The following is a 72,089-nucleotide window of genomic DNA, read 5'->3' on the forward strand; positions in this document are numbered from 1 at the left end:
GCAAGGTATGTAAAAGATCTATGGTTCAAGGAATATGTTTTTCACTTTCTATGCTATTTTAATTGGTGAGTAGAACTGGCAAACTTCCAAAGTGTTAGCAATGCACTCATTGACGAACACAGCAGATGATCAGTTACTTTCTACTTTATGGTTATACTATATGCCATCAATTACCATGTAGAGGTCATATACTTGAGAGCAAGCAACACTGATGCATGGAGTACCTATCAAAATACCTGGGAGTAAAAAACAACAACAAAAAAAAACAGCCCAAAAATCTGGAGCGACACTGTATAATGCATAGAATTTAGTCTAGACCCTAGTGTATTTTATCTTCATTAAATTTGCTCCTGCTAAAGACCTGTCCTGGCCAGAAGAGCTTTGAAATAATATGTTGGTACAAAACTACTGGGAGAGGAGAGGTGGATCACATGAGTCAGACGAAAATCTGTGCCAATTTTCTTATGTACGAGAATGCTTGTAAAATCATGGTGAGGCAAGTATCACAAAGTGTGTGGGGCCTACATGTTGTCCTTGGATGAAAGGATGCACCAAAAATTTTCTTTCTAAAGAAACTGATGAATATATTGAAAAAAAAAAAAAGACCAGCCCTAGTTGATCAGTGAATTGCAGGGTTTCCTAATTAATTTCATTATGATCCAGGGGGTGTTATTCTTGGCCAAATCAAGCAGTATCAGTGAGAAAAGAAACAGGCAGAAACTGTTGGCCCCTTTTAGATTTCTGTCAATGTATTATAACCTTTTGTCTTCTGTGGATGATCCAGAAAGAAATTAAGCGTTTGGGAAAAAATAAAGCAAGTTTCTGCATCTGATTTAGAAAAATGTATATGGCTGGAATTCTGTCACAATACTAGATTATGTAAGAATTTTATTTTATTTTATTTTATTTGAGAGAGAGAGAAAGCAAGAGACAGAGCATGAGTGGAAGGGGAGGGGCAGAGGGAGAAGGAGAAGCAGACTCCCCACTGAGCAGGGAGCATATGCAGGGCTTGATCCCAGGACCCTGGGATCATGACCTGAGTGGGAGGTAGATGCTTAGCCCACTGAGCCACCCAGGTGCCCCAAGAATTTTATTTGGGGATCAAATATGCTAATGATCTTGAAAGTATCAGATTACTATGGAATGATTTCTGAAGTGTCTACAGAGAGTTTACAGATTATGAAATTATGATATTGACTACCTTGAGCAAGAAACTATTCTTCCTTGAACACAGTGTTTGACTGGGAGGTCAAATAGAAAAACATGATAATGCGACATCATGTAGCTACAGAACACTGACAAGATACTTCTAATAGTGCAAATTATAAAGAAAATAGGGTAGCATAAATAGTTTTCCCCACATGATACTGTTTGTTCTGTCATGTGAAATTTGGCCCTTACAGATCTAACAGTTTGGGGGATGTAGAACAAAATAAGAGAGATTGATTGTGTTTTTAGTACATCCAGGGAACACAGACGGAGATCTGGCCTGGCTATATTCTTCCTGGATTTTTTATGTATCATTTCTACCCTGATAGATGACTATGATATACTTTGCTTCTTGGATATATATGAATAAATTTATGTTCCTGGCTAGCAGTTTGTGGATGCATTCTTTAGAATTTATCAGCTCCAGCTACAAGTATAAGTACAGAAATACGAGCTAAGAGCCATAAAACCTCTTATATGTATCTAATGCTATTTTCTCTAAAAATTTTTCTTGATAGCCTTTTCTTTTGTCTATTCTCTAAGAACATTGCTATCTTTTCTATTTTCACTCAGTTTATGTGAAATCTGATTATGGTGCTTAATTATCTTCAGGTATGTGTTCTTTCCTTTCCTAATACTTGAAACTCTTTGGGGGTGGAGGGAAGGCAACATATCTTTCTCTGATGTATACTTTTAAGTGCTTAGTGGTGCTCTGTGGACACCTTATGTATCAGTTGAAAAATCTGAATGTGACAGTTGTACAACCTGGCATTATCTAAACAGTTACCTAAATGCTATATGGAATATATTATCTGATTACATGACCATAACTCCAAGTATCTAAATAAAGCATAAGCATTTTATAAATAATAGAGATACCGAGTTATACAGCTAGAAGGTATATTTTAGAAATGTCAAGCCATTTGCTATCTTACATTAGTTTTGAATGTCCTATCTCTACCTCTGATGAGACTGACATAAGAAAAGGGATATTGTGATATTATTAAACTCACTGGATATATAGGAAGCAGATATATTTCATATCAAAATACACTCTGTTATAAAAATAAAACAGAGCCAAATGTAGTTAGTAAATTATTTACTCATATTTTAAAAGTCAATTTCCTGTTCATGTAAGAATTCACTGTTAGTTATTTTATACTTTATTTCTTATTTCTTTCCAAAAGTAAAAACACTTACATAAATTGAAAAAGAGCTGAAAAGAACAAATTGATTAATTTTCTTGAGCCTATCAGAGACCTGAGTCCACATGGTATAACGTGTTGAGAATTTTAGAGACCTTCAAAGGGGATGAAAGCATTTTGAATGTGGAACAGATGTGACTCATTAGGAGCCAGAGGACACACTGTGGTAGTCATAATAATGGTCACCCCCCCAAAGATGTCCATGTCTTAATATCAGAACCAGTGAATATGTTATGTTACATGGAAAAGGAAAATTAAGGGTGCTAATCTTTTTGAACTTAAGATAGGGATATTATCCAGAATTATTTGGATGGGTCTAATGTAGCCACAAAGGACCACAGAAGTAGAAAAGTAAAGCTTAGAGTAATGTGGTATGAGAAGGACTCAGCTCACCTTTGCTAATTTTGAAGATAAAGAAGTAGCTGCATCCTCTAGAAGCTGGAAAATATGAGGAAATAAATCCTACTCAGAGCCTACAGAAAGGAGGTACCACTGACAACACCTTGATTTTAGCCCAGTAAGATCCGTGTCAGACTTCTAATTTGCAGAACTGTAAAAATAATAGACTGTGTTGTCTAAGCCACTAACTTGTGGAAATCTGTTACAGCAGCCATGATAAACTAATACACAACTCAAAGAACTGACCTGGCATATGGGGAGTGATAGAGAGGTACCTGCAAGGAGCAAGAGTTCAAGCATTAAGTCACCCAAGCATTGGTTCACCAGGGCAGGTGCCACTGGAGGCTATATAAGCTGGCAAGAAGATTCAGCTGTGTTTTTGTAAACACATTACTAAAGGCCGAGTGTGGGACAACAGCATGGAAATTTAAAGCCCCAGGTTGCTAGACAAACAGGGACTTGTACCTACCTGCAGACTTTTTTCTCCACAAACTTTACAGGCCGTCACAGTCACATGGAAGATCAAAAAGAACATGGAGAAATTTGTTCTTGTAATACTGGCTAACAGAGGGGAAAGTCTGCCAAGATCCAACTCCCTTATCTCTGCTATGGAAGGAAAATTTCAACCTTGCAGGAAGAAGAACAAAATCTGCCACCGTAGAACACAGGTGGAAACCCCTTGGAACTATATACTGTTTTTAAGAAACATATTTTTTTTTTAAAGATTGCACTTATTTGGCAGAGAAAGAAAGAATGTGAGAGAGCACAAGCAGGGGGAGCAGCAGAGGGAGAGGGATACAGCCCCGGTATCTCAAATACCCCACCCAGCAGGGCTTAATGCCAGGACTCTGAGACCATGACCTGAATCAAAGGCAGATGCTTAACCGACTGAGCCACGCAGGCACCCCAAGAAACCTATTTTAAATATAAAGACATATCTGAATTAAAATAATGAAAAGTTGTGCCATACAGAGAAAACAAAAGCAGAATAAGATATCTAAAATTAAGATGGAGATTTCAGAACAAAGGAATATAATCAGAGCTAAAGAGGGATATTATAAAAATAATAATAATGAAATTCATGTGTAAAGAGAAAGAGTATTATCAAAATAACAAACCAAAGCAATAAACACTTATCTTAGGCAATTATAAGTATAATCTCATCACAATGCTAAACTACCTACCTATTGCCACAGTAATAGTAAGCATGCCGAAAATTTTAATTCAGTATAAGAGAAAACTAATATTGTATTTTAAAAAATACATGTATCTTCTGCGTTATCAGACTATTTGGTGTAATAGAATTGACAAGGTCAGTTCATTTATATTCATGTAATCATCACCTCTTTAAACACTGGGAAAAGTAAGATTAGATCATTGACACAAAAAAAAATCTGTTGGCCTATTATCACAGCTAAACAAGTTTTAAACAGGTTAAAATATAATATAAGGAGAGTATAACTACAATCTGTGATGGCCATTTTGAATGCATATGGTACTCAAAAGATAATTTTAAAACTAAAGTACCTAGTCTTTATAAAATATTTTACTGAATATTTTTAAACTGAGGCACAATCATTAATATTGTAACAATGAAAAAATTGTAAATGCTTTATGTGAAAGTTTTTAAAGGACTAGAAATATAGTTTATAACTTAGACAAATAATACTTTAAAACATCATAGTATATAAATACATATATACTATATACATAGTATATAAATACAGTGGGAGAATGATTTTTATTAAATTTTCACTGGTAAAAATATACAAATGATGTATACAACCCAACTAATTTTTTACAGGAATTAAATACCTGTTTTTATTAATCATAACCTTTTAAAAGAAATCATGGACCTTTGGTATTTTTTCTTTCTATGGTAAGGATAACATATTAGTTTCTAGAATATTTTCAGATACCTTGGATTGACTTTTATTGTTCCCTAATATTTCATATTAAAGATAAAATATTTCTACAATGTTATATTTAAAATTAAAGTAAGTAGAAAGTAGAGCACTACAAATATGTACCCAATATTTACTTGGTGGCAAAAGATGCGTCAGTCTGTCTCAGAGAACTGAATCTTTCTGACTCATAGACCTGAATATTATTTACTTGAAACTGCTTCATGGACATTGTTATAGGTTGAATTGTATCTCCCCAAATTACATATGTTGAAATCCTAATCCACAATACCACAGAATGTGGATTTTTTGGAAATAGGATTGTGGCAAATGTAATTAGTTGAGATGAGGTCATAATGGAGCAGGGTGGGAATCTAACCCAATAAATAATGTCCTTAAAACAGGGGAGATTTGGACACAAACATGCATACAGAGAGAATGCCATACGAAGATGAAGGCAAATTTTAGGGATTTATAGGAAGGTCGAGGAATGCCAAAGACTGCCAGCAAACCACCAGAAGCCAAACCACCGGAGCAGATTCCTTCTTAAAACCCTCAGAAGGCAGCAACCCTGTTGACACTAAATCTCAGATGTCTAAACTCCAGAACTCTGAGAAAATACATTTCTGTTATTTAAGCCACCCAATTTGCGGCAGATTGTTACAACAATCCTAGCAAACTAATACAGATGTTTTCAGCCTTGCCCTGTTCCTGAGCCAAGGTTGACTAGGACATGGAGCAGATTTAAAGACATCATCATCAGAAAGTTTGTTTCTAAAGTCGAGCTATTGAACAGCCCCGGTATCTCAAATACCTTGAGGATCAATATTACTGCTAAATTATAATATATCCTTAGCCCTGCCACTAAACTGTAAAGTTTATGTGATAGAGCTTTTAAAAAAAACAAAAAAACAAAAAAAACCCACAAGATATTCTCAATTGTCATTCTAAATCCCCAAGGAAATGACATTCCCAATGGAACTCAATAAGCTTATTAGAATACCACATAGAACTCCTGAAAATATTCTTAACTCATTAAAAGGGGGTAATATTTCTCCTGAACACTCAATTATTAGCAAAAATCTTGTGAAAAAGTATAACCTTAAAACCTAAACCAAGTGATTCCATTGCTGTTTGTTTGCGGTGCCTAATTTGACTAGATTACCCTGATATGTACTACAACTGCACTCACCTTAGAAAGGAGTCCTGGCTTCCTTTTCTCCACTTAGCTAAAATCAGCAATACCCATCATGCCAGTAAACTGAGCTGAAAACTTAGAGGCTTCCAAAACAACTTAATTACTGGTAGCTAATGATGACCATCTGTATAAAATAGATAGGTTTTTTGATGTTAGAACATTTGTTGAATGAATGAATGGTGTCAAGAGACAAGGGAGAGACTCACATAGGATCCTCAGTGTAATTCTTTATATTATGCATTGAGCATTTGATGGATGTGTTACATAGATGCATTATATATCTTTAGGAGTTGTGTCTCTGCATTTAAGATATGTAACCTTATAGTTGTCTTATAAAACTTATTTCTGTGATGTATAAAGAACTCTATTGTACTTTTAAAACTAGAGTATTATCATTTGCTTTTCCTTGGCAGAATAAAACAAAAACCAGCTGGGACCATATATCGGGGTTGGCAATCTATGGGCCACCACATGCTTAATTTGGGCCACTGCCTATTTTGTAATTAAAGGCTTATTAGCACACAGCCCACCCATCTGTGTATTGTCTAAGTCTGTTTTTGTGATACAACCATATTGCTGAATAGTTACCATGAAGAATGTATGGCTTTAAAAGCCTAAAATATTTATATTTTACTATCTGGCTCTTAACAGGTAAAGTTTGCCAACCTCTGCTATATATTATTGCATCAGTATTTTCTCACTCCACAGGGCCAATTTTAACCTCTGCTTCAAAGTACTGTGGTTAATAGAGCAGCCCCTTAGTTACAGTAACTGATAAATTCTAACTAAGCAACATGTGTTGCCGTATTATCCTGGTCAAATTATTATTTATTTAAATTTGATTTATCATTTACAATTTAAGAAAACTTATTTATAGTATTTACTATCAATAAGATCTTGGTAAAAACTCAATTAAAATATACATACAAAAACATTACACAAATGCCTGAAACTCTGTAAATACTCATTAAATATTAGTTTTTATTAATAAATATTAACTCACATTCAGTCTCCTTCATGAAGCCTTCACTACTTATGTTCCACTTCCAGGGCAGTTTTATAATTCTGACTTTTAAGTCACCTATTCTTTAGTCACCTAGTTTTGTTCTAATTATTTCACTGCATTAAAAATATCTTACTATTACATTTTTAAGCTTCTTGAAGGCATGATCTATGTCCACAAATAATAAAAATAAAAATTCAAACTCTCCACCAAAAATAATTAAGGGAAAGGAAAAGCAGGCCAACTGGTGAAGTTTTATCCAGGAAAAATAATAGGAAGAGAATCTCTTATTTTGATTTATGTGGCAATTGGAAAATGTCTGGTTGGTGTTGGATAATTGAGGTGACATGTTTACCAACTTCTATGATAGAAATTTCAAGGATATGTAAAAGGGGCTGATAAAAAGTTGAGTTCAAAGGAAAAGAGGACTTTACTGTGTGAAATTCATGCTATTGGTATCAATTTCTTTGCAAAAATCTATTTAAAAACTTCAATATTGAAAACATGTTGGGATAAAATAATTTTCTGATTAAGTGGCTTTAAAAAATCAAATAAGAATAAAAATGTTAAGCTAGCTTAAAAGTTGGCTACTCCACAACTATTTTTTAGCCTTATATCATCAAGTGTTGATCATAATATTAATGATGTCTTCTATAATTTTAATCAAAAACTGAAATGTCTAGAATAAAGACTAATCCTTTAGTATGTAAACATTGATGTAATGCTGAATTTCCTGATCAAAATGTTGATATATCCTCAAGGTAAAAAATCTGTCTCCAGAATATTATTTTCCCCAGAATAAATAAAATATTATTTTCCCAGTTTTCCTATTCTAAAAGGGAAGAGTACTCCTACTTTATATTTTCAAGAGAATCTGACTTTATGATTGGAGCACATGTGTGTGGAAACTGACAGAATTAATATACACACATTCAGATATATTGTGATAGGAAGAAAAAAGGTGGAGGAATTTCAAATTTGGTGAACAAAGGAATATAATTTCCTTGAGGAAAATCTGGTATCATAAGTAATATTTTTAATAATCTATACTACTTCATATATTTATAAACTTAAAGCTATTTAAACTTGCATAAACATACACAAGTAAGTCTATAATGGGACTTAAAATGACAAACTGCCATTACAACCCACTTAATTATTTTTTTTAATTTTTTTATTCTTATGTTAATCACCATACATTACATCATTAGTTCTTGATGTAGCAACCGACTTAATTATTTAATACTTAAATATATTTCATCTCACTCATAACAACAAGAGAATCTTAGTTTCAGTCACATTATATCTATAACACTTGGTCCTGGCATTTTATTTCCTGCCTTTCTAGTTTGAAAAGACCTTTTAATAGTCACTTGGCCTCTTTCACCTACACTAAAATTACCATGTCATACATAGAACATACACTAAGTATGTGTAAGAGAAAGGAAAATTTAATTTTTTTCTCCCGTTACCACAACATTAAATCCACAGCATAACAAGATACATGGAATTCAACAATTCAATCCTGGAAAAAGAGAGGCTATTTTATATATATTAAATATTAACAAAATGAACAGTTAGTGTTGGGGTTAATGCAGAGCATGAAATCAGCCATAATACCTGGCTTGCTAAAATGTAACATGGAGACCGCTGGGGGTGAGGGAAGTCTTTCGGAGAAGAGTGTGGGCCTTTGGAATGCCAGGGCCCACATGACCACTCTGCCGTTGGAATGCCACAGGGAGTTACCTTCCCCGAAGCTCTCTTAGCCCAAACAGCTGCCCTGTGATCTAAGAGATGTATGCATTGTCCCTTAGGCTATGTTTAGTACACACAGATTAGCATATCTTGTCTTTCCTGTAAATCCTCCTAGTTCCAGTAAGACCCCTTGTCACACATCAAGTGATAAGGATATCCTGAAGGACCAATAAAAGTGGGAGCCAAGAAGAGTAAAGGGTCTTCATCTCTGAGTGTTGACCCCCTTGCCTTCTCTCTTTCACGGCAAAGTTTGGAGTCATCTTTCATCTGTCTGTACAGGGAGTGCTGGCCATTCCCGGCAAGTCAGCACAGACATGATTAGCTTTAGTGAATCCAAATTCCTCCTCCCAGCTGTAATAGTAGTTATTTAATCAAGCTAAAATAATAAAGGGAGTCTACAGTTTTATCCAGGACAAATTAATGGATACTGAACTTATCCTCCCACCATAAAAATATACAAGAAATAAGCTGAAAAACTAGAAAAATATACAAAAAAACTGTTCTCAGGCATTGGACAAAGATGGCACGAGGCTGTTTCCCAGGGTATAACAAATTACAGAAGCATTACATCAACACCAGCTTTCTGCCTTAGAAACCCTTTTCACAGAGTAGCATAGGGAAGTAAAATCCAAACAAAGAGCAGCAGCAGTGGAGGAAATAGCAGACTGGCTTGGGCACAGAATACAGCTGAACTATTAAGGAGCAAAAGTGTCTATCTGTGCCAGCAGTAACAAAATTCAGTACTCTTTAAAGGAAGATAACACAATCCAGACTCTCAACAATATAGCATCTACTATGTCAAGCGTAAAATCTAAGTTTATATTAAAAAAAAAAAAAGGCAAAAAAAAATGTGACAATAGCCAGGAAAAGAAAACAGTCATAAAAATAAAATGAGGGATAATACAGATATTAGAATTAGCAGATACATAATTAAAATTTAGCATTATAAATAGGTTTAAGAATTAAAGGAAAGGTAGATAATATAAATAAAAATAAAGGCAATATTAGTAAAGAAATGGAAACTATTAAAAGGCATCAAATAAAAATTCAAGATGGAAAAATACAGTAACTAAAATAAAAATAGCCCTAGATAGATGGATGAACTTAGTAGAAGATAGAAACTGCATGAGAAATGAACAGTTAATTTGAAAAGCGTTTTATACAAGGTATTCAAACTGAAGCACAAAGATTTAAAGGACTTTTAAAAAAAGAAGAAATAAAAAAAGAAGCCCCAGTGACCCATGGGATTATATCAAGATGTCTAATATCCTATAATTTGAGTCCTACAGGAAAGGAGAGAGGAGAGAGACTGATGCAGAAAATCACTGAAAGAAATAATGGCCCCAAATTACAGTGAATAACTTCAGTAGTATAAAAGACTAGAAAGAGCTACATAGAAACATACAGTTTTATGGTTCTTGTGTTGCTTATAAAATAAAATGTAATTTGAATATTTGTCTATGATAAGATCATGACATATACTGCAATCCCCAGAGCAATCAGACATACACACAAAAACTGTATAGCTAAAATATCGACAGAAAAGAGAACAGAAATATTAAAAATAATTAACAATAAGGCAGGAATGCAGGAACAGAGAAGAAACAAATATAAAGCAAATATCAAGATGGTAGACATAACTACAAACATATAAATAAAGATAGTAAATGTAAATTGACTAAACACTCAAAAGCCACTATATCTGTTTAAATAGAAACACTTTTTTTTTAAATTGTAGTAAGAACATTTAACAAGAGATCTACTCTCGTAACAGAATTTTAAGTGTACAATATCGTATAAAGTGTAGGTATGATGCTGTGCAGCTGGTCTCTAGAACCTACTCATCTTATAATAACACTTTATATTCATAGAGCAGCATCTCCTCATTTACCCCTCCCTCTAACCCATGACAATCATCATTCTACTCTCTGCCTCTATGAGTTTAACTATTTTAGATACGTCATATAAGTGAAATCATGCAGCATTTGCCCTTCTGTGACTGACTTATTTAACTTAGCATCCTCAAGGTTTATTATGTCACATATGACAAGATTCCCTTCTTTTTTTTAAGGCCGAATTATTATTGTATTGTATACTGTATGTATATAGCACATTTTCTTTATTCATATACATGCTGATGGACATTTAGGTAATTTCTAAATCCTAGCTATTGTGAATAATGCAGCAGCAAACATGGGAATGCAAATATATCTTCAAAATCTTGATTTCAATTTCTCTGGATATATACCCAGAAGTGAGATTGCTGGATCATATGGCAGTTCTTTTTAAAAATTTCGTGACGACCCTGTTTTCCATAGTGGTTGCACCATTCCCACCAGTGTACAAGGGTTCAAATTTCTCTACATCTTCAACAGTGTTTGTCATCTTTCATTTTTTTTTATTCCAATAAGTATGAGGTGATAATTCATTGTGGTTTTGATTTGTATTTCCCTGACAATGAGTGATATGGGGCATCTTTTCATATACCTGCTGGCCATTTGTAGGTCTTCTTTGAAAAAATGTCTATTCAAGTCCTTTGCTCACTTTTTATTCAAGTTATTTGGGGTGTTTTTTGGAATTGAATTGTAAGATTTCATTATACATTTTCAATATTAGCTCTTTTATCAGATATATGGTTTGCAAATATTTTCTTAAATCCAACAGGTCATCTTTCCATTCTTTTATTTCCTTTGCTGTGCTGAAGGTTTTTAGTTTGATATAATTCCACTTATTATGCAAAAGATTGAAACTGGACTGTTATTTTTATACCATGCATAAAAATTAACATAAAATGGATTAAAGACTTAAAGATAAGGCATACAACTGTAAAACTCCTAGAAGAAAACAAGGGAAAAACTTCACGACATTGATCTAAGCAGTGATTCTTAGAAATGACAACAAAAGCACAGGCAAATATAAGCAAATATAAGAGACACATTTTTTAAGTACTAAAGTCCCAATCAGATTGATATTAAAAGAGCAGAAAATTGAAACTGTAGAAACACTAAGCATAAGAAGGCTGTGTGACTCTATACCAAATAGACTTCAACCAAGAGTTTGACACCAGTGGTAAAAGGATACCCCCTGATAATAAAAAGCGTGAGTTATCAAGAAGACAATGCAAGTCTAGAAATGCATGCACATAGTAGAAATTCAGATATGTGAAACAAAACCTAGAAGAATTAAAGGGAGAAAGAGACACAGTCACAATTTCAGTTAACTATATTGGCATTTTTTTCCTATAATAATTGATAGAATATATAGACAAAAAGCCAGTAAGGATGAAGATTTGAAAATACTATCAATCATTTTTTAAATTTTTTTTAAGATTTTATTTTATTTATTTGACAGAGAGAGATAACAAGAGCAGGAACACAAGCAGGGGGGAGTGGGAGAGGGAGAAGCAGGCTTCCCGCCGAGCAGGGAGCCTGATGCGGGGCTCGATCCCAGGACCCTGGGATCATGACCTGAGCCGAAGGCAGACGCTTAATGACTGAGCCACCCAGGTGCTCCCTATCAATCATTTTAATTAATTGAAATATGTAGACATACTACCAACACTTTGCAACAAACATTTTTTAAAGAGCATGTTAAGCATTAACCAAGATAGAATATATGCTTGATCAGAAAATGAGTCAAACATTTCATAGGATTTCATTACACAGACTATGATCTTTTACTGACTGAACTAAAATTAAAACCAATAGCAATGTCTTTAGTTAAGCTCCAAAATATGTGAAAACTCAGAAACACATTAGTAGATAAAATTGAAAAATTCCTTGAATTAAAAAATTCAGAGTATATACAGTCACAAATAAAAGATCTAAATAATACCATATCTACTATAGAAATTTATTTTTCATTTCAAAAGCTTCTCACATGGGGCACCTGGGTGGATCAGTTGGTTAAGTGGCTGCCTTCGGCTCAGGTCATGATCCCGGGGTCCTGGGATTGAGCCCCGCATTGGGCTCCCTGCTCAGCAGAGAGCCTGCTTCTCCCTCTCCCTCTGCCTCCCTCTCTGCCTACTTGTGCTCTCTCTCTCTGTCAAATAAATAAATAAAATCTTAAAAAAAAAAAGCTTCTCACAAAGAAAATTTCAGGTCTGTTGGCTTTACTGGTGAGTATTAAATATGTAAGAAAAATGTAATACTAACATCATAAAATTCTTTCATATATACAGTAGAAGAAGCTCCTCAACTTGTTTTCTGTCAGCACAATTCTGATAAGAAGAATGACAATGACATTTCAAAAAGAGAAAATTACAGAGTAAAGTCTCTTATGAACATATAAAAAATATTCATCAAATATTGGCATTAATCCATTAACATAAAACAAATAGCACATCATGAACAAGACACATTTATCCTAAGGAAGCAAGGTTGCTTCTACATTTAAAAATCAATATATTCATAACATTAATGAAGTAAAGGAGAAAAGTCACATGATCAACAGAGTAGAAACAGCATTAAACAAAATTAAACAATCATTTATGATAAAAATAAAATCTCTCAGAGTTAACTAGCATGAGAAAAAAACTTCTTTGATCTGGAAAATGGCATTTATAAAAAGACCTACAGGTTTCATTAAGGTAGAAAGAACAATGCCTTGTATCCTAATCGTTGGACCCTGTGAATATGTTATCTTGTATGGCAAAAGGTAGCTCACAAATTAATTAATATTAACTAAAAACTTTGAGACTGGAAGATTATCCTTGATAAACTGAGTGGGGTAAATCTAAGAACATGAGTCCTTAAAAGTAGAGACTATTTCCTAGCTGTAGTCAGAGAGATGGCAGCATGTAAAGGACTCAACAAACTTTGAAGATGAAAGAGGCCAGTGTGAAGAAATGTGGACTGCCTCTAGAACCTGCAAAAGGCAAGGACACAGACTTTCCCCTAAAGCCTCAACAAAGGAATACAACCTATGGGCACCTGGGTGGCTCTGTCAGTTGGGCATCCGGCTCTTGATTTCAGCTCAGGTCATGATCTCACGATTGTGAGATCAAGCCTGGCTTTGGGGCTTCACGCTTAGAGGGGAGCCTGCTTGAGATTCTGTTTCTCCTCTCCCTCTGCCCCTCCCCCCACACTCTCTAAAAAAAAAAATAAATAAACAAACCTAAAAAAAAAAGGAAAGGAATACAGCCTATTGGCACTGATTTTAACCAGGGGAGACTTGTGTTGGGCTTCTAACCCACAGACCTGTAAGATAACAAATTTGTACCATCATAAGCCACTAAAATTTGTGATAACTCGTTATGGCAGCATCAGAAAACGACTATACTCATAATCCATAAATGTAAACTACGGCATGTGTTCTAAAAAAAGCAAAGATTTGTGCACTCACCACTTCTATTCAACATTTTACTAGATTTCATATCCATTGCCCAAAGGCAAGGGAAAGAAGTAAAATGTATAATATTCAGAAAGGAAGAAGAAACATTATCATTTTTATATGACACGATTGTGTACATAGCCATTTCTCTGGAATTCTCCCTGAAACTACCAGACATAGCAGGAGACAGTAAGTGGATTTAGAAGAGCTCAAAATACAAAAATCAATTTTATTTTTATATAAAAGCAGCAGCTGGGTAATTAAGTGAAAGTAACATTATAATTAACAATATCATACAACTTGACATAATTAGGGATATATTTAGTGAAATATACTTAAGACCTATACATTAAAATGACAAGATATTGCTGAGAGATACTGAAAATACCCAAGTATATGGAAAGATATACCATATTCTCTGATTAAAATCCTCAATACTGTTAAGATAATCTATTTTTCATGAAATAATCTGTAAATTCAACAAAATCCCAATCAAAACATGAACAAGTTTTAAAACAGATATTACTGGGCGCCTGGGTGGCTCAGATGGTTAAGCGTCTGCCTTCGGCTCAGGTCGTGATCCCAGGGTCCTGGGATCGAGTCCCACATCGGGCTCCCTGCTCCTTGGGAGCCTGCTTCTCCCTCTGCTTCTCTCTCTCTCTCCCTCTCTCTCTCTCTCTGTCTCTCATGAATAAATAAATAAAATCTTAAAAAAAATTAAAAAAAATAAAACAGATATTACTAAGGTGCTTTTAAAGTTTATATGGATATGCAATGAACCTAACACAACATCTGAGGTTTTACATTGGCTTATTTCAAAAATTATTGTAATGATAGAGTAATCAGATAGTGTGGTATTAATGTAAAAAACAAAGTAGATTAATGGAACTAATGGAGCTGAGTAGACAATCCAAGGATAGATCAGCATTTATACAGTCAGTAGAGAGAGCACAAAAAGCACTAACCACAATAAAGAACAAAAAATTTCAAATCATACTATATAAAATTTTAAAAGTCACCATTAAAAAAGGCCACACCTTGGGAAAAATGTTTATTGTACATCCTATCAGACTGTCGTAGCAAAGGATGTGATAGATACTCCCTAAAGGCAGATATATGAATAGTGAATAAGCACAGGAAATGGTGCTAAATAGTGTGTACATCATCAGGGAAGTGCAAATTAAAAATACAATGAGGGGGCACCTCAGTTAAGGGGCTGCCTTTGGCTCAGGTCATGGTCCTGGGGTCCTAGGATCGAGCCCCACGTCAGGGACCCTGTTCAGCAGGGAGTCTGCTTCTCCCTCTCCCTCTCCCTCTGACCGTCCTCCCTGCTCATGTTCTCGCTCACTCTGTCTCTCTCAAATGAATTTAAAAAAAAAAAAGGCAAATTCCTAAAATAAATAAACAAATAAACCCACAATGAGATATTGCTTTATACCCTGTAGAATGGCTAAAATTATTTTAAAATAACTGACAACACTAAATGTTGGTGAGGACACAGAACATCTAGAACTCTCATACACTGCAGATGGGAATGTTAAAATGTTTGCACATTTTTCCACTTGGGAAATAATTTGGCAGGTTTTTGCAAGTTAAAAATACATATACTCTATAACATAACCATTCCTTTCTAGGTATTTACCCAATAAAATTCAAACACATGGTTCTAACATGAACAAAAATTAAATAATACCATTTCTATTCATAAAAGTCACAATCTTGCACAACTCAACTATGTATCAGGGAACATGGATAAACAAATTGTAGATTTTTAAAATAAATGAAATATTATTTGTCAAAAAATGAATATACTATGGATACATAATACATCACAAATGAATCACAAAGACATACACAGAGAAAGAAGTCAGGTGCTCATATGTGCGCACAAGCACGCACACACACAACACACAGACATCTATTTTGAGAATAAGAAAAGTGTATCTTTTGGGTGAGAAGAAAGAGGGTTTCCTGCTGAGTATCACAAAGGACTTTCCTTTATTAAGTATTTGTTATTGGGGGTATGGGTTACACTGGTATTGCATTTGTCCAAACCCTTTTGAGCTATATATTTAAGATCTGTGCATTTAATTATTTTTAATAGTACTTCATTTTTTAAACATGGAAAAATATATAACTGGAAATGACATTAATTCCTGTGGCAGAGAGGGACTTCTAGGAAAGCAGGAGTAATTTCATTTCTCCTCTGGATTTGGAAACATTTGTCCTGGAGAATACTGGGGTAAGACTCACCCACTCTCTGCCTCCTTGTTTTTTTTTATTTTTTATGTTATGTTAATCACCATACATTACACCATTAGTTTTTGATGCAGTGTTCCATGATTCATTGTTTGTGCATAACACCCAGTGCTCCACGCAGAACGTGCCCTCCTCAATACCCATCACCAGGCTAACCCATCCCCCCCTGCCTCCTTGTTTTTTGGAGGTGACATTGGATGCTGCTTCTTGTTTGGAATTTTCCTCCTTTCAGCTCCCCCCTTGCTGATGGTAAGAAGAAGGAAGCCATTGATTTTTATACCTAAATTCATGCTTTTGTGCCATTCTCCCCAGTATTATGTCATTATTACTTTCCCTTCTGTATCATCACACTAAGATCTCTTCCAGTTGTCTTCCTGTCCTCTCCTTCCACAGCATCTATTTGACAAGAAAGACTTAATATTCAATTTCCATGAAAGCTCCTTACACTTTTCTGATCTGCTAATATTCCCTTTCCATCACCTCTCCTACCATGCCTTGCCACAAACAACTATCACACTCCTACATGAGTGTAATAGGGACATGAATAGATACATGAATAGAAATAGAAATAGAGACATGAATTGCTGAGCCATAACATATAAAACTTACATAATATCACCATGTTCTGTAATTTACAAAGACATGTTCATTCTTTTATCTTACTTGACATCTATAGCAACTTAAGTATTGCTTTAATGGATTAAGAAATAGTTTCTCACAAGCTTGCTTGTGCCAAATTCAGACAAGTATTAAGCAAAAGATGCTGGGTTTGAAAAAAATTGAGGGACAATGGGAGAAGGTAAAAGATAAACTTTTACTTCCAATGGAAATATTATTCTCAACAGTCAAATATAATAAATAACATGAAAATAGCACATACTGCCTAATACTTTTGTCATAAAAGCCACAACACTTTATATCAGCTCACATGATAGGTAGTTGTGGTTATCCCAGAAATGAATCAGTTAGAAAGGATGATTAAAGGCAGTAATGCAAGTTTGATCCTAATCCTATAGCAGATTTTGAGCTTGTTTTCCCCTTAGATCTCCTGAAATTATCTTATATATTCTTAGTTTGGCTCAACAACCTTTTATTCTCAAAATGACATCTTGTATACGCTCTTTGCCTAGTCATTTATTTCTCCCTTTGTTATTTTCACATAATATTCTTTGCCTTGGACGACACTATTATTCAAGTTAGCCCTGTGTGATAGTGACTTTGCAGGAAATAAATGAAGCCCTCTTTCTTTTTTTTTTTTTTAAGATTTTATTTATTCGAGAGACACAGAGCATGCAAGAGAACATGGGGCGGGGGGGGGGCGGGGAAGCACAAAGGGAGAGGGAGAAGCAGGCTCCCCACTGAGCAAAGAGCCCAATGTGGGACTCAATCCCAGGACCCTTGAGATCATGAACTGAGCCGAAGGCAGAGGCTTAAGTGACTGAGCCACCCAGGTACCCCTAAAGCTCTCTTTCTTTTCTGAAGATTGGAATGCTTGAACAGTGTATAAGATTGCAGATTTAAAACAGCAAGTTCCACCTATCAGTTAACAATTTCATTTTTTATATTCTGTAATATGAAATTACAGTTTGGTTGAGTATCACCTCCAATTAAGGAATGAAGGACCATATGGCTTTATGTAAGTTTTAATACATAAGGTTAGGGTGTGCCAAAAGATAAAATGTAGTACTGTGGTAAGAGAAGCCTAAATCTGAAAAATAGGATTTTATTTAGTTTTTAGAAACAATGGAAGAAGGTATATAGGCAGAATAAATTACTTGATCAATTACATTCTATGATGATTTTATTCTTAATTTCCTCACTTATAAAACTAGGAAGTTGAATTTTTAGACAACACATAAGGGCCCTTTCAATTCAAAAGGTGTATGATTTGATACCATGTAATACTTTCATTTTATTGATAAATATAAGAAAGCCACTATCTTGACTCATCTATTACTTTGAGTTGATTTTCCCTTTCCTGGTTAAGCTAACAACTCAACTGAGAAGATGAAAGCTTGGTGCAGTTATATAAATTCATGCATAAAAATGAGAGTAAAGGTAATAACTACTTTTTGAACAACCTGAGATGATAAAATAGATATAGGCAAAAGAGCATGAGGGTGCACCAAATGAGACTTTAAGACTTATTGATATCAAAAATTATTAATAAGTTCCACAGTGGTCTACAGAATAATGTCCTAGAATTTCATTTTCTTTCCTTAAAATTATCCTATGGCAAGTCAGTATTTTTGTTACTTTGTTGTTTTTGTTGTTTAAACATTATATTCTTGGACATTCAGTCAAGATTTGGCTACACAGTATGTTTGTGTAATTTTGTTACTATCAAGTGAAATACTGCTTGTCTTTGTTTATGGTTTTCTGACTTTGATTTAACTTCAGTTTTACTTTTATTACAAAATTTTGCCCTTGATCATGTGTTTTCTATTGCTAACCATTTAAAGGCCACATACATTAAATAAAAGACATTTTTTCCCTTCTTGAAATCAATTATTTTAGGTGTGTTTATACAGCAGTAATTATCTCTCATTTGATAATTTGACAATTGGTAAATTTAATAAATTGAACAGATAGTTCTGCCAAGGGTTCTAACATCATTGTATTTACAACTAACACAGTTACAAAGTTATTTATATTAATACTAAGAAATACTGTTATAAGGAATTTATGTAACTTTCTTCATGGTTTGCCCTGCTTTAAATTTTTCTCTAACAGTAATACATTATCAAGTTTTGTTAATCGGGACGACTTTCATCAAAAGTCTTTGGATGTAAATTACACTCAGCAGTAAATATGGATAACAATTTCTGAAGGGTTTCATGTTTTAACAATGGGTTAAATTCTAAGCAAGGCCTACCACACATCCCATGCAAATATACTAGGTTAGAGCACTGTGTTTGCCTTCCATATTAAAGGAATGAATAACCATTAGAGTGAATAAGTCATTTCAGAAATTCTGCAAAACACAGTAGAAAACATTTTTTTCTAGATATTATAGAGTTTAATCACTCTCATTCTTCACAGAGACAACTGCAAATAACTTTGACCACAAAATAATCCTTCTTCTTTAAAATTCCAGTTACCTTCTTGAATTTGATACTTTTATCCATTACTGAAACTAGATGCCAATGAAATATTATTTAAGTTAATTTAAATAAATTTCTACTAAAATCAAAGTGTGAATACTTTCTTTATTCACTGATTTATGTGAATCTACTATTTAGATACAATTATTGATACAGTGTCCATTATAAATAGGAAAAGTAAATCACACAGTTGAATAGCCAAATAGTTTTCAAAGTAACCGTTTGAAAGTACAATCTCAATTACCATGTTTGCTCTAGTTTTTTTCTCCTTAAAGTAAAATAATCTGAGTAAAATAATCTTCTTCATTGAAAGTTTTACACATCTAGACTCAGAAATTTTCTCCATTATTCTTTTAAATATGGAAAAAGACAAATCAGATTTCCCTTATTTCTTATCTGGCTTATCTGAGTGAAGTTAGGATAGAAGCCATTATATTCTCATGTATAATTACGTACACATGAAGTCCTGCCAATACTGTGTTAGATTTTATAGGACACATTAAACAATATGTGTGAAGTTACATTTGTTTATGACATAGAAACACTACATTTTCCTGTGTTCTCAGAATATTCCTGTGAACCATATACAAATCAATGCATTGCAAACAATGTACTCATAGAATATCCTAAATATTAATGACATTGCTTTGCATTTGTGAAAACATTATAGTTTACAAAATGCCCTTTTATGCAGAGCTTATGTTAAGTGAAATAAGTCAAGCAAAATCAATTATCTTATGGTTTCACTTATTTGTGGAACATGAGGAATAGTATGGAGGACGTTAGGAGAAGGAAGGGAACAATGAAGGGGGGGAGTCGGAGGGAGAGATGAACCATGAGAGACGATGGACTCTGAGAAATAAACTGAGGGTTCTAGAGGGGAGGGGGTGGGGGGATGGGCTAGCCTGGTGACGGGTATTAAGGAGGGCACGTAATGCATGAAGCACTGGGTGTTATAAGCAAACAATGAATCATGGAACACTACATCAAAAACTAATGATGTAATGTATGGTGACTAACATAACAATAAAATAAAATAAATAAAATTAAATAAAATTAAATAAATAAAATAAAATTAAATAAATAAAATAAAATAAAATGTAAATAAAAAATAAATTCAATGTACATGAGACCTTTCAAAATAATTTCACACAGACATATGAAAGATAAAATATAGATTTACATGCTTTTGTATGAGTTTGCTAGGGCTGCCATAACAATACCAGACTGGGTAGTTTAAATAACAAAAATTTATTTTCTCACAGTTCTGGAGACTGGAAGTACAGGATCAAAGTGTCAGCAGATTTGGTTTCTTCTGCAGTCTCTCTTTCCTTTGCTTGCAGATAGCCACCCACATATGTGACCTTTTGCTTTTTTTTTTTTTTAAAGATTTTATTTATTTATTTGACAGAGACACAGCAAGAGAAGGAACACAAGCTGGGGGAGTTGGAGAGGGAGAAGCAGGCCTCCTGCCAAGCAGGGAGCCCTATGTGTGGCTCAATCCCAGGACCCTGGGAACACGACCTGAGCCAAAGGCAGATGCTTAATGACTGAGCCACCCAGGCGCCCCTGTGACTTTTTTTCTGTGGGTGAACTTTCCTGGTATCTCTTCCTCTTACAAAGACACCAGTCATACTGGATGAGGACCCACCTATATGACCTCATTTACCCTTAATTATCTCTTTAAAGGCCTTACTTCCAGGGGTGCCTGGGTGGCTAAGTTGGTTAAGCATCTGCCTTCAGCTCAGGTCATGATCTCAGGGTCCTGGGATTGAGCCCCGCATGGAGCCCTGCGTTGTTGGGCAGTCTTCTTCTGCCCATCCCCCCACTTGTGTGCTCTCTCTCTCTCTCAAATGAATAAATAACATCTTAAAAACATAAATAAATAAAGGCCCTACCTCCAAACCCAGTAACTGGTTAGGTACTGGGGGTAGAACTTCAACATATGAATTTTAGGGGGATACAATTCAGTCCATAAACATGTTTGCAGTGACTATGACAGCTATAAGGTATGACTTCTTTTTCTTTATATGCAGTTGGTGTAGTAACACAAGTTTAGGTATTTCCATCTTGGTGGGGGGACACCCAGACCCCTCCAACACCTCGTGGTAGGTGGTTTATGACAGCCATGCTCTTGTCCTTAAGGCTATTTTTTTCTCTTTACTTGGTTAATTAGCCTCTTCTCACTATTAGTACTTTAAACACAGTACAACTTCTCACCACTGATTTGCCAAGTCATCTGAGTTACATATGATTTGTTTCTGAGAGATGTCACTCCTTTTATTGAGTTGAAATTCATATTATGTAAATCATTATTTTACCATGTTAATCATTTCTAAATGAACAATTCAGTGGCATTAAGTATAATCACAATGTTGTGCAACCACCATCTTTACCTAAACATTTTCTTCACTCCAAAAGAAAACACCATACATAGTAAGCACTTACTCCATATTCTTCCTTCTCTCTGTGACCTGGCAACCACCAATTTGCTTTTTGTCTCTATGAATTCACACTGTCTGGATATTTCACATAAACAGCATTATATAATATGTGATGTAATATTTATCAGGACTTCATTCTTTTTATCAGTATAATTCCATTTTATGTATATATCCCATTTGTTTATCTATTCATTTTTGAAAAACATTTGGGTTGTTTCCACCTCTAGACTATTGTGAGTAGTGCTTCTGTGATACACATGTACATATATTTGTTTGAGTACCTATTTTCAATTCCTTTGGGTATTCAAATAGAAGTGGAAGTTCTGCGTTATATGTTAATTCCGTATTTAACTTCTTGGTGAATCATCAAACTTTCTCCCCAGGGGATGAACTATTCTACAGTCACACCAGGAAATTATGACACTTACATATTCTCCACATCCTTGAAAACACTTACACTTTTCTGTTTTACTGCTGTTACTGGTGCTAGTGTTGTTATACAGCCATCCTAGTGGATGTGAAGGGTTATTTCTTTGGAGTTTAAATTTTCATTTCCATATGAATAATTATGTTAAACATAGTTTCATGTGCATTGACCGTTTCTTTATTTTCTTTGGAGAAATGTCTATTCAAGTCCTTTGTTCATTTTTTTAATTGGGATGTTTGTGTTGTTGAGTTTTAAGTATTCTTTATATATGTTGTAAATACACCCTTATCAAATATATTATTTGTAAATACTTTCTTCTGTTCTATAGTTTTTTTTTTTAAGATTATTTATTTGACAGAGAGAGACACAGCAAGAGAGGGAACACAAGCAGGGGGAGTGGGAGAGGGAGAAGCAGGCTTCTTGCAGAGCAAGGAGCCCGCTGCAGGGCTCGATCCCAGGACCCTGGGATCATGACCTGAGCCGAAGGCAGACACTTCCCGAATGAGCCACCCAGGCACCCCAGTTCTATAGGTTTTCTTTTCAGCTTCCTCAATATTCTTTGATGCACAAAAATGTATAATTATGATGAATTTCAATATATCTATTCTTTCTTTTGTTCCTTGTGCTTTTAGTGTTATATCTAAGAATCCATAGTTAAATCCATGGTCATGAAGATTTACTTCTATGTTTTCTTCTAAGAGCTTAATTGGTTTAGTGCTTATATTTAAGTCATTGACGCTTTTTAAAAAAATTTTGTATATGGTGTGAGTGGTCCATTTTCATCATCTTGCATGTGATACAAGTTGTCCTCAAGTGTGAAGACAGTATTCTTGAAGAGAGTATACTTTCCCCATTGAATGGCCATGGCACTCTTGTTGAAAATAATTGGCTGTAGACATATGGCTTTATTTTGGACTCTCAATTCTATTCCATTAGAGAATATGTGCATCCTTATTTTGGTAATGCACTGTTTCAATTATTGTGTCTTAGTAGTAATTTTAAAATCAGGAAGTGTGAATCCTACAACTTTGCTCTTCTTTTCCAATATTGTTTTGGCCCATGTGATTCCATATGAATTTGAGAGTCAGCTTTTCCAGGACTGCAAAAAAAGGGCATTGAAAGGTTGATAGATGTTATACTGCATCTGTAGATTGCTTTCGGGGAATATTGCCTTCCTAACAATAATGTCTTCCAATCCATGAACATGAAAAGCTTTTTATTCATTTAGCTCTTTCTTAACTTCTTTCAAAAATGTTTTATAATTTTCAGTGTGTATGCTTTCACCTTCTTGGTTAAATTTATTATAGGTATTTATTCCTTAGGTTTCCTTTACAAATGAAGTTGCTTTTTAAATTTCCCTTTCAGGTTATTATTTGCTGCACATAGAAAAAAAACTTTTTTTTAATGTGTTAATCTTATCTGCAACTTTGCTGAATTCATTTATTAGTTCTAGTAGGGGCTTCTGTAGATTATTTTGGGGATTTTCTACATATAGGATTATGTCATCTGCAAATGAAGATAGTTTTAGTTCTCCCTTTCTAATTTGAGTGCTTTATATATCTTTTTCATGGCTGATTACTCTGCCTAGACTCATTAGGTTAAATAGAAGCAGTGGAAGCAGACATCCTCATCTTGTTCCTGATATTAGAGGAAAAGCATTCTGTTTTTTCATCACTGAGTATGATTTTAGCTGTGATTTTTTCCTAATTTTGAGTTCTCCTTTATCATGACAGTGTCAGATTTTGTGAAATGCTTTTTCTGCATCAATTCCAATGCCAGGTAGTTTTTAAAAAATCCTTCAGTCTATTAATCATTTTTTTTCTTATGTTGAATAACCCTGCACTCTTGGGATAAATTCCACTTTGTCATAGTATATAATTGTTTTAATATGCTGCTGGATTCATTATTTTCTAGTATTTTCTTGTGGATTTTTGCATCTATATTTATAAATGTAATGACCTATAATATTCTTGTATCTATCTGCCTTTGGTATCAGGGTATTACTGGCCTCAAAGAATGAGTTAGGGAGTGCTCCCTCCCATTTTTAAAAAACTCTGAATAGGACTGGTATTAAATTTTTCTTAAAAAGTTTGGTAGAGGGGCACCTGGGTAGCTCAGTTCGTTAAGCTTCCGACCCTTGCTCTCAGCTCAGGTCTTGATCTTGAGGTTGTGGGTTCAAGCCCCATGATGGGTCCCATGCTGGGTGTGGAACCTATTTAAAAAAGATTTGGTAGAATTCACCAGTGAAGTAATCTGGTCCTGTCTTGTTTTTACTGGGAGGATTTTTTTTTTTGTTTTATTTTGTTTTTTGGGTTGTTTGTTTAAATTACTGATTTATTCTCTTTAATTGTTATAGTTATGTTCTGATTTGTCTATATTTTTCCTTGAGTCAGTCTGGTAGTTCATGTGTTTCTGAAAATTTGCCCATTTCATATAGGTTATCTAATTTTGGTATATAATTGTTCATACAATTGTTCTCTTAAAATTGTTTTTCTATCTGCACGTTGATGGTAATTCCCCAAACTAATATTCTGATTTTAATTATTTGTGTCTTCTTTTTCTATTTGTCCAGCTAAAGGTTTGTTACTCTTTTTTAACTTTTCAAAGAATCAACTCTTGGTGTTACTGATTCTTCTTTGTTCTTCTGTGTTTTGTTTATCTGTGCTCTAATCTTCATTATTTCCTTTCTTCTGTTAGCTTTGGGTTAAGTTTGTTCTTTTTTAGTTCCTTAAAATGTAAAGTTGGATTATCAATTTGAAATTTTTCTTTTAATGTATATGTTTATTACTATAAATTTTCCTCTATGCACTGCTATCACTACATCCCATAAATTTTGGTAAGTTGTGTTTTCGTTTTTATTTGTCTCAAAGTATTTTCTATTTTCCCCTGTGACCCCATGGTTATTTCAAAGTATGGTGTTTATTGGGGCACCTGGCTGGCTCAGTTGGTTAAGCATCCAACTCTTGATTTTGGGTTGGGTCAGGGTTATGAGATCAAGCCTCATATAGGGCTCTGCACTGGGCATGGAGCCCGCTTAGATTCTCTCCCCCACCCTGCCCCCACTTTCATGTGTATGTGCTCTCTCTCTAAAAAAAAAAAAAAAAATGAATTAAAAGTATATCATTTAATTTACAAAAATTTAAGGATGTTTCTAGTTGTAGTCCCTTTATTGATTTATAGATTAATCTCACTGTGGTCGGAGAACATTCTCATGATTTAAATAACTTTAGTTATCTTGATATCTGCTTAAGAGCCCAATATATGGTAAATTTTGATAAACATTCCATGTGTACTTAAATAAAACTGTATTCAGTTTTCATATTTTCTTAAATTGTTATGTCTACTGATTTTGTGTTTTCCAAGTCTATATCTTTACTGATGTTCTGAGTATTCTAATAATGACAGAGAGGAAGTGTTGGAAATATCCATTAAGTCTGTAAATTTGTTCTTTCAGTTATACCTAAATTATATCTTCTATTATCCAATTGGCTATGGTATTAAATGCATGCACATTTAGAATTGTTATTCATATCCATTATGTATTAATAGATTTATCAAATAAAATATGTTCTCTGGGTCCAATTAATAATTTAATTCGTATCTGGTTTTAGTATAGTTACACCTTTCTTACTCATATTTCCATGCTATAGTCTTTTTAAAAATTTTCCTCCTTTCAGAGTTCTTATGTTTAGTGCCTCTTATGCATCTATTTGACAGACTTGTAGCAGTTACTGTCTGCTGCTGAGGTTTCCACTAGAGATGCAAGAAAAAATGTGCCCTCGTACTTTCTGTCTGTCTGATTGTGGCAGTCAATGGGGCAATACAGGGAAAAAAATACAATAAAATAAAAAATGAAAGTGTGCCTCTTATGAGCAATCTAGTTTATTTTTTTAAAAACGTTGGGCAATTTTTTTGGGGGGTGCCTGGGTAGCTCAGTTGATTAAGTGTCCAACTCTTGATTTAGGCTAAGGTCCTGATCTCAGGGTCTTGTTAGTTATACACTTCTTATACTGGGTTTTGTTTGTTTGCTATTATTTTAGAGACTATAATAGGCATTCTGGATTCATTGAAGTTTGACAGAAATAACTACTACCTTACTTCCATGTATGTATTTTTCATTTCTTTCTTTTCCCCTTCTGTATGTCAGTCTGAATATTTTTTTTTTACCCACCTACCTATAGTCTACATTTTTTTCCTTCTGCTTTATCTAATCTCTTGTTAAACCAAAATAAGAATTTTAAATTCCCACTGCTGAATTTTGTTTTTCTAGAAACAGGAACTCTAGTACAGGGAAGAAACAAATGAGTTTATCTTAGAGTAAATCATTCTCTGTTAAAATTCTTCAAGTTGTTACCTGTTCTTCTGAACTATTAATCACAATAATTTGAAGGTCTATCTACTAATGCTATAATCTGTCCCAACAATGGTCTATTTCTCTTGTATATTTTTCTTCTTGCCTTTTCATTCTTTCCCTCTCATATGGGCTTGTCTAGTGGCATATCTGTTAATTTTATATTGAATAATGGACATTTTAAATAAAGAATTATAGTGTTCCTACATAATACTGTTTTCATCAAGAAACAATTTATATCACAGGTCATTCCATTATACCACCTACCTTTATTCTTTATGTTTTTGTGTTTTATAAAATTACAGGTTATATCTCTTTATCATTTAATCATATGGTAATTTCTGTCTTCTCGTGTTGCTTTTGAGCAATCAGTTGTCAAATTATTTGTAAATTTAACCAAAGTATTCTCTTTGGTTATTTCTTTTTCAATTAATGGTGCTTTTTCTTAATAAACATCTATTTACTTATAAAAGTATGGGAGAAGTGATTTATTTAAAAATAAAGTAGCAAGTATAAGCCTAGTTGTTATAAAACTAATCACATCATAAGGTAGTTAAGATTACATAATACATGAAGATATGTATAATCATCTTATCACATAATAAACACTGTATGTGTTCATCATATTAGGGAATATTGATACTATCAATGTTATTATTTCTGCAGCTAGCAGGAATGTAGTCAGAAGAGCAGGCTTCTTTATATTTTCTACTTTCATGTTTTTTAGAGCCCATCTCTAGCATTCACACTTCGATGAAAACATGGATCCAGACCACAGGTAATAGAAAATAGAGGAGAAATTCTACACATCATATTCTGGACCAGACTCATGAAGTTATTATGTTTAAAAGAGCATAACTGTAAGATCAAAAACATGTGGCAATGACAATTCTCATTTGGCACACTGTCTTAATCAATATTAGTAGCTTAACTTTTTAGAGGTCTCTTTTGTTTCTTTCCTGCATGTCTCTCTCTCTTTCAATATTATTCACCTCTTTTCTTGAATCTCATGCTGCCTCTTTGGCTGGTGAGATTCCAGAGTAATAACTTCTAATCTCCTGGGTAGAAGTTTCAGCACTCTGGAAATCTAGTGGGGAAGACTGTGAATATATTAAAAATATTTTTCTTTATCCTCTTAATGATATCTTGTTTCTCCTCTCATGCTCAGTAGATGACCTTACATTCTATTTTCCAGGAAGATAGAAAATCTTAGATATAAATATACTTTCATATTACTAATAAAATAACTTGAAACATTCTTGAATTTTATACCCATTCTACATTCTTTTAATTCAAATCACTATAGAAAACTCAAGGCTCCTACTTTAAAGGCAAGTTCCTCACATATCCCCTATAAACAACACTTTCATCAGTTATCCTTTCTTTTTCTTATATACCAATCTTGTCCCCACCAACTAGGTACTCTCATAAGACATGTGGTGAAAAGTTATCTAACACTGAGATGGTGTTTTTCATCTTTTCTTATGCCTTCCGTGCAGTTATTTTAATAGGAAGTTATCATAGAGTGTATCAAGAAAGGCTGTCTTGCTGCTATTTTAATCAAGGGACACATTATATATTCTTTGTTTATGTCTATGACATTTTAAAAATATTGGTCCTTGGGTTTCTCGATAAATCCATATTTTATATACAATTTTTAAATACTTCATTGGCATTAGACTGCTGCATGTATAAATATATTAAATTAAATAGATTGTTTTTCTCAGCTTGATCATATATCAAAATTTTATTTTTGAGAGCTACCAACCTTCATGAATAATCTTTATAGTATTCGTGCTATGAAGCAAGGCCACTCATATATTTTCTATCAAAATTTACCTTAGTAAAATTTTAGAATATGACCAGTATTCTCTTTCTTGCCACCTGATAACATAGTTGCTGTTTCTGAAAGCTCCCATCTTTTTGCTTGTTTTTCCCACACTTCATATATATTATGTGAATTGTATAATTTTCCTTACATAATTTTCCAGTTTTCCTATGTGCAGCTTGAGTAAAATGTAGGAAAGGTTGCAATTAGTGATTAACATGTTAAATAGGAAACATATGGTCAAAATAGGTGAAAGAATGGACAATTTCAACAGAGAACTAGATTCTATAAAACATAACTCAATGACGAAGAATGAAATAATCAAAATGGTAGAGTAGAAAACCCCAGCCACCATCCCCCTACAGAAACAATTAGACAGCTGTCCATGAACAAAAATAGTTCTGGGAGAGCTCAGGAGTCCACTTAAAAAGTTTAATAACACAGTAAAGCAAAAGACCTGAAAATAAGTTCACAAAGGTAGGAAGAACAGTTTCGTTTGCCTGCTTCATCTCATGGCCCCAGGCAGCTCTCTGTCTCACCAAAGAGAACTTCCTAAACTAAGAGAGCTTCCGTCACCAGGAAAAAGGGAGCAAAATGAGTCATCAGTTTCCCCAACTTTTCAGTGCTCTGAACAAAGTATCTGCTTTGGTCCCAACCCTCCCAGATACCAGTAAAACTGAGACAGCTGGAAACAAGAAATAAACATGGGGGCAAACAGTATTAGCCACATGACAGAAGTGACAAAGGTACCCAATAGCCTGTACCGAAGAGGACCCCAGCAACCTTTGCCAGTTGAGGAGCTCAACAGCCCTTGTGGGCGCTTGGAACACCCCCAACTTTCATCACTGAGGACCTCTTCATAGACCCGACTGACCCATAGAGGACCCCCATGGCTTTCTCCACTGAGGAAACCAACAGCCAACACAGCCACCATGGATCCTTCGCAGATTTTGCTTTGAGGTTTTTCACCACAGACCTTCCTGTTTGCAGACACCAGCTGCCCGAGATCCTCCCCGCCCTGTACAGTGCTTGTGGACCTGGTACCAGCCCTGATTCCTGTCATTGGCCAGCACCAATATTTGTGTCTGCAGCTAGTCTCTGAAGCTATGTACATGCAAGCCATTGGCCCTGGCCTTCTATCACCAGCATCAAATTCTGTGTGCACACTGAAAGCTAGCACCTATAGCCACCCAGATGCATGCAAGACAGCCTGGGGCCTGCAGCTGCTTGGGCTCCCAAGCCAGCCCTGACTCCTATCACTGTGCTGCACTAATGTGCATGCATGCAGCTAACCCCAGCAGCCACAACTGCATGCTGCCTGACCTCTCATCACCAGCCCCAACCATCATGCATGTGTTTGTGGCTAGCCCCTGAAGTCATGCAAGTACATGCTGACACACAGAAACCCGATAGCTGCTTGTGTACCTGCAACTGATGCTGACCTCTGCTCTTGGGCCCAGCCATTGACACTATGTGTGTGTCTGCATTGGCCCTTGCCATCACACAGGGCACCTTCATTCAGCCCTAACAGCAACATTCAGCAGCAGTAGAATGCATGTTGTTCTCTGTACATGGATACCTTCTCCAGGACAGATCATATATTAGGTCACAAGACAAAGCTCAGCAAATTTTAAAAGACTGAAATCATATCACATATCTTTTCATCACAGTGCTATGAAACTAGAAATTAATAACAGGAGGAAAACTATAAAATTCACAAATATGTGGAAATTAAAGACCACACTTGAACAACCAGTGATTTAAAGATGAAATCAAAAGGAAAATAAAAAAAAATATATTGAAACAAATGAAAATGGAAACACAACATATCAAAACTTTTGGGATGCAAGAAAGCAGTGCAAGAGGGAAGTTTATGGGAACAAATGCCTACAATAAGGAAAAAAAGGATCTCAAATAAACAACCTAATTGCATACCTCAAGGAAGTGGGAAAAGAACAAACCAAGCCCAAATTAAGCAGAAGAGAGGAGATAACAAAGATCAGAGCAGAAATAAGTGAAATAGATTAGAAAATTAATAAAAAGATACACAAATCTGAACTGATTTTTTTGAAAACATTAACAAAATTGACACCTATTTTGCTAGATTTACCAAGGAAAAAAGAAAGAAGACCCAAATAAATAAAATTATAAATAAAAAAGGAGACATTATAACTGACACCGCAGAAATATAAAGGATTATTTGAGACTACTGTGAACAATTATATGCCTATAAATTGGAAATCCTAGAAGAAATATTTAAGTTCCTAGAAACATATAACCTAACACATAAAATCATGGAAAAATATAAAATATATAGAAATAGTAATCAAAAACCTCCCAGCAAAGAAAACCCCAGGATCAGATGGCTGAAAGGGTAAATTCTACCAAACATTCAAGAAAGAATTAGTATCTTTTCTACTTTCACTTCCAAAAAATTGAAGAGGGAGCCCCCTAAACTCATTTTACAAGGCCAGCATTATGCAGATACCAAACCCACAAGTAAAGAAAACTTCAGGACAATATCCTTATAGAGATATATAGAGGTATAAACATTCTCAACAAAATACTAGCAAACTAAATTCAATAGCACATTGAAAAGATGGTATACCATGATCAAGTGGAATTTATCCCTCAGATGCAGGGATGTTTCAACCTAGGACAATCAATAAATGTGACACACTACATAAATAGAATGAAAGACAAAAATCATATGATCATCTCAATAGATGCAGGAAAAACATTTGACAAAATTCAACAACTCAACTCTCTGATATAAACTTTCAATAAATTATGCATAAAGGAAATACACCTCAACATAATAAAGGCATATATGAGAAGCCCACAGCTAACATCATACTCAATGGTAAAGAGCTGAAAGCTTTCCATTTAAGATAAGGAATAAGACAAGAGCACCCACTCTCATAACTCCTATTCAACAAAGTATTGGAAATCCTAATTAGAGAAGTTAGGCAAGAAAAAGAAATAAAAGGCATCCAAATCAGAAAGAAAAAAGTAAAATTGTCTCTAATTGCTGATGACATGATCTTCTATGTAAATGCCCTCTAAAGATTCCATCAAAACATTTTTGATCTAATCAACAAATTGAATAAAGTTTAAGGATACAAAATCAACATACAAAAATTAGTTGCATTTACAGAAGACTATCTCATTCACATTAGCATCAAAAATAATAAAATACTTAGGAATAAATTTAACCAAGGGAGTGAAAGATCTATAGACTGAAAACCATAAGACACTGATGAAAGAAATTGAGGACACAAATACATGGAAAGATATTCCATGTTCATGGATTGGAAAAAATAATAGTGTTAAAATATCCATATTATCCAAAGCCATTTATAGATTCAATGCAATCCCTACCAAAATCCGAATGGCATTTTTCAAAGAATAGAAAAAACAATTCTCAAACTCCTATGGAACCACAAAGACTCTGAATAGCCAACACAATGTTAGAGAAGAAACAACATGGAGGCATCTTACTTCCTGATTTCAAGCTATATTACAAAGCTACAATAATCAAAACAATGTGGTACTGGCATAAAAGCAGATAGATAAACTGAAGGAGCTGAATTGGGAGCCCAGAAATTAACTCATACATATATGGTCAACTGATATTTGTCAGGGGAGCCAAGAATACGTAGTGGGGAAAGGACAGTCTCTTCCATAAATGGGAAAACTGGATATCCACATGCAAAAAAATAAAATTGAACCCATATCTCACACCACTCACAAAAATGATCTCAAATGGATTAAGGACTTTAACGTAAGACCTGAAAAAGTACATTCCCAGAAGAAAACATGGGTAAAAAGCTCCTTGACATCAGTCCTGGCAATGACCTTTTGTATTATGACACTAACAGAACAAGCAACCAAAGCAAAAATCAACAAGGGGGACTACATCAAACTATATTGACAAAATCAAGGGCAACCTACAGAATAGGAGAAAATATTTGTAAACCATGTATCTGATAAGGTTAATATCCAAAATATATTTTTTAAAAACTCATAAAAACAATGAAAAAATGTTAATGACAAAGAAACAAACAATCCAATTTAAAAATGGGCAGAGGACCTAAACATATTTTTCCAAAGAAGACATACAAATGGTCAACAAATACATGAAGAAGTGCTCAACATCACTAATCATCAGGGAAATGCAAATCAAAACAATAATGAGATATGAACTCACATCTGTTAGAACGGCTATTATAAAAAAAAAGAGGTAACAATGCTGAAGAAAAAGAGAAAAAGAACAATTGTGCACTACTGGAAGGAATATAAATTGGTACAGCCACTGCAAAAATCAGTCTGAAGTTCTCAAAAAATTTAAAATAAAACTACCACATGACCCAGCAATCTCACTGGGCATATACCCAGAGGAATTGAAATCACTATCTTAAAGAGATTCCCATGTTTGTTACAGCATTATTCACAATAGCCAAGACACAGAAACAACCTAAGTGTTGACTGATGGATAAATAAATAAAATGTGGTATAGATACACAATGGAATATTACACACAAGGAAATCCTGTCATTTGTAACATAGATGGATCATGGGGGCATTATGCTAAGTGAAATATATCAGAAAAAGACAAATACTATATAATCTCACTTATTATGTGGAATCTAAAAACATTTAACCCATGGAAACAGGAATGGAACTGAGAGAATTAGCATGTCATTGGGCTGCTTCACCCAGAAAGAACCCATCACCCAAGATTTGGAGCTGGAAGAGAAGGAGCCCATATTCTCACCACATACACCTGGAGTAGAACTTCCATCATACTGATCTGTGGAGAAAGGGAAAGGGTTGTGGCTCAAATGTCATAGGTTCTTCAGTATTCTTAGGAGAACTTTGTAAATTTTATTAAATACACTTATCTCCATGTGCTCTATGCTCTCAGGACAATTTCCACAGTTTAAACAGTATTTTAAAAAATCAAATGTTCATCAATTTTCATTGTTTTGTCAGGGAACAGATCTGTGGATCTTGTCATACTGCCATTTCACAAGTCAAGTTCCTTGCTTTTTTTTTTTTAAGATTTATTTGTGAGAGAGGGAGAGCAAGAGAGAGAGAGTGCAAGTGGGGGCAGGGGCGGGGCAGAAGGAGAGGGAGAGAACCCTCAAGCAGACTCCCTACTGAGTGTGGAGTCTGATACGGGGCTTGAGATCCCAGGACCCTGAGATCATGACATGAGCCAAAAACTAAGAATTGGACTCTTAACCAACTGAGCCACCCAGGAGCCCCAAGTTCCTTGCTTCTTAACTACAAATTATATGGAAACTCAAGTGAAGGAAAGCAATCCATCAAAAAGAAAATGAAATAAATTGATTTTCAGTTTCACATAAAGTCATGTTAACAACAGCATAAAGTATATGGTACAAATGTTCTTATTCTAAGTCTCTTTTAAATACACAAAGAACTTAAAGTTTTATGTTCTGTATTTGTAAGCTGACTATGGTGTTGAAATTTTCAATTATAATTTTTTATGCAGCAATGTAACCATTGAGAAAGAAAGATATAAAAGGTTCTAAGTCATAACATATTTTGAGAATATTTATCTCAATAGCAAAGAGTATACAGATGAGATGTTAGAATGGGAAGTTTAGAGGAGTCACTGCATCAACCTGTGATAATTATAAAGACTTTTGTTGTTTCTTTTTTGATATTTTATTTTCTGTCATCCTCAACCATATATCACAAAAACTGAGATAGTATTTAAATTTATTCATAACCTGTACAATCAAGGAAATACTTGTATTTTAAGTAAATCAAATAAATATGACAGAAATACTAGTCAAAATGCTTAAAATGAGACATAAATGAGATTAGTTGTTTTCATCTTAATCTTTAAAACTACCTGGCCGGTTCTTTGCCTTAAAATCAAATAATTTATGTTAATTTTTATATTCCTTAAGACATTATTTTAAATTGGGAAACTCTAAGTAGTAGTCTATTGAAGTAATTTGACGTATTGAAATTTTACTTCTAATAAAATATTTCCTCATTATTTTTAATTCAAGAATCATCTGGAGGGTGCCTGGGTGGCTCAGATGGTTAAGCGTCTGCCTTCGGCTCTGGTCCTGGGATCGAGTCCCACATTGGGCTCCTTGCTTAGCAGGGTGCCTGCTAAGCCTACCACTTAGCAGTGGTGCCTTAGTAGTGCCTACCACTCCCCCTGCTTGTACTCTCTCTCTCCCTGGCAAATAAATTAATAAAATCTTAAAAAAAAAAGAATCAGCTGGAACCATCCCAATCAATAGACTCACCACTGTATTTCCATTGCACTTGTTTTCTCAGTTTTCCCTTCTGTATACCATATCATTAGATTGACTCTCAACAGGCAATTGTCTTTTGGAATCTAATAAAAATATAATTAATTTTATACACAACTTGTTTTGTAGTTCTTTAGTGAAAAAGGTTATCAGATCAGACTTAGATTTAGTCTGATATTTCAGTTTCTAAATTATACTACTGCTCCTACCTCCCTTTAGAATATTTACTTTGACAATAATTAGAAAAAGTATTAATAATGACTTCCAGAGAAGTACACGCAAATCCCATGAAAACTGGATGATGGAAGAGACAAAAGAACCCTGCTAAGTCATCCACAGCTTTGCAACTCTGATTGAAGATCTTCAATTAGAAAATATTCTGTTCAGTGACAGCAAACCATTTCATTTTTAAAGTTTCTATAAGATCATAATTCTAATATGCATTCTTTCATGGGTCATATCTGTAATGTAATTTTTTTAAAATATCAAAATATAACAATTCTTTCCGGAATGGTATTAGAAATACACCAGTTCTGAGATCATTTATTTTTAATAAATTACCTTCTACCATAAAGGGCCTATGGTCAAAATCCTGTCAACATACCTTTATCTATACTAGACATAATTTTGTTTCTCTGGGTTTTACTCTCTACACTGGTAACTAATGGAGCATGTCGAATGGAGGTACTGTTTAAGTGACAGAACATTTCTGATTCACAAACCACACATCACAATAAATAGACAATCAGAACTTTACCTAATCTACTCTAACCTCTTAATTTTACTATTTAAAATATTGAGGCTCAGAGGATGAATGCGTCCACCATGATTTATAAAAGGGCTGTTTCTAAGAGAACAAGGTACCTCATTCCACTCCACTGCTCCTTTCCTTTGCATCATTTTGCCTACATTGTAAACAGCTTTTGTAAGTACAATTAGAAAATATAGACAGACTTTTCTAGCTATTTCTTGCCTCAATCAATGTTTCAGAATCCTTAACAGCCTGCATTTTGAGGCACAGGAGCATTCATCTTACATTCATATTACTGAAAGTGCATATGTATCTGCAAGTCTACCGCTACTGCTTAGCTACACCATATTATCTCTAAACCATATATTGGGATTTGTTTTGCCTGGACAATCTGAACTGTCTATTAAGAAAACTTGAATTCAATGAATAATCTTAAAACTCTCTGCTTCCTTTGTCTAGACATGATTTTTAACATATTCTCATTTTAGACAAATGAAAATACCACAGCATATTGATATCTGCTTTTCTCAGATTACTTTATTTGTCATAGTTATCATAGGATCTGTGTTTCTATGTAGGAATTCAAATGCAATTTCCACAACATTGGCACTGAAGAACTAAAAGGATGATTTAGATCATATCCTGGTTTGATATTCCAATGGATTATAATAAAAGATAAAGTAATAGCTATGCTCACTTAAACACTGGTATACATAAATTGGGAACATCATTTAAAAAAATCTATTGGTGGCCAACATATATAGTACCACCTTTCATTTTATTTTTTGGAGATTCACATCATTGCTTAAAAAAGGGTAAGCTGATGATTTTTACTTCCTTTTCCATATGCCCAACCCATATTAAAAGATATCCTTTTGCAAATCCCATTTCTTTAGATCTGAGACAGGAACAGAGAAATTATGAGTTAACTAAATGAGGAATTTAGTTTTATACCTCTGATGTAAAAAATAATTTAACAAAAACCAAATCTGTGTAAAAGTTAAACATCTGAAGAACATAAAGGCTTAACTCTGATATTATTTTTACTCTGTTATTGTCCTTGAGGCCAATGGAGCATATTAACTTATCCTTTCAACATTTATGGAACATGTACAATGTAAAGTACCCCATGAGCTAGTAGTGAGTGTACAAAAATAAATTATAAAGCATCACTGCCTTCAGGGAAATAACTATGTATTTTAAAAAGTGATGTATAAGAAATGTCCAACAATAATTTATTGAGGTTCACTTTGGAGAATGAATGAATAGTAAATAAGAATATGTTATCTGAAAACTAACACCATACCATTGATTAATGAACTGAGCACTTACAAAGTACTGGACTCTTGCCTGTATAAAAAGATTTTATTTATTTATGTGAGAGAGAGAGCACACAGGTGGCAAAGAGGAACAGAGGGAGAGTTACAGAGAGCCTCACAAAGGGCTTAATCCCAGGACCCTGAGATCATAATCTGAGCTGAAGGCAGACGCTTCACCAACTGAGCCACCCAGGCATCCCTAAAAAGACTACTTTGTAAGAGCAGTTTTAGGTTTACAACAAAGTTAGGAGAAAGATAGAGATTTCTCATACATGCATAGTCTCATACATGCATAACCTCTCCCCCTTATCAACATCACCAACTAGGATGATACTTTTTACCAAGGGTGAACCTACAGTGACACATCATAATCACCCAAAGTCCATAGTTTACCTTGGGGTTCAATCTTGGTATTATGACCTCTTTTTTATAATGATCGAGTTTTAAGAGCTATTTGTATAATTTGAAAAATAGTCATATCAGATATTTGCCAATATTTTCTCCCATTCTCTGGCTTGTCCGCTCAATGTCTTGATGTTGTCTTTTGTAACGCAGAGTTTTGAATTTTGATAACATTGATCTTATCAATTATTTCTTTCATGGACTGGTCCTTTGTGTTGTATTTAAAAGACATCACTGGGGTACCTGGTTGGCTCAGTCGGTTGAGCATCTGCCTTTGGCTCAGGTCATGATCCCAGGGTCCTGGGATTGAGCCCCGCATCGGGCTCCCTGCTTAGTGGGGAGTCTGCTTCTCCCTCTCCCTCTGCCTCTCCCCCTGCTTGTGCTCTGTCTCTCTCTCATAAATAAATAAATAGATAGATAGATAGATAGATAGATAACTGACTGACATCCCCCATACCTAAGATCGTGTAGGTTTTCTCCTATTTATCTTCTAGGAGTTTTATATTTACATGTAGGTCTATGATTCATTTTGAGTTAATTTTTGTGAAAGTTGTAAGGTCTTTGTCTAAGTTCATTTTTTTGCAGGAGAATATCCAGTTGCTTCAGCACCATTTGTTGAAGAGACTACTTTTGCTCTACTGTATTGCCTTTGCTCCTTTGTCAAAGATCAGTTGATTACATTTATGCAGGTCCATTTCTGGGCTTTCTAGTCTCTTCCACTGATGTATTTGTCTATTCTTTGCTAATACCACACTGTCTTCATTACTGTAGCTTTATAGTAAGTCTTAAAGTAGGACAGTGTCAGTCCTTTAAGTTCTTCTAATATTATGTTGGCTATTTGGGGACTTTTGCCTCTCTTTATAAACTTTAGGATCAGTTTATAAATAACTTGCTGGGACTTTGAATGACATTGCATTGAATCCATAGGTCAAGTTGGAAAAAACTGATTTTTTTAAAATTTTATTTTATTATGTTATGTTAATCACCATACATTACATCATTAGTTTTTGATGCAGTGTTACATGATTCATTGTGCATAACGCCCAGTGCTCCATTCAATATGTGTCCTCCTGAGTCTTCCTATCTGTGAACACAGAATTTCTCTCCATTTATTTAGTTCTTCTTTGATTTCTTTCATCAAAGTTTTGTAGTATTTCTCACATAGATCTTGCACATATTTTGTCAGATTTATACCTAATCATTTCATTTTGGAGGTGCTAATATAAATGGTATTGTGTCTTTAATTTCAAATTCCACTTGTTTACTGATGGTACATACCAAAACAACTGACTTTTATCTATTAACCTTGTATCCTGAAACTGTGCTATAATTTCTCATTCTACTTATAGAACTCTTTGTCCAAAATGAGTTTCAAGAGGCTATCTGTCAATATGTGAAAAAGATTGGAAGAAAGTTGCTTTGGTTAATAGGTTTAGAGAGGTGCTATTTCTAAAATTTTCAAATATTTTCTATTCAAACACATATTACAATTCCTCAGTGAATAATAGTTTCATTGATTCTGATTTTATCATTAAAATTAAACTAATTTTTAATTCATAGAAGACTGATTATAAGCTTGTCCATTTTTAATGCTTCATCAGTATCTATATATTTACATTACTACTTGATTTTGTTTTCTTAAAGTTACCACAGTCTTAATTCAGAAACCCAAGGCAGTTATGAATGTTTTTCAGCTCCCTGAACTGTTCCATGTTTATAGATAAGCTAAGCATAGGTAAGGGAGTAGAATAGCTCTGAAATTTAAACTTATTTTGTGTTCCATATATTAGCTCTGGGGCCTTGTAAAAGGAGGTGAATTCATGTTTTGAGTATTTACTATGTGGAAGGTATTGTGTTAAATATTCTATATACACTATATTTCATCTTCAACATACACTTTTAAAGCAATATTATTTATCTGAGTGTATATCTAATGAGGATAATGAGGATAAAACTTAGAGATATTGAATGGTTTGTCAAAACAATAAAATCAGCAGTAAGACACCTTGAGATTTAGTCTTTATTTGAGCCACTCTAGAGATTGCTCATTATTTACCACATGCAGCAGTTATTTCACTTCATGAAATCTTTTGTGGAAATAAGATTTGTTATAGGACTATTTTGTAGTTCTATAAATTAGCATATGTTAATGCACTGTAAAGATAATATAGGTTCAACAAATGATGGCTTCTCAGTTCTTCATATTCTCTCTCCTGTTGTGTCTCCCCTTTTTTATACCCTCTTTTATTTTTTTTAAAGATTTATTTATTTATTTATTTGACAGAGAGAGACACAGCGAGAGAGGGAACACAATCAGGGGGAGTGGGAGAGGGAGAAGCAGGCCCCCCCGCCGAGCAGAGAGCCCGATGTGGGGCTCGATCCCAGGACCCTGGGACCATGACCTGAGTCGAAGGCAGATGCTTAACGACTGAGCCACCCAGGCGCCCCTATACCCTCTTTTAAAAATGCTTATGGCCAGAACCTAAATTAATAATATTTGAAGGTAATTGATATACGTCTAAAACCAAGATGAGGTAAAAACAAAGCATACAGATGATTAGAGATGTTTAGTTGTCAATATCCAAAAATCATAAAATATACAAAATCTAATCTATGGTATTTCCAGTTAAATATAACAATATTAATAACAACCACATACACATATTTCCATTCAAAAAGAATAAGTTATCATTTTCATTTTATTTTGCTGAATGACGAAGAAACTCTGCTAATGACCCACTTCCAACTGCCAAGTAAGTTTTGGAGTTATAGTGTGAGAACTTCATAAAACATATATTTTTGGACACATGAACTAAGCAACAGAACATTTATGAACAAATTTAAGAAAAAAAAAGAATATCCATCATCAAAAAGAATGAAATTTTGCCATTTGCAATGATGTGGATGGAGCTGGAAGGTATTATGCTAGCAAAATAAGCCAGAGAAAGACAAATACCATATGATTTCACTCATATGTGGAATTTAAGAAACAAAAGAGACGAACATATGGGAACGGGGAAAATAAAAAAAAGGAGGGACACAAACCCTACGGGACTTGTAACGATAGAGAACAAACTGAGGGGTGATGGAGGGGCGGTGGGTGGGGAACGGGCTAGATGGGGGATGGGTATTAAGGAGGGCACTTGTGATGAGCACTGGGTGTTGTATATAAGTGATGAATCACTGAATTTGACTCCTGAAACCCATATTGTACTGTATCTTAACTAATTGGAATTTAAATAAAAGATTGAAAAAAATAAAGTAAAAGTATAAAAAATTAAAAAATAAATAAATACTGAAATTAATAGGTCCTTTTATCTTATAAGGACTTTTAGATTTACACTTGAATAAACACATCACATTTGAGAAGAACAAAGAAAGAAAAGAAAAGAAAAGGGAAAGGGAAAGGAAATCCCATTTTGTGAAACATGATTACTGGTATCCTTTTCCCTACTTCCCTGCTTTTAATGTCAGTTTCTTTTTTTTTTTTAAGATATTATTTATTTATTTGAGAGAGAGAGAGAAAGAGCGTGAGCGGGGTGGGGGAAGGGCAGACGGAGAGAGAGAAGCAGACTCTCCACTGAGCAGGGAGCTCACTGCGGGGCTCAATCCCAGGACCCCTGAACCTCGGGATCATGACCTGAGCCCAAGGCAGCTGCTTAACCTACTGAGCCACCCAGGCGCCCTTTAATGTCAGTTTATTGAGTTAAAATCACTGCTAAAAAAAGTTTAGTGGAATTTTAATAAAAACTTTGAGTTAATTTTGAAAGGGCTTTTTCTTCTATAAGGAGTGCTGTATGTACTTCTACACTTTCTACAGCAAAAAGGTTTACACAGCAACAAGAGTTAAGACAAATACCAATGATCATTTTGGTTTGTCTGAATTTATTTTGCTCAAGCAATTTCTGAAATTGCTTTTGTGGATTTATATTTCATTTTAATTGAGACAAAATGAGCAGTGTCAGGTGAGATATTGATTGCTTTTTAAATGTGCTGACAGGGAAATATATCTTATTAGATAGTTGCTGGATTTACTTTTTAAATGGACCTATATCTTTAATAAAGCATTTAAAACATATTGACTAAATATTAAATATCTATCAAGAACTTTTTAAATGTGTATTTATAACATTTCATTTTAATTAAAACGTTTCTAATTTTACGTGAGAGAACAAGAAATCGGTTTCTCTCAATATTTTTGTTTGTGTATTTTATTTCTCTGTAATTGCAGTAAGATACAGCTGTTCTCATTCAATTAATCTACTCCTAGGAAAACATATATGACTTATGTAAGCAACTAAATAAGAATAAACATCTGAAATTTGCATTTCTGGCACTCTATTAGAAGCAACTTCTGTATTTTAACATATAACTCAGTTACCCAAAACTCATTTCTACTCATGTTTTCAAGGAAATGTTATATTGTATAAGGCTATAATTCTTGTCAGTTAAAACCTAGGATGGATATTGTAACAGGATTCAACCTTCTTGAATTTCACTTCTGACAAAGATGAGCAGGATTGCTCAGTAAAGTCACTGCCTGACCAGTTGTTGCTGATGGCTGCCTTTTTGTTCAGAGAGGCCATCTTATCCTATTGTGCCTTCCACATCACTGAGAGCATAAAAGCAACAATAGGGAAATTAATGTCAACAAAGATCCCAGATTTTAGGTTTCACACCTGGTTTTAGGCTATTTCAAATATTTTTTACAGTATTACTATGAGGAATGTCAAGGCCTGTCCCCCAGAAGAGATTTGTAGTGGTCTCCAGGAGCAGGGTTGGAAGAGTGAGGTAAGGGGTAGCTGCCTTCACTCAATAATATGTTGGTTTGCTGCTATCTCTGTATCCATTCTTTTGTTTGACGAGATAATTTATCAGTGAATAAGAAGTTTCTCAGTTGTTTGTACCTGTAAATTTTCATAGATTGACCTCCAGGAGACAAGACTGTCTTCACTGTGGTTCTGATAGGAGAATTAAAGTGCTACCGCCAAGGGGCTAAAGTTTTAATGACATTATTTTGGTCAAAGAATTCTTTTTTCTTTCCCTCCCAAAATGCTATGCATATCATAACATATTGCAGAGTCCTCTACCTATTGTTTCTCTCCTTCACCTTTTTTCTCTACCTATGTGAACATTGAAGCTTCTAACACATGCACTTTACCCAGAAAGCAGCAATATCACTATATCACTCTGGAGGGAAAAGTGCCTAGACATGTATAGATGGTCATGTACAGACAATTAAAAACCAATGACCACAGTACGAGGGCAAATTATCACATATTATACTTAGAGCTATGTCATACACCTCATAAGGAAAACAGTTATGCTGAAACTCTCATGGAGGTGGTATTATAAATTAAATGGTGGGCGCCTGGGTGGCTCAGTCGGTTAAGCGACTGCCTTCGGCTCAGGTCATGATCTCGGACTCCCGGGATCGAGTCCCGCATCGGGCTCCCTGCTCAGCAGGGAGTCTGCTTCTCCCTCTGACCCAACCCCCTCTCATGCTGTCTCTCTCTCTCAAATAAATAAATAAAATCTTTTAAAAAATTAATTAATTAATTAATTAAATGGTGAAGGGGTGCCTGGGTGGCTCAGTCGTTAAGCATCTGCCTTCAGCTCAGGTCATGATCCCTGGGTCCTGGGATTGAGCCCTGCATCCGGCTCCCTGCTCAGCAGGAAGCCTGCTTCTCCCTCTCCCTCTCCCACTCCCCCTGCTTGTGTTCCCTCTTCCGCTGTGTCTCTGTCAAATAAATAAATAAAAATCTTTAAAAAAATTTAAAAAAACTAAATGGTGTAGTTCCTTTGTTTCTCATTATAGACAATGCTTATCTTCTATAACTCATCAACTCCTTAACACGGACCTCTCTCCTTTCTACAAATGACTATATCTTTATGGACAGTTATTTTTAAATATGGATCATTGATTCTTCTAACGCCAACAGGTACTGTGTCTTAGCCTGGATTCATGCTCCCACAAAGCTAGTGCGCTGCTAAACTCTCTTTGAAGTCAGTAGAAGTGCCAGACTTGAAGTGACGTAGCAAGGTACTGAGACAGATGATAAATTGATGCAAGGAGAACAGTTTCCTTTTGCACATATTTCAGGAGGCTGGATAATCTCTCCTTTTCAGGCACATGTTGACCTCAGGAATATTCTAAGTAAATATGTCAGTCATAGTATTGACTTCATTAATAAATCACATACTGAAATGCATATGTCATTAAGTAGCTGAAACAAGAATTTTTCCTTCTGTAGATCGAGCATATGGAAAATTAATTGTGACTAAGACAAACCCAACTACCTAGAAAATACCTTATACTTCCTAATTGTGTTCACATTCTTGTTTCAGCCAGATGTGTTTTTTGAAGGTTGCCTTATTCTAAAACTTTTGGCCTGAATATGACTCATCTTAGGTAAAGATAACCCCAAAATATAATATATACTGGGTTGTTGCAAATTTGAAGAATTACAAGTATCCTGAAAAATGTCCCAGGTAAATCTGCAACTACCCTTTTTGCCCAACTCATTTGCAAAGTAAGCAAACTCTGAACTATTTTAGGTTGGATAGTATTTTTATGAAAAATAAATGAGAGTATATTTAACAAAGTACTAGTGAACTTAACCTCCTACATACACATGTACATATTAAGTGTCTGTAATTCAGATATTTGGAGAATTTTCTCAGCCCCGAGTGTCTCCCCTTATCCACATCTGCCTCCACATGCAGCATCACCCTGTACACTTCAAGAGGGAAAAATACAATCTTCCTTTTCATCAAGCCTTTCTCTAACAAATGTTCTCATATTAGACCTGGGACATATGTGTTGCTGTAAAACATCTCCTAGTGATACATTGTCTTTTTTATGCCAATGATATATGGGCTTGTTTTTGTTTTTGTTTTTGTTTTTCCCTACTTGGCTTGTTTTAAATATGAGCTTATTTCCAACTTCAATCAGATAACTTATTTATAGAAATTGTACATATAGTTTAAAAGCTGATGCTGAAATTTCTTGGTGTACATGTGAAAATCTACATCTTCTCACCCTAAAAGGACTGTTGCTCCCTTCTATGCTGCTTACTCACAGTCAGAGGCAGGGGGATGCATCATACTCCAGGAGTGTTGTGTTTAGGCTGACCCAGTGTTTCCAAGTCAGTCTGGATTTGGACCTATCACACATTCAGCAGGACCTAGCCCAGATAGGCTGGTGTCCAGTTGGAAGAAGGAAAAGCACTAGCAGATTAGAACAGTCTTTAGCTCTAGGCTTTAAGCAAGATTGGCTAATGGAAACTTGACGTTCCATTTATATTTGCTAGCTTAATTTATTCAGAAGGAAAAAAAACCCCACAATACAACACAACACAACAACAAAACCAAACAACTCAGTATCGAGATAGAGACATCAATGAGAAATAAAGACTGGGCCTTCTGTGGGTGGTATTCCCTGTGTTAGATTTCCTAGAAATATGTGTTAGTTGATAAGCTTTTAGATCAAGAAATGTACGTTAGTTGATAAGCTTTTAGATCAAGCACAGATCTACCAGAAGAAACACAAACAGGAAGTAAATATAATGTTTTTAATAAACCTTTGGTTCTCAGGTTTCCGAAACAAGAAATAAAAAATGAAAGAATTTCCCTTAAGCTAATAAACTTATCTCCTTAAATATATAAAGACCTTTTAAATGATTTAACTATTCCAAACCTGTCAGAAACATTGTTTATATAATTATGCTTTGAAATTTAAATGCTCTTGAAATTTTGAAATCTGACCAGAGAACAGATTAAAAATTACTAACTAAAATAATCCTTTGCCCATTAGGTCTTAGCACCTCTAGATTCCCTAAATTTCTTTGGTCTCTATGTTTTCTGAGACCTGATTCTTAAGATTTGCCTTTGATTTTATGAAATAAAGAAACCAGAGCCATATATTATATGTGTTGGAGACTGAGAGCCTTAACTTAAATGAATTTGATTTAGTCTATATATACTAAATCTGCGCTCTTTGGAACTGTGTCAGGTTCCCCTTACTCTTTTGTTTTACTCCTGACTTTTCTTTTCAAACACCTGTCCTTCTACCTCTCTCTCTTTCAATAGCATCTTTTTTTTTTTTCTGAACCATGTATAGTTGTTTCTTAGGGTTTTATGAAGCAAAGCCTTCTCATATAAATTAAGAGTGATAGTCCTTTCATCAAGATCAGTGGTCAGAATACTAAACAGCCTCTCTTTTCCTACTCCTTTCCTAGAAAATACTGCAGTCTCTACATTTTGTTCCACAGACTAGCTAACTAAAAGGAAGAGAGGGCAATCTTATCAGCTGTCTAAACTGCACATCACTCCTTTGACTGTAGACAAAGAACTTACTTAGGAGAAATTTAAATTACAAGCAGAGATTATAATCTTATAATTTATAAAATAAATATTTGCAAAAAATGTTAATAATAAATATTTAAATCCTTTTTGAACTTGAATGCAAACTTTGAAGTGAAAGCCTTTTAAAAATTCTCTACGCCAAGATAAAATTTAAGATGAAATAAAATTTTAAAAAGGTCTTAACTGATAGCAATCGAACCACAGGAGTTTAGTCATTTGAATATACAACTTGAAACTCAAACTTTTTTTTTAAACCCATGATTTTCTTTCTTAAACATTTCAATGTTTCACATAGAGTTGACTAGTTTATGAATAAAAGGTTTAAAATTGCTGTTTTTTCTGAACTGGCTTGAAATATATTTGCTTTAATACCATACTAAGGAGGCCGTAGCTGAATAAAGTATATCTATTTTAAGGCATTCTATTTCAAAGGATATATTCAAATTTAAAATAATCCAGAAAAATACACAATGAAAACAAGGCTTTAAATACATGCATTTTGTGCAAAAGGTTAAAAGCTTATTCAGATAAGCACCTGCAGAGAAAATATACCTAGAGGGAGATATTTTGCCAACATTCTTGAGATGAAGGTCAACTATATAAAGAAATATATATTTCTTAAAGACTTCAACAAAATCCAAATTTAAAACAAATTCTCCTTTACCTTAAAAGTTAAGTTTTAAAATAATGAATTACAATACCATTCAACCAAATAGTACTAATTGACTGTATCCTATAAATAAAACACAAGTGTTCAATATATTATAAAAATGTTTTAAAACAAAAAATAAAATATCCCTTCCCTCAAGAAGCTTAGAATACAGTAGTTAAATACAAAATAGACAACACCCAAAGAACAAATAATCCAATCAAGAAATAGGCAGAAGACATGAATAGACATTTCTCTAAAGAAAACATCCAAACAGCCAACAGACACATGAAAAAATGCTCAACATCACTGAGCATCAGGGAAATACAAATCAAAACCACAATGAGATACTACCTCACACCAGTCAAAATGGCTAAAATTAACAACACAAGAAACAACAGATGTTGGCAAGGAGGTGGAGAATGGGTAACTTCTCACACTGTTGGTGGGAATGCAAACTGGTGCAGCCACTCTGGAAAACAGTTGAAAGTTGAAAATACAGCTACCCTATGACCTAGCAATTGCACTTCTAGGTATTTACTCCAAAGGATACAAACACTGTGATCTGAAGGGGCACCGTTAGCACTGCCACTGGTTTTACCTCCAAATACATTCATAATCTAGTCACTTCTCACCATTTCCTGATTCACTCCTAGACCAATTTATCATCACCTCTCACCTGAGCTATTTCAATAGTCTCTCTAGCTTTCTTTCATTTTTTTCTTACAATAGTTTATATTTCACATAAAACCCACATTCCTTTTTCTGAAGTAGGTATCAGATTGTCCTCTTTGTGCTTAAACCCTTTTCACGACTTTCCATAGTATATGGAGTATAACATAAATCCCTTACTCAGGTCTACAAAACATTAAAATGTACCTTGTACACTTAATAGGATACTATAATTGTTATATTATCTCACCTGTGTGTCTAAATTGAACTACTACAATTTATGCCACATTAAGTTACCTCTGGCCATTCTGTCTCTCTTACTGTATCCCAGATACTTCCATAGCTCACCTGTTCTCCCATCCACATTCTATTTCAAATGTCAAACATTAAAAAAAGCTTTCTGACTGTATTAGATTCATTTCCATTCACGTATATACTACAACTCCCTATTGCATTCCCCTATTTTTTTGTTTTTAAACTTCTCAGTATCTGGAATACTAATTTCATCTTTATTTACAATTGTGGCAATATCCTGCCCCACCACAATATAAGAAACATATGAAGGAAGAAACTATCTTTTACATGTGATAAATCCTCCAAAGCCTAAAACAATATCTAATATATAAATATTTAGTGGATGAGTGAATAAGTTGTAATTACACCTGTGTATCTATTACTATAAAAACCCAACATTCAATGAGCTAAACTATGTAAATCATCAGGCAAATAGTAAGTGGTGTATAACCATTTAGTTATTGGTCATAGTGTCACTAGAATTTGTATTAATTACTAATTTGTTATTATACTATATTTTGTGAAAATAAAGTGACATGTAAATATTTCTTTAAATTAATATGTTTCTCCTTAAGTAATTAAAGTATAATTTTGGAACTTTTGTAATATTCTCTTTTACTTAGTAATATTTATTTAACACAGTGTACCAAAAATGATATACGGTATTAGGAATTCAAAAAAATTAACCAATCATTTTATCTATTTTTTTAAAGATTTTATTTATTTATTTGACAGAGAGAGACACAGCGAGAGAGGGAACACAAGCAAGGGGGGGGGTGGGAGAGGGAGAAGCAGACTTCCCGCTGAGCGAGGAGCCCGATGCGGGACTTGATCCCATTACCCTGGGATCATGACCTGAGCCGAAGGCAGGCACTTAACGACTGAGCCACCCAGGTGCCCCTATTTTATCTATTCTTAAAGAACTCAAATTGTAAAATGGCATTCAGAGAAGAAAATACCATTTGCATTAGGATATGATAATTACTATGTTGTAGATGTATTCGAGGTAGTGGGTTTGAGTCCAAGCTTGATAGACCTTCCCAAATACTTGGTCCCCAGTCTCAATTTCCTCATTTGTAAAATGAATTGTTTGAGTATATCAAATAACTATCCCAGTTCTAAATATTAAATACCAATTAATGGCCCATAAATTAGTATCACACACTTATCTGAAACAAACAAAAAGATATTCGTCATTCACATCTATTTCCGTTTATTCTTTCAAAATTGTGGGAGGATTTTTGTTTTGTTCTGTTTCTGTACTAATTTTGGCATAAAGCTGCAGGTGGAATAGATTATCTACCATGTATTTATTTTTACCATAGGTCAAAAAATATCAATATTCACTAGAGTAGAGAGGTTGTATTTCTGCTCTCATTTCTTTTCCAGGTCAAAATATCTACCTCTTGTGACTATTACTGCTTTGCTATGTAGGATTACAATAAGATGTCAATCTGTGAAATTTGGCAGTACATTAAATCACTGTGGGGAATCTCACAGATTAAAGAGCACCCTTTGTTTAATATCTTTGTTCCCTCAACAGAGCAGTAGGACTAATTGGCAAGCTGAATCATTCACAAAAGCCAAGCATTTTTTCAGTATAATAGCAGGAGGTATCAGATAAATTATAACCTATATCTCTGAAATTTTCAAATCAGTAGCCAAGAAAACTCTGACAGCTATTTAATTTTAGTGTCCATTCTCAATTACAGTCCTAGTTACTGGGAAAAAAAAAAGGCTTTGCCATTTTGAATCAATTTTCCTCTGGTTGCAGATTTTAAAAAGCGAAATGTTTACTAAGATACTATCATGATAATAATTTTCATTATTATTTTTCTTAATAAAAGTGCCCTTAAAAATAGTAAATTCAATTAATGGTTTAAACTATGACTTCTTAAGAAGGTTCACTTCACTAACTGGTTATTAGGGGTTTTTTTTACATGATGACAATGATGCAAATCATAATCTCTAGTGTAATCACTAAAATATAGCTAAATATGTGTCACTTATAAGATGGAGGTAGAAAAAAGGAAAATGATAATATCTGTATGATCTAAAAGTTACCAAGATAGGGAAAAAGATAATACAATTTGAAAAACATGAGACAAATAGAAAATGAACAGTAAGATCTAAAAAAAAATTAAAACCCTATCATTAATTATACCAAATCAAAAAGAAAAACATACCAAGTAAAAGTTTAAGATTGCCAAAATCAGATAAAAAGTTATCCCAATTTCAATAGCTTAGTCAGACATTTCTATAAGAGTACTCAGAATGACTTAAAGCAACATGTGTGCAAATGTTAATCAAAAGAAATTGGTGTATTTATATTATGCAAGGTCAATTTTAAGTAAGGGATCTTTAGTGCAAACAAAGAGGAACACTTCATAATAAGAAAAAGGTTATTTCAACAGGAAAGTATCATAAATTATCTTCGTATACCTCCTAGAATTAATCCAGAGTTGTGGCTGTCGATTCCCACCATGATATGTAGCAGTAAAGGGCAAGGCTGGTGAATCAGGCTGGGGTGTGCGGGTCTGAGGTTGGAGGGGCCAGTTGCGGGTCTGGGCCCCAGATGGGATTCAGGATCCTGGCTGTCAGTGTGTACTCACTCCTGTGGCTGCTGCATGGTCCTCCCACTGGCATGTGCCTGGCGGTGGCAGTTGATGAGCCACTCGGCACAGGGTGAGGGATAGGCAGCTAGCCCCAAGAGTGCATATGGTGGGGATCTGTTGTGAGGGACCTATGCTGGCATCTTGTACTTGCACAGCCACAGAGGCCTCTGCTGGGTCCCAGTGTTAGTCCTGGGCTCTGCAGTGCAGGGAAGAGAGTGGGGGAGTTATGTGCAGGAGGAAGCAGAGAAGGTCTCAGGCAGCTGACTTCTGCTAATAGGGATACCTGAAAAAACCATGAAATTTGCAGAGGATCCACAGCAGCTGTGCTGGCCCTTGGTTTCTTCAGTGGCAAAGCTGTTGAGGTCATCTGCAAAGGAGGTCACTGGCAACCACGATCACTCCTACCGTGTAGCTAATGCTCACAATCCCTGCTTTTCTGCCTTGTTCTAAGCCATTTCTATACATCTCAGCTTCTCTGGTCTCTAGGTTAGGTAAGGCCTGTGGTGCTCCAAAAGGCTAGGAAAGCTGGTAACTTACCCTGCCCTGCCTTTCCTGGTGAAGGGAATTCTTTCTAGCTAGAGTTCCCTGTTGGTGCTGAGCTATGCTGGCTTTGGATGATTCAGGCAAAATGAAGCTCTTCTTCCTTCCCTTTGTGTGTAGTTATTGTCAAGTTTGTGTTCCACTGTGTTACTGAGGTTTCTTAAATGGACCCCAGACCTCTCCCCGAAAGCTGTTTTGTTCACAAACAGCTGTATAGTTCTAGATCTTTTGTGGGGGAAGGAGGCTGGGTCCTCCTATTCCACCATCTTGGTGATGACACTCCTCCTCACTATCAATTCTAATTCAAGATTTTCTTAAAAGGAATGGTTGCCAAATATTCAAGAATCAAAAAAAATATTGTCAAAAAAAATACTGTCATGTCATTTGCTTTTTCTCTCCAATATTCCACTGCACATAAAAGACTGAATTTGAAGATATAAGGGGGAAAAAGTTTGTTACCTAGCTAAATAAACAATGCAAGTGTTTATATTAAAATTTAAACTTTTCATAATATAGATCAATAATAATTTTGTACTTTTTCTAACATGACTCTATATATAGAAGACTGTAATTATAACTGATAGTATTTTATGACAGACAGCTGCAAAAGCTATAACATTTTTCAAAGAATACTTTGTTGATATTGATAAATTTAGAGATGCTTTCAAGTTTATGTAGCACCCAGAATTCAAACTTAGTGAGCTGACATGAGTTGGTGAATTTACTTAATATGGACATAGTTTTGAAACTGGTACAGTTTGCTTTAAAGCCAAATTACTCTAAAAAACTAGTTTAGGCTTTATAAAAACAAATTTTAAAGAAAAAATTATTTTTATGCTCTATTCAATTTTTGGTCAACTTTTATGTATGTTTGGAAATATTTGCATATAAATCTACTTTTCAACCATATATTACATTAAATTTAAATATAAATTATAGATTTATATAAAATCTAAAATCTAATTTAAGTATAGCTTCTGAATTGATAGGTGTCATAAGTTTCAAATACATCCAATTTCTTCTAAGTATAAAAAGGACTGTAAAATATCTCATTGTTTTATACTGATTACAAGTTGAAATGCCAATATTTTGGATTTATTGGTTTAAATAAAATATCTCATTAAAATTAAATACACTTGTTTTTGTTTTTTGTTTTTTGTTTTTTAGTTTTGTTAATGAAACTACAAAACACTGTTAAATACCCACATGGTTTTCATTATATTTCTACTGAACACCACTGCTCTAGATTATTTTGTCTGGTTCATGAAAGGATGAGGAGTGTTTCTGAAACATTTTGATCCATTTATATATTTTGAAAACAAACTATATTCCCCAGTATAGCCTATAGAGCACTGCCAGTGTGCTAATTCACAAGTTATTCATTTCACCAATGAAAATTCACAACTAACATTTATTTTGCTCATTACCAAAGATAGGTGCTGAATGAGATCAGTATGGCTAAAGTATGGGTGGGAACTACTGATAGCCTCTAACTGTGGTATGTGGTCTTCCTATGAAATTCTGGCTGACAACCTCTGGAATCAGAATTTCTGACTAGCACAACTCAGGTGAACCACACATGTGCATATATTACTGTCTCTACAGACATATTTTAAGTAATTTATAGATATTGTAACTATTACAGCCCCACTTAAAACCCTGGGATTTATTGTCGTGAGTACCAGCAATAAAATTATATGTGTCTTTATAACTGTTTATCCAAAGTGAATCACTACCTAAATGTACTGAGGTATGGAACAGTTTAAAACAGAATTTTTAAGCCAGATGGTTTAAAACAGAATTTTTCCACCACACTTCTCTCTGGAAGGGATGCCATGATACTAATAAGAATACTTATATTCTTATATTTTCTTTATGCCAATATAAATATGTAAATAAATTTATTCATTGTATAACATGCCTGTATTACCTTTATGACAGATGATAAGAGCACCACAACTTCACATGCAAATAATTTAAAAGACGTTTCCAAATGGTCAAAAATACATCCATTGATTTTGGGTTTCTTAGACTCCCCATATTTTTTCCCCCAAATGTTTATTAAATACATGATCTCTTTTATTTCTCTGATGATTTTATTTTATTTTATTTTTATTTTATTTTTTAACTCATAAACCCTGAGATCAAGACCTGAGCTGAAATCAAGAGTCTGATGCTTAACTCACTGAACCAACCAGGCACTCCTGTTGATTTTATTCTTTTTTTTTAAAAGATTTTATTTATTTATCTGACAGAGAGATAGAGAGAGAGTACAAGCAGGCAGAGAGGCAGGCAGAGGGAGAGGGAGAAGCTGGCTCTCCGCCGAGGAGGGAGCCCGATGCAGGGCCCGATCCCAGGACCCTGGGATCACGACCTGAGCCGAAGGCAGCCGCTTAACTGAATGAGCCACCCATGGCGTGCCTGTTGATTTTATTCTTAAAATTGATGATTTTAAAACACATTTTGATGAATTTTTTATCTTAGAATAGTTTTAGTGTTACAAAAAAATTGAAAAAAATAGTACAGAGAGTTTCTATATAGTACAGAGAGTTCCTATATATCCCATATTCGTTTGGTACGTTATTAGTATTTAGTATGGTATTAATATTAATATTAATAATATTAATTAATATTAATATTAATAATATTTAGTGTAGTATTAATATTAGTATGGTACGTTAATCGTAATTAATGACCCAGTGGTAACACATTATCATTAACTAAAGTCAGTACTTTCTTCAGATTTCATTGGTTTTTTACCCAATATCCTGTTTCTGGTCCAGGATCCCATCTAGGATACCACATTACGTTTAGTGGTCATGGCTGAGATGGTTTCTCAGAATTTCTTTGTTTTTCATGATCTTGGTATTTTTCAGAAGTATTGATAGACATTTTGCAGAATGCCATTCTACTGGAATCTGTCTGATGTTTCCTCATGATTAGAGTGGGGTTATGCATGTTGGAGGAAGATGACAGAGATACAGCCGAATTCTCAACATATCATATCAAGAGTACATGTTATCAATATAACTTTTCACTGATAATGTTTACTTTTATCACATGGCAAATACATGCCAGGTTTCTCCACTATGAAGTTACTTTTTTCTTCCTTTTATTACTTTGCCCTTTGAAAACAAGTCACTAAAAGTAGACTACACTTAAAGGATGGAGAATTATGTTCCAATACTTTTTTTAAAAAAAGATTTTATTTATTTGAGACAGATAGAGATAGCAACAGAAATAGCAAAAGAGAACATAAGAGGTGAGGAAAGGGAGAAGCAGGCTCCCCGCTGAGCAAGGAGCCCAACACCAGGCTGGATCCCAGGACGCTGGGGTCATGACCTGAGCTGAAGGCAGATGCTTAACCGACTGAGCCACCCAGGCACCCCTATGTTCCAATACTTTAAAGAGGGCAGCACATCTACATAATTTACTTAAATTCTTCTGTATTAAAGGTATTTTTAAGAAGAAAGTATATTTTCTCACCTGGACTGTAAGTTCCTTGAGGTCATTATATTTAGACCTTGTCCTAGTAGTAACATGGTCTATATAAAGAGTAAGTTGACCAATTAATATTTATAAAATGAGAAATGAGAAAGCTACCAGCCTTTGTAGATGATAAAAGCAGCCTCTTCTTTCATCATAATAGAAAAAGAGTACTATATGGTTCCTCCTGTATAATATCTGAATCACAAAAATCTATGGTTGTCAAGAATTCATTTCCTTCTAGACTTTCAAATGCACTGTCTTCAGGCAGAATTTTCAGAAGTGTAGACAACAATCATGGTCGCTGGTTCTTTTTTTTTTTTCTTTTTTTATTCTAGACACTGTTCAAAATCTAAGAAATAAGTATATGACATTTTGCTAAAGAGTTAGTTTACCTGATAAAAAGACTAACATGGGGCATTAAATGAGTGTGAGACACAAAAATACACTTTCCCATGGGTTTAATAAATGTACATTTCCTCTTCCACAATAAAGACTACAGAGAAGTGATAGACAATAAAATCTGGCATGTAGAAAGATATTCTAATTTTTATATACTTGCCCTAGAATTAATAGACTCAAGGTTTTTTCTATAGTTTTATTTTGCTTAAATGAATTTTTAATAGGTAATCAAAAGAATTAATGCTTGTTAAACTGTATTAATCTTTAAAGAATTTATAGTTAGATTTTTCTTTTGAGATTTTAATTCTATCAGGTTTTCCAAAAAGACAGAGTCTTGGCCTAACCGTAAATTATGAGCAAGGGAGTGAGTTGAAATAGAGTAACCAAAAAATAAAGTGGGCAAATCGGGATGTGCAAAGACATCAAGTATTGTTTTTCACAAAAGCATTTTGTTATGACTAATAAACTATTCTACTGATCTACAGAAAAAAAATATACTTCAGTCTTCTTTACTGGTTAAATCATAAAACTTCTTATTAATTGTATCATGCTTAACATTTACAATTATCAGATTATTCTTCTTAAAATCTCTAATATATTTTAAACCAGAGCAAAACTGAATGTAAACCTAGATAAAGCAGTACCATGTAACAATTAACCAGATTATTACTATTATTACAAATGACTGTCTATATCTAAAATCATTTGCTTTGATAGTCAGGAGGAAAAAAAAAAAGAAAAAAAAACTCAGCAGCACTTTATTTAATCTTTTATTGAATACCGGTCTTTGTGGATCAGACTTTCATTTCTTTTGGCCTTGTGCAGATCTCCCCTGCATTAAAGATTCTCATTGATTTCAAAGGAACTGAACTACAAGGTAGGGAGTAAAATGAAAAACTGAACCTGTCTAATTTTTCTGCTTTTGTCAGATATTTACTTGCTACATTTGTTCTTCTCTTTGTCAGGACATCTCCAAAGGAAACACATCATGTCAGAGGGTCCCTTTCTTGCTTGACCTCTCAAATGCATGATTTTCCAAAGGGAGTAATTTGTGCTAGGAGTTACTAAAGGTAGATCTCAAGAACTTTAAGTTTCAAATAACATTTGATATTTCACACTCACCTACAGTGGTAAATGACCAGATCAGCTGAAAGAAGTAAAGGAAGCATTGTCTACATGCTCATTCTATTCAATTCTTTCAGAAATCATTTCTTCCAAGTCAGAGTTATCATTTGTCAGATTTCTTCACTGATACACATGTGGTGAGAAAGTGTTTTGCAGTTTTAATATAAGTGCATGTGTGTGCCTGCCATCTTATTATTTATACTGTCTTAGCTCCCTCCTTCCTTCTACAGATATTTCAAAAACAGACTTTGGCTTATCCATGCCTCAGAAGAGAAAACCTTCAGCTGATTGGTGATTTACAAAAAAAACTTTAGAAGAATGTTTGAATAGCAACAAACAGCAACCTAGGGGAGGAGAACTAAATGTAAAAATCTCTGGAAGGAGCTTCTTTGTCTAAATCATAGTCAGCAAACTATGGTCACAGGATAAATCCAGCCTAACACCTGCTTTTATACAGCTCATGTGCTGAAATACTAATATATAGATATAGTCATATATATACATGTGTGTGTATATATATATATATATATATATATCTTTTTGAAGGTTGAAAAATTTGAATTTTTTTGACACATAAAAATTATGTGAAATTCAAGTTTCACTGTCTAAAAACAAAGTTTGATTGGAACATAGCCATGTGCATTCATTTATATGGTGTCTACAGCTGTTTTTGCACTTCAAGGCTGCTTTTGCAACAGAGACTGTATGGCTTGCAAGCCTAAAATATTTACTACCTGGACCTTTACAGAAAAAGTTGGTCAACCTCTGGTGTAAACTCTTCACATCTACTCTTTTAATTGTGCCAAATATATTCTCAATTTGTGTATCATGAAAATGTGTCTGATAGGCTCCAGAGCTCCCCTCTGCCTGTAGACTCATGTCAAGGTATAACAAAATATTTATCTTCATTGTTCATATGTTATTTTATATCTAGGAAGGAAGGCCAATGAGGCAACCGGGTATGGAGAAATGAGAATTCTGAAACCATAAAGAGCGACAATAAAGAAAGGAAAAACAGGTCAGAGAATTCTGGGAGGTGATAAAAATAAGGTATGTTTTATCTTACTTCACACTAAATGCTGTTCTAAATATTTTCTATAACTGTTCACTCATTGAACACTTGCTACAACTTATGAGGTATTTACTAGTACTGGCCCATTTTATAAATGTGGAAACTGAAATAGATAAAATATAGCATGTCCATATCACACAACCAAGAGGTGGCAATGCTAGGAATCATATCCAGAAGTCTGGTCTTGACCATTTGTCACTTTGCCTAATTAAGGAGAAAACCCAGAACCACCATTCACAGTTGTGTGATCTTAAAAAGTTAGGTATGCTCTCTGAATACCATCTTTATGATTTATATAAAGATGGGAATTAAAAACAAAACAAAAACAAAACAAAAAAGGGAATTAAGGCAACCTTGTAGAGTTGAAAGAAAATAAGAAATTTCCAAGAAGTTACAGCAATTAAAGCACATAAAGCATTTGTCCCAGAGCATGTCAAATAGTACATACTCAATATAATTACCATTTTCTTCATAAGTTTTATCAGCATCAGTGACATCACATTTTAAAAACAAATATTCATGGAAATGCAAAGGAACAGATATCAGCCCTGGAGACTATAAATAGAACATAGAGGAAAAGATCAAGGACATAGAGGAGAACCATGCCTACTTGGTGAGACAGATGTGTAATCAATTAAGTAATTATGATAGCACATTGACAACACAGACACTTACAAAGTGCTATGGAATAAAAGAATAAGAAAGGTCTTATTTTTGCCTTTAAAGAGTAGAGAAAATTTCTCAAAGTCGAAACTGAAGTGTACTCCAGTCTGAATAAATGTTTGCCAGGCAGACATGATTGGGAAGAATAATCAAGGCAGAGAGAATCTAATTTCTTATTTTCCTAATTTCCAAATGGAAGAGGACAACAGTACATGTTTAAAAATGTAGAACAGTCTGATACCTGCATCATATGGCTGGTAATCAGACAATGGAAAAGAGGGGCTGAGATGATTCCTAGAATATAGGTAGGTACAGATTTTGAAGGATCAGTGCCAGGCTAAATGACTTGGAATTTATGTAGGCTTTGTGGAGCCATTACAGAAATTTTGTCAGGAGAGTGGTACTATCAAATTTTTCATCATTTGGTGGCAAGGAGAATGAACTACAGGATGTTGGTTCCATAAGAGAGAGATGTAAGTAAAGAGGTTATCACAATATTCTGAAGAAAGTGGTGATAAACCATATATGGTGTGGTGTTAGATTAAAGGAAATGGTGTTATCTCGGAAGATACTTAGAAACTATTTTGACTGGATGTGGTGTTCCAATCTGTCTCTTCTAAGGTGGAGCCAGGGAGAGTTGCTTTTTTGGCCTAGGGAACATTCAGATGGTTTGGAAAGGGCTTGGGGCAAGTGAATACTGAGGTAAATATTCCTGACTTTAAGGTTAGAACTAGGGAAACAATTGGAAATTGTACCAGAAATAGAAGCCAAGTTTAAAAATGGACAGTTAAGAGAGCGATGTAAATGTGAAATATCTGAACTGAAATGATCAACATTTCAAAAAATATATGGAAATACTTAACAGATGTGAATATTTATAAGGAAAACCAATTTTCTAAAGGAATACAAATTCCTAATCAAAATGTATTTCATTTACCTTTGTAATTTTTCTTTGATAAGCACTGAGCAGGGGGTTGGGACTAACATTATAGACACTGAATAATTACACAGTGGGTTGAATATAATTACACTAAACTCTCCTTGGACCCAGAATGAACCCAGCTTTTCATTTCATTACAGACTATTCATTTGTTCTATTTGCCCTATTTTAGGAGGTCATCTGACAGTAGTGATTGGTCTTCCCATTGTGATCACTGTGGAAAGCTGGAGTCAAAGGGTAAGTTAAAGAACTGATCCTGATAATCACACAACCACTCAAATGACAATTCTTCTGAAACACTATACCACAAAAAATTCTGGTCATTAATTAAGAGAGTAAGAACAAGGCTGTTGATTTTTTTTTCACTTGCCCATTTAAACATCTTTGTTTCATGAATTCTTAACAACTGTGAAGCCAAATGTATGTGTGTGTGTATAAATTTGAAAACAAAATAGAATACATAACTGCACTTGACTCTTGTTATAAGCCTATACTAATTAAGTCTACTTTGAAAGGAATATCGCATGTAAGCACTGTGTGTTCACATGTAACAGGATGGCAAGAAAAAAGATAATAATTTAGGTGAATTAGTCTATATTGGTCAATTACCTATTTAATGGAGAATCTAAACAGGGATTGAAAACAAACTATTGAATCATATGTACAATGAAGACCTGTAAAATACTTCATACTGAACTGTATTTTCTCCATATTTTCAATAGTTTTTTACATTGTAATAAAGGCACATAAAATTAATCTTTTTAAAGAGTTAAATTTAGTGGCATTTTGGACATTCACTATGTTATGCAACCTTCACCACTATCTCATTAAGAAATTTTTCTTCCGGGGCGCCTGGGTGGCTCAGTTGGTTAGGCGTCTGCCTTCGGCTCAGGTCATGATCCCAGGGTTCTGGGATCGAGCCCCGCATTGGGCTCCCTGCTCAGTGGGGAGTCTGCTTCTCCCTTTCCCTCTGCCTCTCCTCCCTACTTGTGTTTTCTCTCCCTCTCTCTCAAATAAATTAAAAAAAAAGAAATTTTTTCTTCACTCCAAAAAGAAACCTATACCTATTAAGTAGTCACTCCCTATTCCCCTGTCCCAGTGTCTGACAAATCCTAATTTGTTTTTGCCTTAGGAATTTGTCTATTTACATAATACATATAAGTTAAATTATGTAATACATAAGCTTCTGTGACTGCCTTTGATGATGATGATGACGATGATGTTTTCGAGGTTTATCCATGTTGTACATATATCAATACTTCACTCATTTTTATGGTTGAATAATATTCTATTATATGGATATACCATCTATTGTTGATCCATTCATCAGCTGATGGAATTTGGGCTGATTCCATATTTTGGCTATTGTAAATAGTGTTGCTATGAACATTCTTGTAAACATTTTCACTGAACATTTGTTTTCATGTATTTTGGGTATATATCTAGGAGTAGAATTGATGGGTCACATGGAAAGCCTATGTTTAACTTATAGAGGAACTGACAAACTGTTTTCCAAAGTGCCTACACTATTTTAAATTCCCACCAGAAATGTATAAGGGTTCCAATTTCTCTACATCCGCAGCAGCACTTGAAGCTTCTCTTTGTCAAGAAGTTTTTGATCACTTATTCAATCTCAAGTTCCTGGCTTATGTTACGTGCTCTAATAGGCTATTATTTATAATAAACTACTATCATAGTAAAAGATAAATAAAAATCATTTCATACAAAAAGTACTCAAATGTATTTGGGATTGTTATGTCTTCTTGGAGATCTCACTTATTATGAATTACACTGATTATTCCATTATGAAATATACCCAGACTGTCCTCTATAACAAAGGCCTGCCTCCTAGGAAAAATACTTCACCAGTCTTATCCCAGAGGAGAAGACATTCTCCTATGCTAACCACTCTCACTTTCCAATCTCACCTAAGGAAGGGAAGGAAAGAAAGTTAAGAAACATTTGCAAGGGCACAGCACATACAGTGAGGCCCACGAAACAGGTGATATTTAATCAAAAGATTAGAGAACACTTCTCTCTCTACACACCTTATCACCACATCAAGAGAATTCCAGTATAAAGAGTGGGCTGAAGCTAAAAGGGTTCAAGATTACATCTGAAGAGGAGTTATTAGGAAATCTCAAGGTCAAAAGAGAAGACAAAAAGAATTTCAACCCTCTGGTAGCTATAAAAAAAACCCACAGAAATTAAACACAGCCCAAATCCTGGCCTGATTAACATAAAACCTCATACTAAATGCCTCTTTACCTCATTTCCTTATATATCTTGTCCAGGTTTCAACAAAATCTACTTTTTTCCTTCTCTTGCCAGAACTACAAGGAGATCTTGGTTTTTGCCATGAACCCTGCCGAAATTACCATTAATTATTTGAGGAGTAAAAATGCATGTGGCAGAGTACCAGTTTGAATCCAGCACTTTAGGGAAAACTTTTGGAAATAGGTAACTCAGCTGGATATAAATACCAAAATGCTTCATTAAAAATGAAAAAAAGTAGTAAAAAATGGAAAAATCCTCAGCACCAGTCCTCTCACATACAGCAGAAAACAGTTTCACCATCATATTAAGAAAAATAAAAGAAATGTTAAGAATAAGATCTGACAATATTCTTTATTTGAATTTGGAGTTGTTAAACTCAAACTGGGTATCATTTACTTTTAAAATTTATTAAAAACCATGTTTTACTAATATTTGAAATCCTAATAACTGAATACTGAAAGCAGCTACTCTGTGTTATGAGCTGCTATGAAGGGGCTATGCTATGGGATTATGTAAGTCTTGAATTATCCCAAAGTCTAGTGGAGAAGAAAGACACAAAACTAAATAGTAATAATACCATATCCAGGGCAATGAACAGGGTATGGATAAAGGACAGAAGTGGCCCCAGTGCAACCTGGTGTATCAGAAAAGGTTCTAAATGAGAGAATGTTGAAGATGCGCTGTCCTCACAACAGAAAAGGTCTGTTTTAAGTTGACTTGATTTGTCCACCTACACAGGTTCTTACCTAAATATCTTCAGTTCTCCACTAGGGACTCATTTCACAAATAATTACAATCCCTTCAATCCCTCCCCATCCTCCAGTCAGAGAATGTTCAGATCTATTTTATCCTTGTAATTCTCACAAATGTGTATGCGGTGGGGGTTGGAGAAGGGGAGGATGTAGTAGGAAGTATAACTGATGTAAAAAAAACAAAAAACAAAAATGCCGTAAGGTTTAATGATTTGTTTAAATTTGAACATCTGCTAAATCTAAAGTAATTCATTTCTCTTAAAAATGGTGCATATAAATTCTATATGACAGATTAGACCATTGTTCTTCAAACTAATCTTTGGAAGTCTAGACAATTATCAAACGTGTTTGAAAAGTTAATGCCGAGAGTAATGGGTGGGGAGGGCTGAGAAATTCTGGCCTTCACTGGGTGCCTAGGTGGCTCAGTTGTTAAGCGTCTGCCTTCTGCTCAGGTCATGATCCCAGAGTCCTGGGATCAAGCCCCGCATTGGGCTTCCTGCTCCGTGGGAAGCCTGCTTCTCCCTCTCCCACTCCCCCTGCTTGTGTTCCCTCTCTCACTGTGTCTCTCTCTGTCAAATGACTAAATAAAAATCTTTAAAAAAAAAAAAAATCTGGCCTCCTCGTCTTTGACCTGAGGGCTCATCTGTCTTCTACATTTTAAGATTACTTTTTAAGATTTCATAAAAATAAATATGCAATGATATCCAATGCTTGAAACCTGCTTTAGTCTTTATAGAGGAACCTCCTCCATTATTATACATTACTGAAAATATTTCTCACCCTAACATTTTGCTGCTTTGAGCAAGGAATATGGACTTTTTTATAAACTTTGTTAACTACCTTTGAGTAATTATGCAGTGACCATAAGGGAACCTCAAGTATGTATGTGTTATCTGTGAGTAATGCTTTAATAATTCCCATGTTTGTTTCTGTTGTATTCAAATTCTATAACATGCTGACACTTTATCATTCCACATGCTATATACCAATTATAATAGTAAGCAGACCAAATTTAATTCAATTAATTCAATTCAATTCTGACCATCTGGTATAACTTGACACTTGGTTCAGAAAGAATGAAATGCATGATGACACACATTTTCTAACTTGTGAAATCTCAGAGAAATAGCAAGTCATAGTATGCAACAACTGTAGGAGAAAATATATAGTTTTCTCATTTGTAGTCGATGTATTATTATTGTGCTTTTAATTTTTTATTTAATAAAATTATCAAAAATATATAACACTACACAGCAAAAGAAAACACCAACAAAGTAAAAAGACAACTTACAGGATAGAAACAAGTATTTTAAAACTATGTATCTGATAAGGATTAATACCCCAAATAGATTTCTAAAAAAAACTCATACAACTCAAGAGTAAAAAAAAAAATAACCCAATTAAAAAATGGACAAAGGAACCAGACATTTCTCCAAAGAAGATATGAGAGGCCAGTGTAGTTTATTCACAGGGAAAAGAAAATCAAAGTTATTTTTATTTTGTGAAACACTGTTTAGGTTGAAATTTTTTTTTAAGATTTTATTTATTCATTTGAGACACAGAGATACAGAGAGGGACAGAGAGCATGAGCAGGGAGAGAGGCAGAGGGAGAGGGAGAAGGAGGCTCCCTGCTGAGCCAGGAGCCCGATGTGGGACTCGATCCCAGGACCTGAGCCGAAGGCAGACGCTTAACCATCTGAGCCATCCAGCTGCCCTAGGTTGAAATTTTGACTTTTCCATTTAGTTGGTATTTGATATGATGCCAGTTTGAGAATCACAAGATTTCTTAATGTAATAAAATAAAATTTACCCCTTAAAATGAAAGAGTCTTGTTGATTAAAGGAATATATACTGGAGAGGTCGAAAAAAACCTATAATTTCTAAGATGTTCTCATTGAAAATATTTAAAAAGTTATGTGCAATTTTATTTTGGAAGTAATAGTAAAATAATTTTCATTTATTCATGCACACCAGGCTTATTAGTTGTATACTTCCTTTTTTTAAGGATTTTATTTATTTATTTGAGAGAGAGAGAATGAGAGATAGACAGCATGAGAGGGAAGAGGGTCAGAGGGAGAAGCAGACTCCCCGCCGAGCAGGGAGCCCGATGTGGGACTCGATCCCGGGACTCCAGGATCATGACCCGAGCCGAAGGCAGTTGCTTAACCAACTGAGCCACCCACTTCCTGCTTTATTACAGAAGCTGAATATTTTAAAGATCAGGTTTGTTTTTCAGAGACAGTATTATATAGTAAATGTTGCTATTCTTTGAAACACAATATATAACTTTATCACCTTAATGACTCCTCACAGAGTCAGTCCAAGAAGACTGCCAAATCTCATCAACTTTCCTCCAAAACTATTGCCTTAAGACCCATGGGAGACTGTTTAAGTAGATGTTAAAAATAAAAAATAAAATTAGGGCTTTAACCACTCATTTATTCACGTCAAAAATTTCCAAATAATTGCTAAATCTGTTTTCAACATGCTATTACATTTTACCCAAGTTAAAACTGTTTTTAAATTTTAATTTTGGATTTATATCTGTTCAATTCTAAGATAACACTCAAAAGCTCTTCTAAGCCAGTATCTTCCATTCCTTTACTTCTTTCTAGGCAAATTGATCAGTGGTGTTTTGAGGATTGGCTGCGTGCCCAGTTTCCACAAATGCCAAAGGCTTCTGTGCACCAAGTTAATTAAAATTGACTGCTTGTTTTAGGCAGAAGAAACAGGCAGAATGCCGGATGGTTCTAAAGAGTGATTGAACAATTTAAGCAAACAGAATAGCCTGCCTTCAAGCTAAAGAATAAAAATAGTTTATTATGTTGCCTTTGCTAAAAAAAAAAAAGAAGCCTTTAAAAATGTTGCCTTTATTTGAAAAAATGTGAAATATATACCTGAATCAAATTGAAAATGCTGTACTAGTCACAGAGAAACAATAAAAAATATGCAAACCATCACTTTTCACAAAAGTTACTTTTTGTTGACCAATGTTTTAACAGATTTGCTTAGATTACAGATATACGCTAAATTTCTTTTACTACTGTCTATAACAAAAAGTACATTGCTGGAGCTCAAGAAAAATATAGCAAAAAATTGTTCTTAATAGAGTGAATTGGTATTTGGAGATAGAATTAACTTTTAAATAACTATCTAAATGCTTATGGAAATCCTCTAGATTTTATTGCATTAAAAAAGTTATCAACTGAAACATTTAACATACAGTGTTAACATGGCATAATAAGCTAAAACTTGACTCTATAACCATAGGTTGTTAACTAAATTTTTAGGCAGGAAATGGAACAACACTAACATGTACTGAGAGCTTTTGAACTAGCAGAAACACTTATCAGATATAGTATATTTAATGTAGATTATTGCTTTTAATTCTCACCTTACACTATGCAATAAGTATGTATATACGTATTTTATAGGCAGTTTTGCTAAAACCAAACAGGTAACTATCATCTGACCCAGAATTTATCCCAAGGAAATGAAAATTCAGTCATATTCATGCAAAAACCTGTGCACAAATGTGTATAACAACTTTATTCATAATAGCCAAAATTGAAGTAACCCAAATGCCCCTGAGTAAAAGGATAAACAAACTTTGGTATATCCATACTAGAAAACTAATCAACAATTGTAAGGAATGAGTAAGGCTAAGGTTGCAATGTAGATGTATCTCAATGGAAGCACAATGAGTGAAAAAAATTAAACTTAAAAGGTTATATACTTTATAATTTCATTTATGTAACATTCTTGAAATAACACAATTATAAAAATGGAGAACAGATTAGTAGTTGCCAGGTTTCAGGGATGGTTGGGGTGGAGAGGGGACAGATGTAGCTATAAAAGAGGAGCAAGCACTAAGGGGACCTGTGATGAAATATTTTTGTGTTTTGATTGTGGTGGTGATCACATAAATCCACAAATGTAATAAAACTGCAAGAAACACACACACACACACACACACACACACAAATGGTGAAATCTTTAAGAGCTCTGTGGGTGAAGAGTATATAGAGCTTCTCTATGGTTTTTTGTTGTCATTGTTGCAACTTTTGGTGAATCTATGATTAATTTAAAAATTAAAACAATGGTTATGATCTTGGGCAGGTTATGCTGACAGTGAAATCGATTCATCTCTACTTCTACTATGACTAATGTAACCCAGATCAAAATAATCTCTCACTTAGGGTATTTCAAGAGTCTTGAAATACTTGTAAGTATTTCAAGTCTTGAAAGACTCTTACTACTGATCTTCCCACCTCCAGTGTTCCTCATTCCCCACCTTTTCTTTATGTCCTCTTTGCATTATACATTATGGAAAATACCTAAATTTAAAGTTAAGAATATTTATTTCACACGATATAATTTATAATAACCTCACTTATTTATTTATTTGAGAGAGAGAGAGAGAGAGAGAGAGGTATCACAAGCAGGGGGCAGAGGTAGGGAGAGAAGCAGGCTCCCCGCTGAGCAGGGAGCCCAACGGGGGGCTCGATTCCAGGACCCTGGGATCATGACCTGACCCAAAGACGGATGCTTAACCAACTGAGCCACCCAGGTGCCCCAATTTATAATAACTTCAAAGCAAGTGAAATACTTGGTAAAAGTGGCTGAAACTTGTACAGAATCTGTATCCTAGAAACTATAAAATATTATGGAAGAAATAAAAAAGATTTAATAGAGACTGACATAACCTGTACAAGTACTGGAAAACTCAATGCATTAACGATATCAATTATCCCCAAGCTGATTTATAGATTTAATGCTATACAGTAAGCCTTAACATCAGTAAAAAGGATTCTTCTCACTTCACTCTTCTTTTTCAAAATTGTTTTACTTTATTCTAAAATTTTATATGGAGGGGCCTCTTTCTTTTTTCTTTTTCTTCTTTCTTTCCTTCCTTCCTTCCTTCCTTTCTTTCTTTTCTTTCTTTCTTTCTTTCTTTCTTTCTTTCTTTCTTTCTTTCTTTCTTTCTTTCTTTCTTTCTTTCTTTTTCTTTCTTTCTTTCTTTCTTTTTCTTTTCTTTCTTTCTTTTCTTTTCTTTCTTTCTCTTTCTTTCTTTTCTTTTCTTTTTCTCTTTCTTTCTTTTCCTTCCTTCCTTCATTTTCTTCCTTTTCTTCCTTTCTCTCTTTCTCTTTCTTTTAAATTGGTAGTAGGGGCATTATTCCCACATCATGAATCTTGGTATGAAGCAGTCCACTGGCACTAGAAAAGATGTAAATTCCAGTTTCTCACATTCCCAGGCCCTTCTTGCAATACAGTAGGCCTATTAGGTAGGGTGTCCTAGGTTCTCACGACCACAGGCATCCTCCTAAACATCAGATGCCAGTGACACAAAGAAATGGGGAGCTAAAAAAAAAAAAAACACTCTTTGGAGCCTGCAGATGTCGCCACAATATAGTGTGGCAACCCGCTATTGCAGAGATGTGGAGGGAGCAGCACCGGACTCAGGCAGAATCCACTCTAACTTACTGGGTTTTTGTTTGTTTGTTTGTTTTTTCTTCAGTGTTTGTAACCTCAAACCTGTATTTCTACCTTTCTTTCATTTTTAGGTTGTTCAGTATTCTTTCTGATAAATTCATTCTAGGATTAAAAGTACTGATATTAGTGTCTAGTGCTTGCAACTAAGAAATCTGACCCATACAATACAGTAATTTAGTTGAGTATATTTTTGCCTACAGTCCTATCAAGACTGTACTTGGCTTGGAGTATAACACCATGGCTAGCACAGTTCCAGAAATCTATCAGGAACAAAGTAAATATTGAGTAAATATGAACAAAGGCATTCCTTATATACAACACATTCAAATCCACTGCCTCATATCATATTATAGTCCTTTTCTGGAGAAGCCTGAGATGTGGATGCCATTTTGTATACCTTGCCTTTACCCACATCATATCACCAAGACTTTTCCATACCCCATATTAAAATAAGTATTTTTCCTTCCCTTCCTCTGTACCCTACAATCACTGCTCATTTTAATCCATCATTTCTCCCTGACATAATGCTATAGCTCTACTCATCAACATATCTCCAGTCTAATCATTTATAGTCCCTCATTTGCATGGAACTAAGTTAAAACTGAATTTTGATCATATCATTTTTCCTGCTTGAATAGGAAAGTATTCAGTGAGTTCTCATTGGTTTAGGATAAAGTCTAAACTTTTTAAAACGACATTCTCCCTTTATATATTCTGGCTCTTTCCTACATTTCCAATATCACCTTCTGTCCCTCTCACACACAAACAAGTGTTCTGTATTACAATGGCCTTTGCTAATAGACCTCCACCTTCCTATACATACTATTCTCTTTCATATCTCAATGGCTTTTAGTAGCGATTTTCCACTGTGTTAAATACTTTCCTCCACGTCCATTTCAGAAATGTAATCCAATTATCAAATTCATTAATCACTCTCTCTGAAATGTCATCTTCAGTACTACTAGGCAGTTTGTCATTTATTGTCATGCTTCCTCTTTATCACAGTTGTGATTTTTAACTGATGGCATTGGTCAAGTGACAGGTACACAGCTGGTGCTCAATAAATATTATAGTCAATGGTTAAAGAAAAAAATGAATCAATACATTTTTGAGAATGATAATGGATTACAACTCTATGTATATAGTATATGTATAAAACTTTTTGAAACTTTAAAATCTGCTCAATTCATGAGCATGTATAGTTTCAGTTTTAGGACTGAGAATAATCACACTATTGGTGTAGTTAATGTTCTATCTTAATATCTCCTATTCAAATGAAGATTATCCCCAGTATTATGTTATTGGAGGAAACATTTTACCCAGACATGGAAAGAAAAATGGATATATCCTACAAAGTCTGAGAGATGGAAAAGAACTTAGAAATCTTCAAATCAAAACCCTTTATTCTAATATGAGAATATATAAAACTATTCTAGCTCATTCTTATCTGAATTAAATTTGAGTTTATTCATATTAAAAGACTGAACTTCCCCATCCAGGCAAATACAACCACCTGCACACTGGTTTAAAGTATTTCTTATGAAAATTCCCCCATTCTTAATGAGCAACAATATTTGTAGGAGAAATTAAAGGAGGCCCATACACCTCCACATTATTCCCGTAACACTATCCTTCTCCCAAATGCAAAAGCACCCAGTATTAAGGAAGCTAAAAGAGACTACACGCTTGCAGTGGTGAAACCACACATTACCCCTATCCCTCATTTCCACCGGTAGAGCTAAAATGCCACCTTGTAAACAGGGAGAAGTGCCTTGCTGACCATTTCTGAGGTTATAATAGGAAATTATGAATCATCTTTTTCTGAATAGACCATCAGAATTAATTCTATGTCTTATATATTTTTATCTCATTCACAACCAAAAAACCAAGTCTCCATGATATTCCATCACTTTTACTCTTTTTAACTCTACACGCAGGTATTCTGCCTGGTCTCATAGTCATAGTGGATCTCATGAATCATTTCCAAGATGCCCCCTGTAACTCACACACAATCAATCAGCAGCAATACCATCCAAGCCCTTAGGCTCTTTTCGGAATATTTCCTTCACTTCCTCATTTTTATAGACATTGTGGCTACCCTTTGATGATACTGCATGTCTTGCAACCCTCTCTGTAGTGGCCCCCCGACCTCTCATGTCCCAACGAGTTTGAATCACATGCCCTCATATTTTATTATATTCTTTCCATTTTTCCTTGTTTCGGTTCTCTATACATCCTTATGGGGCATATTTATAAGTGCTTTAAAATACTTGTCTACTACTTCTACAATTTTTCTTCTGGTTATGCATTACAATTTCCTGTTTTTATATGCCTGGTAGTCTTTGTTTGGAAGGATGCCATTGTGAGTTTTACACGTGGGGGTGCTGCATTCTGTTCTGGCACGCAGTTAGGGTACATGGAATCTTATTTCTTTGATACTTTTTAAGATTTGTTATGGTGAACCCAAAGCAGTCTTTAGAGCTAATTTAAACCACTGGTAAGATAATGCTCTTCTGAGTATTCATTCCCATGCCCATTTATTTACAATGTCCTTCTTTCTGACTCAGGACTCCTGTAAGTTCCTGGAATTGTTCTATCTACTACATACAGGTGAGTCTGTGTTCTTTCTCCAGCTTTGTGTAGTTTCCTCCCATGCATGCAACTATCAGTACTCAACCAAAGGCCCAAGAGGAACTCCCTATAAATATACATCTCTAGGGCTTGCTGTGTAGCAACATCTTTTCTCCCAATTATAGCCATCTTTAATCCCAAATACTGATCTTTTTTATACACAATTCAGCAGGACCACATAGCTATATTTGTGCCTACCTTTATTGTGTTAGGACCCAAAAATGGTCTCTAAGTAATAAACTGATACAATCCTGGAATTAATTTGTTTCTGTTCCTTAAGAGATTATACTCCTATATGTTAACCAATTTTGAAAGCCTTAGTTCTATACATGTATTTTGTCTGGTTTTCTAGTTGTACATCTAGTCCCTGTGACTTAGTCTTGCCTGGAAGTCTCCATAAGCGTGTGTTTTTAATTTTCATACTCTTGAGGTTTTCATATTTTGTTTTTGTTATTAATTTGTATTATGTCTAGAGTATATGAACTTTATTTTGCAGAACTTTCAATAAGATAGGCTTTTAAGGGCTAATGTGTAGTCAGTTTCATTAAATATTTCATGTGAATTTGACATGCATAAGTACCATTTATTTATTTATTTATTTATTTATTTATTTATTTATTTATTTCTGCATAGGTACTCTTTAAATGCAGGAAGCAATATTCATTATTTGTCTATTTTAAGCAGTCCATTAATAGTATTTCTTTCCACATTTTCAATAATTTGAAAAAAATCTTATGCCTTTGTCTTATTTTTTGCTAAGAAATGCGGTATCTCTTCATATAATAGTAAAATAGTCCTAATTTCATCAGTGTCCTGATACATTATGATGAATATCATATTTAACAGTTTAAAATTGTAAAATATTTCGAACCAAAAACTAATTTAAAAATCTCTGCTTTTAAGGGCACCTGGGTGGCTCAGCTGCTTGAGTGTCTGCTTTGGGCTTGGGTCATGATCCCATGGTCCTGGGATAAAGCCCCACGTTGGGATCCCTCTCTTCTCTGCTTGTGTTCTCTCACTATCTCTATCCCTCTCTCTCAAATAAATAAAACCTTAAAAAAAATCTCTTTTAAAACAGCCTGCAACCTTTAATATAGTTATTGGTAAAGGAATATTTCTAAAGTGTTATCTGCCACTTTCCTTTTAAGTTTAGTTCCCTTTCTCCTTTTCTCCTTCACCTTTTAAATTGAGTATTTCTTCCTTTTTCTCTATACCTCTCAGAATCTATAAAATTTCTTTTATTCTTTCATTTCTTAACCTTAATATGTTGACATGCATACTTACAAAGTCTAAAAAAGCTAAATAAATATTTCTACCTATATCCAGAACAATGCAAAGATCTTGGATTGCTTTAACTCCAATTTATCTCTACCTATCTCATTCAGTATTGTTCAATATTTTTGTCCATTTATTTTCCACATTAAGACGATGCTATTAATGTGTTATGAATTCAAAGTCCATTTCAATATAGCTTGTTTAACAATTTATTTGCTACCATCCTTTCTTGCATATCACTAATTCCTTCAGGTATCATATTTCTTCTTTCTCATTTATGATTAGAAATTTCTTCAGTTTCTTCAGTAAGGGTCTGCAGATGGAAAATATGTTTGTCTAAATATGGTTTTATATATACATACTTACCATTTTATCATATTCATATTTTATAATATTTCCATTATCCGAAGTTCTTATAAATTTAAATTTTGCTGCTAGATTTTTGTTTGATCTTTCCTATCATCTTCCATGATTGCTTATTTCCTTGTATGCTTTAAGTTAAATTATTAATTCATAGTCAGCAGGGTTTAGCTGTTAGAATTTTGGTTTTAAATTGTGTTTTTTAAGAATATTTCAATTGCTTCTTCATTGGGGAACTATGCATCCAGGAAAATCTTTTGTTATTTTCCCTTTGTTAATTTTTTTGTTAATTTCCTTTTTTGATCTAATTTCTTTGCATTAATAGGCAATATAAATCTAAATGAAAATATCTCAAGAAAGCAGGACTTTTCTTGTAAGTTCTAAAAATTTTTGGGAGGGGCTATCTTCCTCTGCCTGTGATGAGATTTTATATTTTATTTTTACAGAATCGTGGCTTTTTAAGAGTCACGTTTTTACGTAGGAGTCCCAGTTCTAGCTCCCCAACTGATAGAAATTTAAACCTGATTTTCTAAAAAAAAAAAAAAAAGCTGATGCCAAGCCCTCAAGTAAAATAAAGTAGAAACAGAAAACTTTAGTGCTAGCTGAAGCTGAATCTACGCTTGTCATGGGGATATTTACAGATTTTTATAATCCAGGAATTTAGATTATGTAGGTTCAAACCTGAGATCCTGTTGCCAACCGAAACTTCAATCTCTTCCATTGGTGGGTTGCTTTATTTTCAGTGTTCAGGCAGCTTCCAGATATTGGTGCCCATCTGCTCCAAGAAGACAGTCTCTCTCCAGGTTCTTAAAGCTCCTCAAAGGCAGACTGCTATTGCTGTTTTTTCCATGGCATGCTCATGGTGGGGCAGTGGGCTATCTAGGTTCTATTCCAGCTTCAGTTTTAGGCTGGCTCTATGTGCCTGAGCCTTTAAGACTCTCTCACAACTGGGGACTCTTGGATAGGAGAAAATCTCTTGCTCTCTCCCAAAAATTAATTTTTGAAATCTTTTGTATCCATCTCTTTCTATAGGATGTTCAACAGAGATGAGCCACAAGTCTAGCTGCAAATGCATTTAAATATAAATGTTGTTACATTCAGAAATCACACCATGCATACATCTGGGGACTCTTGGACAGCAGAAAATTTCCTGCTCCCTCCCAACGGTTGTTTCTTTGCAGGATCCTGGGTTGAAGTGGATTATCTGGTTATCTTCCTGGGGCAGATGATTTTTGCTTCTATCTCTTCCTATGAAGCAGTGCCTTGAAGCAAGTATTTTTCTTACTCT

General features: G+C 34.5%; 1 non-coding gene across 1 annotated transcript; it reads left to right on the forward strand.

Annotated features, from left to right (window-relative positions):
- The first annotated feature begins 25,938 nt into the window (after nt 1-25,938).
- LOC112832758 (small nucleolar RNA SNORA31) lies at nt 25,939-26,066 on the forward strand. The gene has a single exon (XR_003210451.1). It is a non-coding gene; the product is annotated as a small nucleolar RNA SNORA31 (small nucleolar RNA).
- The last annotated feature ends 46,023 nt before the right edge of the window (nt 26,067-72,089 follow it).

Source organism: Callorhinus ursinus, unplaced genomic scaffold, assembly GCF_003265705.2.
Source record: "Callorhinus ursinus isolate GAN/ISIS: 27379988/994484 unplaced genomic scaffold, GSC_fseal_2.0 scaffold14, whole genome shotgun sequence".
Taxonomy (NCBI): domain Eukaryota; kingdom Metazoa; phylum Chordata; class Mammalia; order Carnivora; family Otariidae; genus Callorhinus; species Callorhinus ursinus.